At 46.0% G+C, this 63866-nt stretch overlaps 3 protein-coding genes across 4 annotated transcripts in view; all 3 read right to left on the bottom strand.

The window, feature by feature from the left end:
* Positions 1-4104, bottom strand: part of LOC134396019 (myb/SANT-like DNA-binding domain-containing protein 7) — an 8041-nt gene extending 3937 nt beyond the window's left edge. Inside the window, exons 1-3 of one of the 2 annotated variants that reach the window (XM_063122341.1) lie at positions 4011-4104; positions 1313-1783; positions 223-712 (exon numbers count right to left, since the gene is read on the bottom strand). In XM_063122341.1, coding sequence (XP_062978411.1) covers positions 223-712; positions 1313-1687 — 865 coding nt within the window. In that variant the 5' untranslated portion in view covers positions 1688-1783; positions 4011-4104. Of the gene's footprint in view, positions 1-222; positions 713-1312; positions 1784-2950; positions 3499-4010 lie in introns of those variants that run through there. The other variant, XM_063122342.1, reaches the window with a different exon arrangement.
* A 6049-nt stretch (positions 4105-10153) lies between these two features.
* On the bottom strand, positions 10154-21539 carry LOC134395520 (E3 ubiquitin-protein ligase TRIM7-like). The gene is made up of 7 exons (XM_063121686.1): positions 21416-21539; positions 19991-20076; positions 18560-18655; positions 16479-16709; positions 16019-16041; positions 12386-12501; positions 10154-10710 (listed from the first exon to the last, which is right to left on the bottom strand). The coding sequence occupies exons 1-7, from the start codon at positions 21537-21539 to the stop codon at positions 10154-10156; spliced, it is 1233 nt and encodes a 410-aa protein (XP_062977756.1).
* Positions 21540-36231: 14692 nt separating this feature from the next.
* On the bottom strand, positions 36232-52786 carry LOC134396021 (zinc finger protein RFP-like). Its single transcript, XM_063122345.1, has 7 exons — positions 52334-52786; positions 43835-43930; positions 43225-43455; positions 42346-42368; positions 40872-40978; positions 40011-40037; positions 36232-38738 (listed from the first exon to the last, which is right to left on the bottom strand). The coding sequence occupies exons 1-7, from the start codon at positions 52775-52777 to the stop codon at positions 38191-38193; spliced, it is 1476 nt and encodes a 491-aa protein (XP_062978415.1). The 5' UTR covers positions 52778-52786; the 3' UTR covers positions 36232-38190.
* Between the last annotated feature and the right edge of the window lie 11080 nt (positions 52787-63866).

Below are 63866 nucleotides of genomic sequence, written 5' to 3'. Positions count from 1 at the left end.
GACAAGGATTCCCAAGAAGGTAATATTTTGTCTACAACAATAACAAACAGTATTTAATTGCGATCTTAGACTATATTTTTATGTATTGCTTAGACATGTCTTTTAACGTAAACAATTATCGTTAAATAAGCACCGTTTTGGTGAAATATGAAAAGGACAGAATATATAAAGAAAAAGGGGATCTGATGGGTGGAATGGCCTCTTGCCACCCTGCTAACTTACCAGGGCTCTCTTCTTTGAGATATTCCCCGATGTTAATCATGGGCAGATCCTCGTGGGAGAGATGTTCCTCTGAACTCGGAGGGTCGGCTACAGCTCCCTGCCGTGGCCCACGCTTGAAATTCAGGCTGCGGGAAACCCGCTTGGGTTTCACACTCGCATCCCCGCGGAGGATGCGATGCAGCTGCTTGTAAAATGGGCAGGTCACCTTATTGCTCCCGGGCCTGGAATTGTGACCGATCACACGCTTATACTCCAGCCTCATAACTTTGGTCTTGGAGCGGCACTCCACCGCAGTGCGGCGGTGGCCTCGGGCGGCCATCTCCTGGGCGATGTATTCAAAGAAGTCTATGTTTCGGTGGCTGCTGCGGAGCTGGTCTTGGATCTTCTGCTCTCCCCAGATGTCCAGCAGATCCAAGGTTTCCTTGTGCCGCCACGAGACACCACGGCCTTTACGGCCATTGCCGGTGCCCGCGTTGCCGTTATCAGTCATCTGTTAAAACAGAGGAAATAAAATAAAGGATTGCGCAATGCTAATGCAGGGTGGGAAACTTGGGAGGATTGCCAGCGGGTGGGGGAAGCTGGCACAAGGTAATTTGCAGCAGTGGTAGCCTTGTGCTGGCTATGGCGGCAAAGATCTGTCCCAGGCGACCCCTGCTTTTAGAACCGAGCCTACTTCTTCAGCTACACAACCTCATTCTGGATTTATTTATTTACAACATTTATATACCACTCAATTACCCAACACAGCTTCTGCTTCTTGTTCACTCTAGAGGGTGACAGAATTATCGGGAGAGTTTTGAGATGGAATGTTGGAAAGTGGCTCTTACAGACACAACATAAGCCAGAGTATAGGCTGCCATTGAATCGTGGGTTGTTGTGTCATGTGAACCTAGCCACACTAACAAACCATGGTTTGTCAACGGCAGACAACCCAGGAAGAGAATCCATGGTTTATTGCTGGGTTGTGAACCGTGGGTTGTTCGTGGTTAACAAACCACGGCTTGTTAGCATGGCTGAGTTCACAAAACACAACAACCCATACCCTGGCTTGTCGTGAACCAGGTCATACACTCTGTGGGGAGCCTCCTACCTTATACTCTTGGGACGCCTCATCCATGGGAAAGTCACTATGTTCCCATGACTCCCTGGAACGTTCACGCAGCAAGCCAATGAGAGCTTCCTCTTCCTTGCACAAGAGTTTCAGGGACTCATGGTGCCTCTCACGCATGCCCCCTTCCGTTCTCTCTCCTTCCTCCAGTTGCTGAACTGCTTCTGAACACAGAGGACAGGAAGCATCTGCAGACTCCCCCCAGTACCGGGTCAGGCAACCTTTGCAGAAGCTGTGCCCACAGTCATCAACTATCACCAAATCTTTAAAGTATTCCAGGCAGATGGGACAAGTCGCTTCTTCGCAGAGCTCCTTGACGGGGGCCCCAGATGCCATGGCAGCCTCTCCTTGAAGCATAACAACAGCCGCCGTAATTTTATTTCCAGTCTTAAACGGTGGCCAGGTGTTTCCTTTCCGGAAAGTGCCTCAGCGAGGAGTCAGGCATACATTGAGCTGGAATTAAAAGCATGGCAAAATAAGGTTCAAACAAATCATGAGTCACAAGGTTAACATGGATGGTTTTGTTCTGAAGGATAACAATCCTGCGCATGTTTACGCAGGAGAAAGTCAAACTGCACGCTTACTCTCAGGTAAGTGCATCTAGGGTTTCACCCAAAAAAGATTAAGCAGTAGGTGAAGGGCTCCTGGTCTGGAACAGGGCATTGTCAGGCTAGAGATGGTGCCTTTAACCCTTTACTTCCCAATGTGTTTATTTATTTATTACATTTCTATACCACCCATTAGAATCACAGAATAGCAGAGCTGGAAAAGGCCTATGAGGCCATTGCATCCAACCCCCTGCTCAATGCAGGAATCCACCTTAAAGCATGCCTGACCGATGGCTGTCCAGCTGCATCTTGAAGGCCTCTAGGGTGGGAGAGCCCACAACCTCTCTAGGTCATTGGTTCTGTTGTCATATTGCTCTGACAGTCAGGATGTTTTTCCTGATGTCCAGCCGGAATCTGGCTTAGTAGCTTACTCTAACTTGAACCCATTATTCCATGTCTCCTTCCCAATCCAGATTAGCCCGTCTGACCCATGCTTGTAATGTACACTTCTAAACAGCCATTAATGTAATTGTGTGAACAATGTCGTGTTTGACTTGGTTCTAAATGAGCCAGCAAAGCCACTTAATTAAAATATGTAAACAAAACCACAGGGCTCAGACAAAGTCTTTTTTAAAAAAAATACCAAAACTAAATCCTGCCAACTATGAAGTTACAAGTATGTGCAGAGTGCTTTTTCCTCACCTCCAAATATCCAAAACCAGGGGCAGAGACAGCTCTCAGGAAGCCCTTAGGCCTCCCGGCCTCCCTCCCTCTCTCTCTCTCACAACCCCCCCCCCCCCCCCGCAGAAGGCCCCAGAGTTTATTCCTGGCTCTCAGTATAAGGCAGCTTTGTATCATGTTCAAATTAAGTGTTACCTTTATAAGCACCAAGCAAGCAAGATCACTAGAATTACGCGATCGAGAGAAAAAAGAAGCAGCAGAATTGTGCAGGATCTACCATGGTAATCCTGTACACGTCTCCTTAGAAGCAAGTCCCACTGAATCCAATAGGGCTTCCTCCCAGGTCAGTGTTGTGAAATCAAACTGAACAGCAGCAAATGGGTTTGCTCACCCTTCTCTTTTGCCGAGAACTGGAGAGGAGGATCCTGTTAAAAAGAAACCTGTGGTGCCTCCAGACGAGTTGTGATCATGCAGCTGCCCTGCCTCCTTCAAGGCATTTTACAGCGTTCCAGACAGCGCCATCTTCCAGTTGGAACCCTCCCGTGTTTTCCCCGCAGCTTCTTCCGTCTTTTTCTTCCCCTCCCCTCTTGCTGCAGAAAATCTGTTAAAGGGGGGGGAGGAGGACGGAATAGCTGCACAATGCCTTTTGATTGGTAGCGCTAGGAGGCCGCCGCCATCTGGGATGCAATAGGAAGGACCCCACTGCCCTCCCCGCCCCTGCGCGTTGCCTCCGCTGTAGCACAGCGCACGGCACGTACGCTCTTTCTCGGAGACAAAGGGTGCTTCCAGACGGACGCCTCCGAGCGCTAGCAATCAAAAGCTATTGGCCAGCTGTTCCATTAAGGAGCAAAAGATGCGTTTTCTGTAGGAACCACCACCACCCCCAAAAAGGCGGTTCGAAGTGGTGGGAAAACACGGGAGAGTTACAAATGGACGACATCGCCGTCGTTGTCAGACCCTCCCCTCCCCCACCCCCACCCCGCCCGGAAAATTCCACGAACAAGGCGGAGCGATTGCACAATAAAAGCCTCGTCTGGAAACATCCAAACACAAACAGCTCACTGGGCTACTCCTCGCTTCTTTCTTCCTAGAACTCAGTCCGGGGGGTTTGGGAGGGAAGAAAAGGAGAAAGATAAAAAACATTAAGCCACAGTTTCCCATCTCGGTGCCCTCCAAAGGCCTTGGACAACAACTCCCATCAAACCCAGCTGGCCGGGGTGGATGGGAGTTGCAGTCCATGGCCAAGCTGGATTGTACTAGGCCCTTTGAAAGCCCTCCCCATCTTTTACCTCCTCCCCCCCCCAAAAAAAATCTGGTGGATAATCCAAAGCAGACAAGTTTAACTCATTGCATACCAGCCTTTTGGTGGTGGTGGTGGGGCTGTATGCCTAGTTTACGAAAGGCACACGCGCACACCCAACCAAGCCCCACCTAATAAATTAAACAAGTACCTCGCGAGTTGCTGGAGTAATGGAGAAATGAATTCAGTCCGATGCCTGCTCCGTATTGCTGCTGCTGCTGCTCCTGCGGCGGCTGCCCAAGAACAAATCCAAAGGAAATCGGGGCGTGAGCCGCGTTGAAAATTCGGAAGCCCCTCGCCTGTGATTGGCCAGGGAACCACGGCCAGCCCTTCGCAACATTCCAAAAGCTCCCCCGCCCAATCAGGAAGTGAGGCGAGGCAGTAAACTCTTTCCCTCCCCCCCCCCACGCTGGCCCGAGGGAGGCAGGCAGGTTCTCCGAGGGGAGGGGGCGAGAGAGCCGAGCGGAAGCGGCCGAGTTCGCGTGGAGCCGGATGGCTTAAAACTTCTTCGCTGTGCTGTAAATTTATGTTTTGGTTATCTTTACCACCCTAAGCTCTAAATAAAGCTAGATGATGATGATGACTAGCAGTATTGATACTAATAAAGTTATTAATTAATTAATAATAATTAATAGTTATTTAATTAATTAATAATAATAATTAATAGTATAACTATTAATAATTATTTATTTATTAATTTAGTTAATTAATATCAGCTACTCCCCAGAAACAGCTGGTTTCTTAAGCTGCCTCTGGAGGTGCTTCCCGCCCACCCCACTCCCCAAAACGTGGCGCCCCAAGCGAGTGTTGGTGTTGCTTGCAAACTTGCGCCAGCCACAAAGGCTTTGGCTGAGTTCGGACAACACGCTAATCTACGGTTGTTTCGCAGTCTGTTCCTATTCCCGCCCCCCTCCCAGTTGATTAGCGTGTCGTCCGAACTCAGCCTTTGAAAAGACCAGAAGCGCGGAATCCTATGCACGTTTAGAGGGAGGGAGGAGTCCTACAACTCCCAGTATTCCGCAGCCAGCAGGGAATTGTAGCTTTTTTTTTTTTTTAAGAAATCTGAATATGCATGCTGGCTGGGGAATGCTGGGAGTTGTAGGCCTTTTTTCCATAGCATTAACATGCCCGCTGCTAAAAGCGGGTCTTTAGCATTACCCAGCACATAGTGGGAACGTCTGTTGGACTAGCTAAATATCCTAATATGGACTAGATTAATTTAGACTTGCTCTTTTGCTTCTAGGCCTGCAAAGAATAGCAGTCTACAAATTATCAGCTGGCTAGGGGATGCTGGGAGCTATAGGCCCTTTTCCCAGTATAAGCATACATAGAATTGCACCCAGAGACATAAACTTCTCAATTTTTCATGGGTGGGGGCAGCAGCTGGAGCTAAACTTGGAAAAGGGAGGCTAGGCTTATTTGTTTACATTTTTGTTTATATTCTGGAAACCATCCCTCATCACCAATAGATCCTATAGTGTTTAAAGCCACTTATTATAATAATCACTGCTCAACAAAAATATTACGTTTTAATTATATTATACTTTATACAGTACCCCACCATCCATAGTCTTATACAATATACCAGTGTTCTTCAAACTTTTTTCCCCATGACCAAGTGTAATAATATCACATACCCTCAAGACCCTATTCCTGTACTTAGTCTGAAAAGATCTAACATGTAATATGCTTTTGACTCATTAGTCAAGATGTACTGTATTAATTTAAGGAGAGTCTTTATAATTAAGTCCCAGTGAGCTCTCTGGAAATTACTTTTAAGTAAACATGCGTAAAGTTAGATAGCTAAAAGTGTTTAATAGTAGCTAGATTGTGTCATAATATGTATACTATTATATTATTTATATAGTGTCATCAAGGCATATAGTGCTGTACTTGGTAAAACATACATACATACATAATTAGATTGTATGTATACATTTTTTATTCAGACATATTTAAAAGGCACCCCCCCACACACACACTGTAATTCCTAAATGGGCAACATTTTGTTCCACAAGGCCTGAAGGGGTAGGAGGAAATGAATCTGGAGGACGCTGAACCTGACACAAAAAGGAGAGCGGATTTTGTCTTGCAAAGATATCTGCTGGGCAGTTGAGTAGGAAGCAGAGTTTGCTTGGAGGTAATTCAGACCCCCAAACGCATAACACAGACAACTCAAGACTGACTGAGGAATCTGCCAGCCAGGCTGTGAGCTTACTTATGTTACCTGGCTGGGCATTACACACACACACACCCAGGAAATCCTGGTGGGGGCTTGAGGCCGCCCCCATAGTTTATGTCCCTGATTGCACCCTTATGGTCTTTTCAAAGCCCTTAGTGCAGGAACTGGGAACATGTAAGAACATCAGAAGTGCCCTGCTGGATCAGGCCAAGGGTCCATCTAGTCCAGCACTCTGTTCACACAGTGGCCAACCAGCCATCGGCTAGGGATGAACAAGCAGGACATGGTGCAACAGCACCCTCCCACCCATGTCCTCCAGCAACTGATGCACACAGGCTTATTACTGCAGAGGCCACCAGTGAGGGAGGAAGCAGCAGCCAGGCACCTCTCCACCGTGCCTGGGTCCAGCTCCAGCTGAGAGCCCCCTCCCTCCTGCTGTCAACTGTAACTGCTGAACTTTGCAACTAAGATTGTAGTGCCTGAATTTGCTTTCCTTTTCCCCCTCCTCCTCCTCCTCCCTCCCAATCCCCTTTCCTTTTGTGTCATGTCTTTTAGATTGTAAGCCTGTGGGCAGGGACTGTCAAGAAATACTTTTGTAAGCCGCCGTGAGAGCCTTTTTTGGCTGAATGGTGGCATAAAAATCCTTAAATAAATAAATAATTGCCTTGAATACTGGAGATAGCACACAACTCCAGGAATTTGTCCAACCCCCTTTTAAAATCATTCAAATTGGTGGCCATCACTACATCTTGTGGTAGTGAGTTCCATAATTTAACTATGCGCTGTGTGAAGAAGTCCTTCCTTTTATTTGTCCAGGATCTCCCACCAAGCAACTTCATGGGATGACCCCACTGGGTTCTAGTATTTTGAGAGAGGGAGAAAAATGTCTCCCTGTCCACATTCTCCATACCAGGCATAATTCTGTACACCTCTGTCAGGTCTCCCCTTAGTCTTTTTTCCAAGCTAAACACTCCCAGTTGTTGTAACCTTCCATCACAGGGGAGATGCTCCAGCCCCTTAATCATTTTAGTTGCCCTTTTTCCAGCTCTATAATATCCTTTTTTAGGTGTGGTGACCAGAACTGTACACAGCATTCTAAGTGTGGTCGCACCATCGATTTGTATAAGGGCAGTACGATACTGGTCATTTTATTCTCAATTCCTTTTCTTAGAATGCCTAACATGGAGTTTGTCTTCTTTACAGCAGCTGCACATTTTCATCCAGCTGTCCACCACAATCCTAAGATCTCTTTTTTGTTTGGTCGCTGCCAGCTCAGATCCCATTAGGTTATACTTGAAGTTGGGGTTTTTTGGCCCAACGTGCATCACCTTACACTTGCTGACATTGAACCGCATCTGCCATTCGGATGCCCACTCTCCCAGCTTGGAGAGATCCCTTTGGAGCTCTTCACAATCCCTTTGTGTTTTAACAACCTTAAATAATTTGGTGTCGTCAGCAAACTTCGCCACTTCACTGCTAACTCCTCCAGATGTTGCTGGGATCCAACTTCCATCAGCCCAATGGTCAAGGATGATGGGAACTGCAGTCCAACATGAGGAGGAACCTTCCCCAACCCTGTGCTACATCAAAGATTCTTAAAATAATTTTAGAATGTTTATTTAGCAGGATTTCTAAAGTGAGGAGAGGGAGAAAAGATTTTTAAAATGACCGATCAGATAGTTTTAAAGGCGGCTCTCAATGGCTACTAGTCCTGATGGCTATGTGCCACCTCCAGTATAAGAGGCAGTAAGCCTATATACACCAGCTGCTGGGGAACATGGATGGGAGGGTGCTGTTGCACTGTGTCCTGCTTGTTGACAGCTGAACTAGATGGAACTTTGGTCTGATCCAGCAGGGCTCTAGTGTAACTGATGAGAACTATTTTGGAAGCAGCTCCCTAGCAAGGAGGATGTAACGGAGGAGAGTAAATCTGGTTGCAACAGCAGCTAGGAATAGACTGTGCTCTCACTACGGTGAGGATTGTGTACGTATTTTTTTCCTCCCGCCCCACTGAAGAATGAAGGCAATGGTAGAGAGCTTCAGCTATTGGGTGGTATAGAAATGCAATAAATAAATAAATAAATAAATAAATAAATAAATAGTAGAAGGCAGCCAAATTATCTGTACAGGCATCAACAATTCCACATGTACAGAGATCTTCCTGCATTCATGTCTTAAAGATGGTGGCAGGGATCATCTTTGAGGGAGGAAAAGCTGAAAGTTTAACCTGGTGAGAATAAGTCATTCCACTGTGCTGGGATGAAGGCTTGAACCTCCTTCTTTTGACACCTCTCCTCTGAACTCCACATCCTAGCAGTGGCTTCCTGAAGCCGATCTCTCACAGAAAACTGAGTCTCTTGGGGCCAAAGGATATGACAGTTTACAAGATTCTATTTATTCAAATGCAATCACATCCAACATTTTGTGTTTTTCAATAGCAGCCACAGGGGAGGGGGCAATCAGGATGGGGACCATGGTCCACAAGGAGGAGGAATTTCACCCTTTCCCCTCCGTGGCACAATGCTGCATAACACACACACACACACACATACACACTTCCAAAAACAAAACAAAAAATTGTCTATAGAGGAGAGCCGCTATCAGCTACGAACTACATCCTCCCTGAAATGCAGAGCAACAACTCCGAAGAACTACTACAGACCAAATAGGCAGAGAAGAGGGTGTGAGCAAAAGGAACTGGGGATTCTCCAAACCAATTCTGAAAGGCCCATCAAGCTCCCACGTTCTGTGCTTTTCAGAGAATCCCAACGTGACAAAAGCTCAATGTCCTCGTCCTCCCGCCTCCCTCCCCCCCCTCGGGAGGGGGTGGATGCTCAAGGTGTTAAAAGTAGAAGTTTGCCAACAGCAGAGACCAGGAGGATAAAGCAACTATTTTGCAACAGATCAGTAGTTTCCAAACTCTGTGCGATGGCTCACGGCTGTGTCGCAGGAATACAGGCGTTTAAAATAAAGGCTCTTGTGAGCCTGAAGTAGCCACCCTTAGGGGAGGTTGTCCGGCATCTCTGAGGCCTGCTCATTCTTACTCTTACATACCCACACAGTAAAAGTGTTTAAGAGTTATTGCAGCCTTCCCCAACTTAGTGCCTTCCAGATGTGTCAGACTACAACTCCCATAATGGGAATTGCAGTCCAACACATCTGAAAGGCACTATGTTGGGGGAAGGCTGAAGTTAACGTGTTGCTCCATTTCCATTCTGATTTCTCCTTTAAAGGTGACCTCTTCTTTCAGATCATTGCCTGCTCTCCTTGCTTGTCTAACCTCCTTTCTCCTCTTCCTGCTGCTATTTGATCAAGTCAAATAAAAGAGCTCCTCCTCAGATCCTGTTCCTAAAAAGAGCCCCCTCCCTACTTTGAATATAATCTGATGGCCTGGAACTACCGTCCCCATCCTGGTAGCCCCAGATGTTTGGGCCTACAACTCCCATCACCCATGCTGGCTGGGGATGATGAGCATTGCAGTCCCAAACATCCGGAAGGGGACTGCAATGCAGTGACAGTGTTACTGAGCTCCAAGGCTATAACAAGCCAAGACTTAGAATCTACTTTTCATCACAGTGTTTTGAATTATCCAGGGGGGCGGGGAGAGATATACAAAAAAGCAGCTGAATACTTGGGGTCATGGGTTCAGGTGTTGTTGGGAAGGGGGAGTTGGCATGGCTCATGTACCTATGAAAGCCTAATAATAGCCAAAATTCAACAAATGCAGTCGTGGGAGAGGCTGGGCATACCGCTTTGAAACGCACAAGGGCCCTACTAAGTTTTACATTTGTTTTAACCCCTATGGAGAAGCTCCTGTACTTTGTGGCAGAGGGGACTGCTTCTTTCAAAATACGGCACGGATGGGGAATCCCCAACCCTGCTTGAGTTTTCCCTGCTGTACTTCCACCACTCTTGTCCTAAAGGTGAAAGATTCTGAAGATTCTGTACCCTCCAGATGCGTTGGACTACAGGTCCCAACTTCCCCAGCCACTGGTCAGGGATGATGGGAACTGTGGTTCAACACATCTGGAGGGTAAAGAAGAAGCTAGGTTTTTCGTAGGGCTCTTCTGCCTTCAAGAACTGCCCGAGAGGCAAACATTCAGCAGGTGTCATCACCGCCCCGAGGATCGGGGTTCCTCATTCAGACTCAGTGTGCCCGAATTTACGCAGAAAAAGGGACAGATTCTCTCCCCGGAGGAGAATTCCAAAAGGAAAGTGAAGATCTCTGTGCCTGTCTCTGCATCAGAAAATGCCACATGACTCTTTTCCATATCTAGGGACACCAAGATCTTCTTGAGCACCCCCTGCAGGGACAAAACGGTCTTCTTTGGGGAAGTCAGAGCTGAGAAGTTCTGAGAGAAGTAATATGGAGATGATGAAAGCATCTCCAGAGCCCAGATCCCCTTATTAGGATTAAGGCCAATTTCCCCCTTCCTTTCGACAGCCTCTCGTGCCACCCCCACAGCCCAAGACCCATGCCCCTCCACTTTCACCATCCACTTATGACTTCCCGAACTGAATTTTTCACAGCCCAGCACGCACATTTTCTTATCGAATCTCTCAGCCTTGTCAGGCAAGTTCTGCCATCTGTCTTCCTTTGTCACTGTCATCCGATTCCAATGCAGGTTGAGGCAGGGGTGCGCCGTGTCTGGATCCAGAGTTATGTTCACTGCAGAAGAAAGAAAGAAAGAAAGAGAGAATGAGAGAGAGAGAGAGAGAGAGAGAGAGAGGAAGCAGGATGGCATCCTGGCAGGGAGGCAGCGTTAGCTGTGGAGAGCGATTCAGGAAGCCTCACTCCTCCAGCATCTTCTGAATCCGATCAGGAGGCTCAGCAAATGGCAGAAAAGTTCATCCCCTCAAGCAGAGGGAGGGCGGGGACAGAAAGCACCAGCTGATACAAGCCTCTGGGGCCCAGTTATTGAGATACTTGGAGGCCCCACATCCCCAATAAATCTGATACTTGTGTTTTAAAGTTTTAAAACTTGATGTTCATATTTATTTATTTATATTTATTATTGCATTTATATCCCACCTTTTTTCCTCCAAGGAACCCAAGGCGGCGTACATAATCCTCCTCCTCCTCTCCATTTTATCCGCACAACAACAACCCTGTGAATTAGGTTGGGCTGAGAGTCTGTGACTGGCCCAAAGTCACCCAGTGGGTTTCCATGGCCGAGTGGGGACTAGAACTCAGATCTCCCGACTCCCAGTCCAACACCTTAGCCACTACACCACACTGGCTCTCACATACCATGGTTCGTATACCATGGTTTTAATTGTAAACTGCCTGGGAGCTTCTCTGCTCAGCCACACTCCTAGCTGCTACACTACATCTGTGCTCAGTGGTGGCCCAAGACCTTTTGCTGCCTGAGGTGAAGGGCAAGATAGTGCCCCCTCCCATTCCATGTACAAAAGCCAACTGGACTGACAGACGGATCTGTCTTCAGCAGAGAGAATGGGACAGTATCCTGCACTGTACCTGAAGGCTGAAGGCTAACTTAGGGGGGCGTAAAATAGGCCGCCTGATCCACAGGTCTCTCCTCCAATGTCTTGCTGCCGCCTCCCAGCATCTGCCGCCTGAGGCGCCTGCTTCACTCTGGCTAATGGTAGGGCCGGCCCTGCCAGTTCTCATCCACCCACCATGCCTACAGTTTATATACTCTGGTTAGCTCAATCATTGCTGGTCTTTCTTCTGAGGGGAAGAGAGAAATTAACAAACTTCTTTTTTATCAGAACAGCCATGTGTCAAGCCATCCGCCTAATGCAGTCTTGTTAAAGACATGAACTGTTGATGACTGTTCCTTACCTTTATGTAGAGCTTGATCCAGAGACTCTGTTGTGGGGAAAAGGGGAGAAATCAGACCACTACACATATTTCAGTGTGTCATATTCTGTACGCCCTATACACACCTCACGTATTGAAGACTACAAATCCCATCAGCCCCTGCCAGCATTGTAAATGGCCAGGGATAACAGCGCTACAGCCCAAAACCTCAGGAGGGTGCCAGGGCTGGGGAAGGCTGGCATCTTGGATAATACTGGGGATGATCCCAGAGTGCAGGACACGGAATAACGGGCTCAAGTCACAGGAAGCCAGATTCCGGCTGGACATCAGGAAAAACTTCCTGACTGTTAGAGCAGTACAACAATGGAATCAGCTACCTAGGGAGGTCGTGGGCTCTCCCACACTAGAGGCCTTCAAGAGGCAGCTGGACAACCATCTGTCAGGGATGCTTTAAGGTGGATTCCTGCATTGAGCAGGGAGTTGGACTTGATGGCCTTGTAGGCCCCTTCCAGCTCTACTATTCTGATACAGAGCCCCCTTTTTGGTTAGTTTCTGGTACCTTTGCAGTTCTTAACAGAAGCTTCCAGAGCTGAGCTTCTCTCGGCATATATTTTGAAGGTCTTTTCCAGCTCCGAGGGAAGTTCTGCCAGCTGGTTGCCTTCCGTTGCTTCATATCTGGGAGGGGAGATGGTGAAGATTTAGGAAATGGGTAAAGAATCTGGTAACCTGCTACAGGCAAGCTGAGGCTTTACTTGGGAGATCTCCTCACGAAGACGGCCCCAGCCCGCCATTTTGCACCTGAAGCAATTCCTGGCAAGCCGGTTTTGAGTAAAGTTTATTTATTTATTTATTTATTTATTTATTTATTTACATTTATATACCGCCCCACAGCCGAAGCTCTCTGGGCGGTTTACAACATTTAAAAATAGTAAACATTAGAAGTATACAATTTAAAAACACACACACACACACACACACACACACACATAAAAACAGTATAAAAACAACAGTATCCATTTAAAAACAACAATTGTGGGGTCCATTAAAAACAAACTTAACGTTGTTAAATGCTGTTAAAAATGCCTGGGAGAAGAGAAAAGTCTTGACCTGGCGCCGAAAAGATAACAATGTTGGCGCCAGGCGAGCCTCATCGGGGAGATCATTCCACAGTCGGGGGGGCCACCACTGAAAAGGCCCTCTCCCTTGTTGCCATCCTCCGAGCTTCCCTTGGAGTAGGCACTCGGAGGAGGACCTTAGATGTTGAGCACAGTGTACGGGTAGGTTCATGTCGGGAGAGGCGTTCCATCAGGTATTGTGGTCCCAAGCCATGTAGGGCTTTATAGGTTAAGACCAGCACCTTGAATTGGGCTCGGAAACATATAGGCAGCCAATGCAAGCGGGCCAGAATCGGTGTTACATGCTCAAACCTCCCTGTTCCAGCTATCAATCTGGCCGCCGCATTTTGCACAAGCTGCAGCTTCCGGGCCGTCTTCAAAGGCTGCCCCATGTAGAGGGCATTGCAGTAATCTAATTTGGAAGTTACCAGAGTATGGACAACTGAAGCTAGGTTATCCCTGTCCAGATAGGGGCGTAGCTGGGCCACCAACTGAAGTTGGTAGAAAGCACTCCGTGCCACCGAGGCCACCTGAGCCTCAAGTGACAAAGATGGTTCTAGGAGAACCCCCAAGCTACGAACCTGCTCCTTCAGGGGGAGTGCAACCCCATCCAGAACCGGTTGAACACCCCGCATCCAATCAGAGGAACCACCCACCAGCAGCATCTCAGTCTTGTCTGGATTGAGCTTCAGTTTATTAGCCCTCATCCAGTCCATTGTCGCAGCCAAGCACCGGTTCAGCACATCCACAGCCACACCTGATGAGGATGAAAAGGAGCAGTAGAGCTGCGTGTCGTCAGCATACTGATGACAGCGCACTCCAAAACTCCGGATGACCGCACCCAACGGTTTCATGTACATGTTAAACAGCATGGGGGACAAGACCGATCCCTGCGGAACTCCATACTGAAGAGTCCACGGGGCCGAGCAATGTCCCCCAAGCACCACCTTCTGGAGCCGTCCTGCTAAGTAGGAGCGGAACCACTGCAATGTAGTGCCCCCCACTCCCAACTCAGCCAGACGTTCCAGAAGGATACCATGGTCGATGGTATCGAAAGCCGCTGAGAGATCAAGGAGAATCAACAGAGTCACACTCCCCCTGTCCTTCTCCCGACATAGGTCATCATACAGGGCGACCAAGGCTGTTTCCGTGCCAAAGCCGGGCCTGAAACCCAACTGAAATGGATCCAGATAATCAGTCTCATCCAAGAGTGTCTGGAGCTGGCCCGCCACCACCCGCTCAAGGACCTTGCCCAGGAATGGAACATTTGCTACCGGCCTGTAGTTACTAAGATTTTCCAGGTCCAAGGAAGTTTTTCTTCAGGAGTGGTCTCACTACCGCCTCTTTCAGACGGTCTGAAAGTTCTATCCTCAGTGAGCAGAGAATTCTCATCTGTAGACTAAATTTCACCTTAGAATCGTGAGGGGGAATGTGGGGCCCTCCGGGTATTGTTCAGCTGTGACTCCCAGCATCCATCACCATTGGCAGAGCTGGCAAGGTTGGATAGGAACTATAGACCGACAACATCTGGAAGACCACCCATTTCTCCACCCCGCCTGTCCCCCGTTCTTTCAGAAGAGCCCTGCTGGATCAGAGCAAAGGCTCATCTAGTCCAGTATGCTGATCACACAGTGTCCAAAGAGAGGCCCCACTGGGAAGCCCACCAGCAGGACGTGAGGGCAACAGCACCCTTCTGCCCACGCTCCCCAGCAACTGGTATTCAGAGGCAGGCTACCTCTGATACTGGAGGTAATATATAAAGGCTGGAGCATCTCCCTTATGAGGGAAGGTTACAACAGCTGGGATGGTTTAGCTTGGGGCAAAGACGGCTAAGGGGAGACCTGATAGAGGTGTACAAAATTATGCATGGTGTGGAGAATGTGGATAGAGAGTCATTTTTCTCCCTCTCTCAAAATACTAGATCCTGGGGTCATCCCATGAAGCTGATTGGTGGGAGAAGTAGGACAAAGGAAGTATTTCTTCACCCAGGGCATAGTTAAATTATGGAATTCACTACAAGATGTAGTGATGGCCACCATTCGGATGGCTTTAAAAGGGGGCTGGATAAATTCCTGGAAGAGAAGGCTATGAATGGCTACTAGCCCTGATGGTTGTGTGCTACCTCCAGTACTTGAGGCAGTAGCCTGTCACTGGGGAACATGGGTGGGAGGGTGCTGTTGCACCATGTCCTGCTTGTGTCTCCCTGGTCGACAGCTGGTTGGCCACTATGTGAACAGAGTGCTGGACTAGATTTTATTTATTTATTTATTACATTTCTATACCGCCCAATAGCTGGAGCTCTCTGGGCGGTTCACATGGACCTTCGGATGGACCTTCGGTCTGATCCAGCATGTTCTTAGTAGCCATTCATAGCCTTATTCACCGTGAATTTGTCTAATCCCCTTTTTGAAGTCATCCAAATTGGCAACCATCCCTACATCTTGTGGCACTGAATCCCATTGCTTGGCTATGTGTTGTGCTGTGTGAAGAAGTAAGGAGTGGATTAGAAGAATGCTTCTTGCTTTCCATCCCAGGCATCAGCCTGCTTTTCCCATAGAACTCTCTGCTTTGATGGCCTCTGAATAAGGAGATCCAAAACAGAAAAAGAAAAGAAAAGATACAAGGAGTTATAGAAGCTATAGCCAGTTGAAGTAGCCAGTCCCGGGCTTGATGGACCTAATGGTCCAATTTGGTTCAAGGCAGCTTCCTAAATTCACGCTCTGGATTATTGAACGCACTCAATCTTTGACACAACCGGAGCCAAACGGTTGAGATTTTTTAAAAAGAACGTTCTTTCCCTTCCCAAAATATGGAAGGTACTGACAGACCTTCCCCAATCCGGTACCTTGAGAATGTATGGGACTACAGATCCAGTCTTCCCCAGATGGCCTAGCCCATGGCTGTGATCTCAGACACTGACCCATCGAAGGAGGCTGTTATTTGAGACTGGCTGTGCCCGACAAACATTGGGGCTCTGTACTGCAGAAACATGGCGGGCTTAGCTCAAGGAGTGAGATTCCTTCTTTCACGGAGGTGAAGCAGGAAAAGAAAATGAGGGCTGAGAAAGAGCGGCATACCTGTTCAAAGTGCTTTTGATGTCCTGAGAAGAAAAAAAAGGAGAGGTGGGAAGGGGATCAGTGACTCAGCCAGAACACAAACTGGACATTATCTTGTTCCAACAGCAACTCATTCGAGAAAGACAATTTTCATGCCCAGGACTGTAAGTGCTTTTATTCCTAATTTAAGGATTCACAGAGGCCTCCCCTCCCTGCGCAGGGACCTTTTGCTGTCTTATTTTATTTATTTATTTATTTATTTTATTTTATTTTAAACATTTGTATCTCAGGGCATCATACAGATAAAATCATACAATATAAAACAATAAATATACACAGCTAAAAAAGAAATTAAACCATTAACCAAGTTAAAACCAATATATAATTTAAAAGCAGTAAAAACAATTAAACCGGTTCAAACAATGTGTAAGCCAGGTGAATTTAACCATTAAAGGCTTTATTTAAAAAAAACCTTTATTACCTGCAGGAACTCCCTCGCTGGCTGCTGGCACTTCCTCTCCATCTCTACGATCAGCTCACTGAGGCTGGTGATCTCCTTTGAGAGCCTGGCAACATTTCCTTTCTGCCTCTCTTTAAACTTCGCCTCCAGATCTCCAAGACAGGCCAACCAGGAGCGCTTTTTCTCCTCCACGAACTGCTGCATTTCCTCAAAGGCAGACAAGCTCTTCTTCCTCTCCTGTTCCAGCTGGGCCTGGGAGGAAAAAAACACACAGGGAGAAACTGGTCAGGTGACAGGTGCTTTCGGGAAGCGGTCCACAAAGTTTGACTTGGCCATGGTAACCAACCCAAAATCCGTGCCCCCAGGAAGAGGGACGGATCAAACTTCGGGGGGAAGAACCCATGAAGCTCAGGGCAAGAGCAACGAAAATTACCATCCCAATTCCGAACTCAGAAGAGCTCTTTCATCAAATCTGTGAAATGGAAGGGATCTTGGAGACCATCTAGTCCAACCCTATGCTCAATGCAGGATGCTACTCCAGCATCCCTGTGAGATGACTCCCCGGCCTCTGCTTAAATACCTCCAGCGAAGGAGAGGCCACCCTTCCTGAGGCAAGCCTGTTCCACTGCCAAATAGCTCTGTTAGGGAATTTCTCAGAGGTAGGCAACGTGGTGCCTATGGCCACCAATGTGTCCCCAGACACCTTCCTTGGTGTCCGTGGAGACTCCTCCAACATAGCAGCCATTTTATGATTGTGCCCAGAACTGTCTCTTATACTTTTGAAAGTGCATGCAGGTCCAAAAGGTTGCCTACCCTTGATTTAGCTGAAACCAACTTCCCCTGTAACATCTCCCCATTGGTTCTAGTTCTGCTTTCTGTAGTCCTGCTCTCTGCACCACAATCTGCATTATAAGCTCTCTTTTTGGAGCAGTGGCACAGCCAGGTAATTTTAGACCCTGGATTTATGCTTTATAACTGCTTATGCATTCCTGACATGTTACAGAAGGCCATTTTTTAAAGATAAAAGGAAGGACTTTTTCATGCAGCACATAGTTAAACTCTAGAATTTGCTACCACAAGACGTAGCGATGACCACTGATTTGGATGGCTCTAAAGGCAGATTAGACAAACCAGTGGAGAAAGGCTATCAATGGCTACTAATCCTGATAGCTATGTGATATCCAGTATCAGAGGCAGTAAGCCTATATACGCCAATTGCTGGGGAGCATGGGTGGGAGGGTGCTGTTGCATCTGTGTCCTGCTTGTGGGTTCCTGGTTGACAGCTGGTTGGCCCCTGCGTGAACAGAGTGCTGGACTAGATGGACCCTCAGTCTGATCCAGCATGGTTGTTCTCATGGCCTTATGGGAAGGAGGGATTAACCCACAAATAGATGAAGCTATTTTGCCTTGATGCAGTAGTAATAGCCTTCTCCTCCAGGAATTTATTGTTTTATACTATATGCTTTTATCTGTATGCCACCCTGAGATCTTAATGATATAGGGAGGGATACAAATTTATTTATTATTTATTTAAAACAAATGTTTTACATAAATAATAAATAAATTGATCCAACCCCCTTTTAAGTTCATCCAAATTGGTGGCCTTCACTACATCTTGTGGTAGTGAATTCCATAGTTTATCAATGGACTGTGTGCATCGCCACCAAACAAGCAGTAGATACGGCTGCTACTGATTGCAAACAGTAGATTAATAACAGGGGACCTTGTCCTTTCTGAGCTGTGTCAGTGGTGATTATCCGTTATACTCATCAGAGGGGAGAGAGTCCCTTGCCACAGTTCATGGGGTGGCAAGCAGATTCATAGATTCCTGCTTCAGGATTACTCAAAGGAAACAACTAAACAGTAAATTAGCATGGTACTTAATGGTTGGTTGTGCCTTGTGGGTACTCAAGAGAGAACAAGTTCCGCAGAAATCTTCACTACGGTTTCTCTGAACCGGACATGTGCGCTGGATGCATTACAAGCCATGTCTCCTTGAGTTTCATTTTAACAGCCAATTATAGCCTTTATCGATCCAGGCGTGAGAGGTCTACGTGGCGACACACATCCACACCATTTTAGCAGCAACAAGAGACACCTACCAGACACTTCTGGCCTCTCAGCTTTTCAGCAGTTTTCTGATCCAGAACCTTCATTCGCTGTATCTTTATGAGCTGCAGATAGGATTGGATTTTCTCCTGCAGAAACAGTAGAAGTTTTGCTAGGATGGGGAGCAGGGATGGAGCCCATCCAATACCTGTCAGGAATGCCTTTTGAAGCCCATATCTGATTTGGCAAATGGAAGGGTAGAAGAGCCCTTTCCTAGTTTCAGAACATCCACCACCAAAGAAGTCTTTGGTGACTTGTCCCTTTATGTCTTCTATGTCTCGACTTAGCAATATTTAGGGTGACCATATGAAAAGGAGGACAGGGCTCCTGTAACTTTAACAGTTTATTTATTTATTTAAAGCATTTTTATAGCGCCACCTCACCATTTCTGGCATCGAGGCGCTTTATAATAACACATAAACAATTCCATTAAAACCCTCAACCCACATTACAACAATTCCATTAAAACCCTCACCCTCAAACCATTAAAAGCAGTTGTATTGAAAAGGGAATTTCAGCATGTGTCATTTGTATATATGGGGAACCTGGTGAAATTCCCCCTCCAGCACAACAGTTGGAGCTGCAGGAGCTATACTAGAGTGACCAGATTTAAAAGAGGGCAGGGCACCTGCAGCTTTAACTGGTGTGATGAAGAGGGAATTTCACCAGGTTCTCCATATATACAAATGACACCTGCTGAAATTCCCTTTTCAATACAACTGTTAAAGATACAGGATCCCTGTCCTCCTTTTCATAGGGTCACCCTAAGTATTTGAGGAGTGAAGGAGTGTGGTCAAAACGGATCTTTTACAGTTTAGAGACTTTGTTTGAACTATCTTTCTACAGATCAGAGCTACAGGAGCATTTAATCACCGGTTTACTACATAGCAGATAAACAAAGTGTACATCTATGATTGTTTCATGGGTTGCGATCCAGGTTTTGGACAAACAATAATTAGTATAGGAAAATATTTTTTCTGTGCCAGGTGGAGACCTTATTTTTCCAGGCACTTTAATCTTTCAGTTGCTCTTGTTTTTAAATATGTTACTGTATTTAAAAATCCTTGCACTGCTGCTAGGTTTTATTTTGGTTTTTATTTTTCATGATAAGAGGTGTACAAAATTATGCATGTTGTGGAAAATGTGGATATTGGAATATTGCGCCTTTCCCGAAATGGCATTCTCCAGATGTGTTATTATTATTATTATTATTTATTTATATAGCACCATCAATGTACATGGTGTTGGACTACAACTCCCAGCAGCCCCAGCCAGCATGGCCACCCAAATGTGTCTGGACAATACTGCTGGCTGGGGCTGATAGGAGTTGTCATCCAAAACATCTGGAGAGCCCCCAGGTTGGGGGAGGCTGGGAGATTGGTATTTAAATCTATAAATACCCATCCGCCAAGGTCTCTTCTTACCTTGTACTCTTGGAAAGCCTCCTCCACAGGAAGCACACGGTGATTGTGGTGCTTCTTGGATCTGTTGCACACCACACAGATGGAGGCTAGATCGTCCTTGCAAAAGAGTATCAGGGGCTCCTGGTGCTCCTTTCAGACTCCGCTCTTGTCCCCCGCTCTCTTTTCCGCCTGAAATTTCTTGGCTATTTCTAAAAGGTTCGCCAGTTGTCGATTCAGCCTGAAATCCCTGTGCTGAATATTTTCTCTACACTGAGGGCAGGAAACGGCTGTCTTGGACTTCCCCCAGCACTGCATGAGGCAGGCCCTAGCAGTCTAAAGGTTGAGCACGTCTTTCTGTGACCTATTACCCCCGGATTTAGCACAGACCCAAGCCAAGACAAAAAGGGCTCACAGATTGTGAAGTGGAAGACTTTATTAAGACTAAGGGTAGGGTAAATACATGGGAAGAATAATTAAAAGTAACTTGAAAAACATGCATAGCATAAAACCCCAGTAACGCATAAAACAATAAAATCTTAACTATGACTACCTACTTGCAGGTAGGGCCTTGCCCCTTTCGCCATTGTTCTCTCAGCATCCTTTGGCAATGACAAGACCAGGATTTTGGGGGCGGGTCCTCAACTACATACTTTTTCCCCTGTGTCATTTCGCCCGCCCCCCTCCTCAGAGATGACTGACTGCTGTCTGACCTTCCTTCCCCACTCCAGGAGGTATAGCTATGAAGGCACTTTGTCATTTAAAAATTGTGCATAATAATGAAACCAAACTGAACTACTCTTTCCCAACTACATCACCCATTTGTCCTCTGCCCAGTGCAGTCTACCTGTTCTCCTTTACACCTTCCCCCTTAAGATGGAATTTATGGATAATTCCATCTCCTCCAACCCCCCCCCCCTTTCTTCTAGGTTCCAATTTTCATTGCCCACACCAGGAAGGTAACACATTGACCCCTTTTCTTCCTTTGTGCCCTCGCAGGGCCAGGGGTTTCCCTTTTTTCACTCCGGCTGATGACTTCTGGACAGCCGGTCTGCCACAACATTGTCCTTCTCTTTAATGTGGGAAATCGTAATCCTGTAGGGGTAGACTGCATCGCAATAGTTTTTGGTTAGTGTTCTTCACTCAGGATAACCAGCATAGAGGAGAGTGGTCCGTTTGCAATTGAAAATGTCGGCCCCAGAGGTAAGGGTACAATTAAGGTCTGTCCAGTTAGTTTCTGCCCTGTTTTTAATAAACTATAATGAACCGAGGAAACGTCAGCTCCAGTATCTCTTTGAGCGCAAACGGGCTTCCCGCTCACGCGCACACACTCGCAGAATTGCCGCCGGCTCTACTGCAGTTGAGCTGGGGACACCAGTCGCATCGCGATGTCTCTGGCCGCCTGTTGTGCCAACGTGGTAGGAGCTTCAGACGACACTTCCTAGTTGCCTCTCCTCTCCACCGCCTGGTCCGCGTTCATATATTCCCATTCCCAATCTGGCGTCTCTCCTCCGCTGTCGTCGTTCCAGTTGGACAAAGGGGACGTGGGAGTGGGGGCTACTGCCTGCGCCATCTTGTTTGGCCTCCAATTTAGGGCAGTCTTGTTTAAGGTGGCTCACTTCTTTACAGCAAAAACATCCGCTGCTCTGGGGAGTGGTGGTGCCTCGCTGGCCTCCCTTGTCTCCCCGTTCTCCTCCGGGCCACCCTCCTCTTTTGACCGGGGCGGGCCCCCCTGGGCGTCATGCCTTGGTCGCTTCCTCTGCTGCTCCGCTCCTCAAGGGGTTCCTCTTCCCATAAGCCCTCAGGCGGTCGGCCATTTGGGCCGCTTCTGTCGAGGTACCAGGGTTCTCCACCGCTGTCCACACGTCATACTCCTCTGGGAATTGCTGGTACAGCTGTTCTTTTACCATCAAGTCTCGTATTTTGTCCAGGTCATTGGCGCCCTCGGCATCCAGCCAGGCATTTAGCGCCATCAGCAAGCGTGCATTAAAGGCAGTAAAAGTCTCGGCAGGTTCTTTCGTCAGGCGCCTAAATCTCTTTCTGCACTGTTCTGCCGAGAGCCCATACTGTGTCTTCACCAATTTTTTGAAATGGTCATAATCTGAACGTAACGCTCGGGGAAGGGTCTTGATCAGCTCCATTAGGGACCCCGAAACCTGCATCCTCAAAAGGACCATCCTCTGTTTTCCGGTCACCCCCGCCTCCTCGCACGCCATCTCAAAGATGGTAAAAAATGCTGCTACATCGTCTCCTTCTTTGTAGACGGGAAACATCTGTGGGTTGAGCTGGGCCCATGGGGGGGGAAGCGGTGCCCAGGCTTGCACCTCTTCTTGTTCCTTCATTTTTTCCAGGTGATTCGCTAGCTTCAGGTACTCCGCATACAATTGTTGGATTCTTAGCTCCCGGAGATCCACATTCTCCTCTGGAACATTCCTCCCCGTGATCCCCGAGCTCCTTCCTTCTTCCAGCTCCTGAGAGAATTTTTGACCCATTTGTTATTTTATAACCAACTAGTGAAAAAGCCCATCATACGACAGGTGTATTTATTTCATTGCTTCACATGTGCACTCAAAGAAACTCAAAATATAAATGAGGCGAGTAAACCTATTAATATAAGTAAGCACAAATTAACACAAAACGTTAAATAAAAGCCTTGCTAACATTTTTCAACTGGTGAGGAGGTTAGCTTTCTATCAAATTTTCCCTCATGAGACAAATTAGTGGGTTTTGGCCCATCTGCTAGGCCGGAAGGTCCTGGCAGTTATTTTTCTGGAACTTTCCTAGAAGGCCGCAGTTCCGAGAAACGTCGCTAGATGGCGCCAAAGGGCAAAAACTATAATTGGTGAGGAGGAGCACTCCGGCATTTTATATATAGGACTAGCAAAAAAGCCTGTCATACGACAGGTGTATTTATTTTGTTAGCACTTCTTTGAATACAGTATTTTTGGTATACACTTTTTAAAATTTCTGAATCACCTTCCCCGTTCTTTCCCATCAATTGTCCTCAGACCGTCGGACTCTGCCACATACAGTTGTCCATGGGTAAATACCAGTTCTGGCAAATAAACACCCACCTTTTCTAATGTCTGTCCTTGTTGGGCTAAAATTTTGAACCAACTTCCCCTGTTCTTTCCCATCCTTCTATCAAATTTACCCTCATGAGACAAAACTATTTCTTTCTCGGAACTTGAAACTTCCATAGAAGGTCGCAGTTCCGATAAACGTTGCTAGATGGCGCCAGAGGGCAAAACCTAGAGGTGGCTTGGAGGAGCCCTTTGGCCTTCTATCTTGGAACTTCCCTAGATGGCAGTTATTTTTATTGGAACTTCCAAGGCAGCGGATTGGCCTATAAGTGCAAATAGGAGAGAACATGCAAATAGGAGAGAAGGCAAAGGCAGTGGATTGGCCTACTGGTTGACATCACCAATCAGTAGGCCAATCCACTGCCTCTGCCTTCTCTCCTATTTGCATAAGTGGCTTGGAGGACGACTCTGGGCTTTTATATAAGAGATATGCTTATAATATCATATAAGGATCTAACCTGCATATAATGACATGAAAAGATTTAAATATTTTGATTGTTCAACAAAGCATTGTTAAAGGTTTTTTTAGATCTTAACAGCTTATAAAGAAATATAATTTCTTAAACATATCTTGTTAGACTTCTAGTAAGGGTAACCATATGAAAATGACGGCAGAGCTCCTGTGCAGGCAGCACCTGGCAAAATTTGTTCTTCGTCACAACAGTTAAAAGCTGCAAGAGCCCTTCCCTCCTGACTTGATGCAAAAGAGGAATTATAAAGAGCTTTCAAAGGATCTCACCAAACTAGGTGAATGGGCAAAAAAATGACACAGGTGGTTTAATGTAAGCAAATGTCTACATTGTGATTTTTTTCTGTGACAGGTGAAGACCTTCTTATTTTTCCAGGCATTTTAGTCTTTCAGTTGTTCTTGTTTTAAAATATGTTACTGTATTTAAAATCTTTACACTGCTGCTAGGTTTTTATTTTTCATGATAGAGGTATACAAAATTATGCATGTTGTGGAATATTGCGGCCTTCCCTGAAATAGCATCCTCCAGATGTGTTGGACTACAACTCCCAGCAGCCCCAGCCAGCATGGCCACCCAAATGTGTCTGGACAATCCTGCTGGCTGGGGCTGATAGGAGTTGTCATCCAAAACATCTGGAGAGCCCCCAGGTTGGGGGAGGCTGGGAGATTGGTATTTAAATCTATAAATACCCATCTGCCAAGGTCTCCTCTTACCTTGTACTCTTTGAAAGCCTCCTCCATAGGAAGCACACGATGATTTTGGTGCTTCTTGGATCTGTCGCACACCACACAGATGGAGACTAGATCGTCCTTGCAGAAGAGTTTCAGGGGCTCCTGGTGCTCCTTGCAGACTCCGCTCTTGTCCCCCGCTCTCTTTTCCTCCTGAAATTTCTTGGCTATTTCTAAAAGGTTCACCAGTTGTCGATTCAGCCTGAAATCCCTGTGCTGAATATTTTCTCTACATTGAGGGCAGGAAACGGCTGTCTTGGACTTCTCCCAGCATTGCATGAGGCAGGCCCGGCAGAAATTGTGCCCACACTCTATCATCACAGGCTCTGTGAAATACTCCAGGCAGATGGAGCAAGTCACTTCATCGCAGAACTCCTTCATGAGATTCCCAGCTGCCATGGCTGTCTTGTCTCTCCTGAGGAGGAAATCGAGAACCTTATTTTTGTTTTCAATTTCAAATGGAGAGTAGAGACGGGGTGTCCTTTTCTTAAAATGCCTCAGGGTGTGGGAGCAGTGCTGGCTCCAGACTTTTGAGGACTCTGGGGCAGGGCCGCCTCCCTCATTGTCATCATAGAATCATAGAATAGTAGAGTTGGAAGGGGCCTAAAAGGCCATTGAGTCCAACCCCCTGCTCAATGCAGGAATCCACCTCAAAGCATACCTGACAGGTGGCTTTCCAGCTGCCTCTTGAAGGCCTCTAGTGTGGGAGAGCCCACCACTTCCCTAGATAACTAGTTCCATTATCATACTGCTCTAACAGTCAGGAAGTTTTTCCTGATGTCCAGCTGGAATCTGGCTTCCTGTCACTTGAGCCCATTATTCCGTGTCCTGTACTCTGGGAGGATCGAGAAGAGATCCTGGCCCTCCTTGAGTTGCTATTGCTCCTCACCAGCTGCTATTGCTCCTCATCCGCTTTCTCATCACTGCTCCAGAGAGCCAGGGAGGAAGCAGGCCATGGCATGTGCTGTTCCTCCTTCTCACCACCACCATTGGCTGGGTCAAAGCGAGAGGCAGGTGAACAAGGAGGTCGCGATGGGGAGGAGCAACTCCATGGAGGTCTTGTCAGCAAGGCCCTGCTGGGGTGCGGGCCCTCAGTAGGTGTCAAATGTCTACCTTTGACACCGGTTCTGTGTTGGAGGCTCCTTACCAAGTTAGATTTAAGAGCATGAGGAAACTAAGGAGCTGGAAGAGACTTTTGATATTTTATTTTTTCAAAAAAGCTTGAGTTCATTATTATGCAATTGGGAGAACATTTTCATTATATTAACTGGCTACAGAGAGGACTTGCTTAAAGCGTTGCCATTTTAGGTGAGGGGAAAAAATTGAAACATACATCTTGCATGCTAAAAGAACTCGGGCGCATAGAAAATGACCTAAAGCAGCCTTTCCCAGCCTGGTCTCAGTGTCCACACCGGCTTGGGATGATGGGAGTTGTAGTACAATACATCTGGAGCACACCAGGTTGGGAAAGGCTGACCTACAGTTTCCAGGGATACCAGGTTGTATCCTGTGGTGGCTTTGCCTTAGTAGTAAATGCTTGTTCTCACCCAAGGGTCCATCTAGTCCAGCACTCTGTTCACGCAGTGGCCAACCAGCTGTCGACCAGCAACCAACAAAGCAGGACACAGGTGCAACAGCACCCTCCCACCCATGTCCTCCAGCAACTGGTATACACAGGCTTCTGCCTCGAATACTGGAGATAAATTTAGTTGACACCATTTACTTATTTGCAGTCCTCCATGCCATATCTTGCTCATTCTGTTCAAGTGATTCCCCAACACTCAGAGACAGTTTTTTGGAGGGAAGGGGGTGGGCTTAAGTGGGTCGGGAAGGGATCAGCAAAAATTGGGTGCCTCGACTTGTGCAAGGGGAAGCGCTCTATTCACTTTTAAACAGAAAGTTACAATGTTCTGTTTGTCAATGGGGTTTAAGTAATCTGAGTCAAACCCATTCTCCCCATCTCACAGGATCATCCCGCCATCATAGATCAACCCATACAAATCAGACTAATTGTACTACAAGTAGTCCAGGATAGCGCTTAGGGGAAACACCTCGAAACTATTGACTTAAGCAAACGAGTCAAGCCATACACAATAGGAAAATGCTCCAAGGAAAGCATGGGTCAACCAAGAGTAATTTGGAGGCTGAAATTCCTTCCCACCCCAATGTGGGTAATATGAGAATAGTTTGATAAGTTTGCAGGTGGGAGGTGCAATAAGCAGTCTGTCAAGCCTTATGGTCAAGGTGACAAAGAAACTGGTAAAAGCTTTATTCCATGTAAAAAACATATGTAGTCATGTCAGCTTCTGGAGATAAAAAGAAACAAACCTCATTACAGAGTGAGGAGGAAAGAGATAAGAAAGGAAGGAGCCAGATTAGAAGGGAAGTGGTCAAGATATAGGAGCGGAAGAAAAGGGCAGAACCACAAAAAGCAATCAAGAAAATGAATGTTAATCAAAGCCTGGGCAAGACACACATTTAGAACAAGGAGGAGAACCGCCCACAGCCGGTAACAGGCACGGCTTGCAGGCAGAATTAAGCTCAGCCAGCCTGATCTTTTATTACATGGAGAAGGAACGGCCACAGAGAGCGCACACTTTGCATGTTGTAGATCCCTGGGTCAATCTTGGACTAAATAAGCTATCTCCCCACCCCACCCCCATCCCCAAAACGGCTGCCCGCCAGAAGTGCTAGACTGAAAGCTAGCATGGCTATGCTTGCTGGTTCTTACAGTCCGACACCTCTGCAGGGCACCCGGTTGAGGAAGGCTGTCGGATAAGCCAATGGAAAAACCCTGTTCAGATTCAACATCGTAGCCCCACCCCGTTAACACCGCCCTTCTCCTGAACTCAAAGCACAACCAGTAAAAGCTCCAGGGCGCCCCCTACACTTTTACAGCTCCTATCCAGAGAAGGAGCACGTGTGTTAAAAAGCATTGATTCACAAGAATTCCTTCCCATGGCGCGCGCGCGCGCACATACTCCGTTTTCCTTCTGGTTTAGCTAATGCTTTCTTGGCTACTCTCCCCGCTCCCTTGCAGATCCATTGGGCAGCGTGTGGGGAGGGACGGACGACGACGGAAGTTTAAAAGATCCTCAGGCGCTTTGAAACGTCCTAGGCTCCCCCCACCCCTTTGCAAACACAATGCACAGGCCACGCTGGAGACCTTCCCTGCTCCGTTTTGCTGATTCAAAGAATACAGATGTTTAACACCTCGCCTGCTAGCGTCTCTCCTGTTCACTCCTAACGGAAGAACCCACAAACAAAACGACCCTGCCTATCATGTATGATCATAGAATCATAGAATAGTAGAATAGTTGGAAGGGGCCTATAAGGCCATCGAGTCCAACCCCTTGCTCAATGCAGGAATCCACCCTAAAGCACACACACCTTAAGATGTCCCCACACACTTTAAGTTTACCTCTTTCCGAGTGTTGCCAAATTAATATAATAAGAACAATGATTACCCTTTAGCCTCCGTGCGAAACCGGTCTGCAGCTCCCGCTGTGGCTGAACGAGATCAAACAGAAAGTGGGGCTTGGGGGGGGGGGGGGGAAGCGCCAAAAATTCGGAAGTCCCTTCGCTGTGATTGGTCAGGACACTCCCCATTCAGAATTCATCAACATTCCAAGTGCTCTCGCGTCCAATCAGGGAGAGAGGTGGGACGTGTGGCGGAATGGCGCTTTTCTTGCTTGATCAGGGTGGGGGGTGGTAGTGTCTGGGGTTCTGCAGAGAGGCATTAACTTATAGGATGACCATATACACCATTGGGAAGGGGCGGTGCTCCTCTTTTGCTCCCTTCTCCTTGTTTTTAGGTGGTGATGTAAGACCCACATGCCCAGGAAGACTTGTGGGCTTAAAATATTGCTGATACTTTCCGGGCTATTTATGATCAAGAAGGTTCTACTGCTTCTTTAAATGTAGATGTCTTAGTTGCTTTTGTGGGTTTCTGGTAGTTTTAATATTGTTAAGGTCTTCGAAGAAATTTTTCAATGAAGAGATAAAATGACCAACTCCTTTATAGTTCACGCAGTTTCTGAGACTCTGATTATGTGCTTTGGGGGTACGATTAAGGAGAGCAAAGGAGGAGGCACAGTTTGATCTCAGAGCAGAATGAAGGGGAGCATGGCTGTGCCCCATTTTTTAATTGTATCATTCATTTTAATGAGGCTTGCATAGGAAAGGTTCTTGGTAGATTGTTCTCCCTACTGATTTGCAAGAGGAAGTTGTCAGATTTTCCACCACTGCCACCAAACCCTCACAGAGTCCTCTTGTAAAATTACTGTATTTTTCCTCTTTGGTTAGTTTCCCCCAGAAAATGGTGCTTTAAAACTGTTCATGCTCAAGTTAAAGGAAGCCAGCTAAACATCAGGAAAAACTTCCTGACTGTTAGAGCAGTACGACAATGGAATTAGTTACCTAGGGAGGTTGTGGGCTCTCCCACACTAGAGACCTTCAAGAGGCAGCTGGACAGCCCTCTGTCAGGGATGCTTTAGGGTGGATTCCTGCACTGAACAGGGGGTTGGACTCGATGGCCTTATAGGACCCTTCCAACTCTGCTATTCTATGATTCTATGAAATCCTGCTGACCAGCAATGCTCTCTCCTCACAACAGGCAGACAAAGAAACAGATGACGCTGAACAGAAGAGAATTTCCAGGCAATTTTTTATATTCCCATAAAAGAACTTAGCATTTTGAACAGCAGACAAATATCATTCAAGATATACAAATATTAGTCACGGGCGGATGTGCCAGGTCCATTTCTATAGACTTCCTGCATTTCGTACATCTTTGAGCTTGCCCTCACGTCACCACTTGCTGCTAAACCTCACAGTTTTGCTGCTGTGGGGCGGCAGTGGTTAATCCCAATTGCAGGAGGTAGCATGGGCTTTCTGGAGGCCAATCAGCTCACTGGGTCAGCCCCCTGCCCAGCATCCGGTGACCAATCAGCAGCCGCCATCCACCCCAGAATGCCCCCAGCTGGACACGGAGCGAGGTCACATGGTGGAAGGGCCATGGTGACCTCACTAGGAATGAAAAAGTCAGGATAAATCCCTGACTTTTTGAATATGCAGCTTCGAGGAAAAGTCCCATGGTGGCTGCAAATTGGCAGCTACATCGTATATCCGACGCAGCAGCACCATCCAGCCACCACAGGGCAAAGAAGACTTACAGGCAGCCCAAGTTTATTCTGTACTGGTTCTGTGTGCATTTTTAACAGATTTTGGGGCTTTTTAATATATTTCTGTGCACATTTTTCAAATTGTATGAATTTTCGTAAACATCCACCCATTAAATATATTTGTATGCATTTTTTAAATGTACTTTTCAAATGCATGCATTTTATAGGAGGGGTTTTTCTTGTTCTGTGGAATGAATTGCAAATCTGGCAGTATATGGATTGCCAAGCACAAATTTTATTTGGTCTGCATCTGTTTCTGGATGATGCAGATTAGAGAAATCTGCAAAAGGAATCCGTTGTAGAGGATTTCCCACACATCCCCAGTAAACATCAATAGAAAGAATGAACATGTTTGCAAGTACTATGCACATGTCCTCATTAAAGATAATATAAAAAAACAACTGTTATTATTTTTCTCTGATTGCGACAAATCATTGGCAATAAGGCTTGAGTTTGGGGTTAAATACTTGAGTTTGGGGTTGCCACTGATAAAACGTATCCTGTTCCTTTAGTTCCATAGAAATAGTTACCTTTGCTCAGTTCTCCCGTCAATGGCCCTGTGAAATGCAAGAAAATGACAGATTTAAAACCAGATAAGTTCAGAAAATATGTCATCCATACACACACACACACACAATTCTCAATTAGCATTTAAATTAGACCTATGGTAAATTAATTAACAATTGGGGAGTGATGAATGTGCCCCCCCCCCGAATTAGCAAAGAACCCCCTCCTTAACTCCATCTTAAGGCCAATTGTCATTAAAAAAAAAAAATCCATTCTTCTTCAGGTCCACAAAAATTACCTTTGTTTAGCGTTTGCACCAGAGACCCTAGTTTCCTTCACATATTATACACCTGAAGGGGGCTCCACATGATCAAGGGGCAGTAAGGTACTACCAGTGGTCTCTTCTACCCCCCACTACCTCTAATGTTCACCCATTAGGCTTTCCCTCTGCAGATGTTCACACTTACATCCATGGTGGCAGGAAATGTAACAGAGGCTGACAACGCAAACCTCTCCAAGATCATTCCAAAGAAAGCTATTTCCTCCTTAACTAACTTCTGCCTTTCATGGAAAGCAACATAGAAGTGGAGCATACCCCCCAAACTCTGTTTTTTCCCTTCAAGAATTGTCCCACACCTTCAAGGATATCCCCGAGCTTCAGTAAACATGCCCCAAGGTAACAGTTGAGTCTCTTTTCTGGGTTTGGAGAAATTTCCAGATGCCTTGTTAGCTCCTCCTGATACCTGGAAGGAAGATGATTTAGTTTAAGGTAGGGGTGAGGAAACTCTGTCCCATAAAGACTCTGAACCCCTTCCCAAGCTCCACTCTGTCCCTAAGATTGCTTCTAAGTAAAGTGATTTAAGCCTCCAGCTCTTGCTATCTTCATTTCCAACGAACAACTCCAGGCTACATGATGGGGCTGAGAGACATGTAGGGCTCCATCACACCAGCGAATTATTGCACACTCCCCACCCATGGTATGCATTTTTGCAGCCCGATACCCACATGACGTCATCCACGTCCTGTACTCATTTCGGCTCTTATCCTTCATGTTTCATTTCTTTTTGGAGCGCAGAAAGTCTGGATTATTTTCTCTACCTGCAAAATAAATGCTCTCCTCCCTCCTGTGTATTTCTGTGGTTGCGTTCTATCAACCAGCCCGTGCTTTGTTGGGGGCGTGTGTATCTAAGGGCGGTCTCGCTAACAAAAGAGGAGGTTGGTGTGATTCTCCACTCAACAGTGAAGTGGAAGGGAGAGAGGTCCCATTTAATTCTATGTTCTTACTCCTGAGTAGGCATGACCATGAGTAGGCATGACCAAAAGAAATGTGGAAAATGCACCCACCCTCCTTTGAAGAGATCTGCTGTTCCCTTACTCAAGAGTAAATTCCATTGATTTCAGCTGCATTTACATCCAATTCATTCTAGAATCCCATGCATGCTTACTTTTGAGTAAACCCCATTTTAGTAAGTCTGTCTCTGTTCAATGGGGTTTGCTCAAAGGTAAGCATACATGGGATTTTAATATGAATTGGATGTAAGTACAGTTGAAATCAATGGGATTTACACAACCCTGCAACCCTCTCCAGTTCACGCTTCAAAGCCTCCAGGCAGGGTGAGGGGAACGGGCATAGTCTAGGCAACAGGGAATAACCATGAAAGTACGTAGGAGAGAGACAGTGAGTGAGTTTTGTAACAAGAGAAGCTACTTCCTAGGAAAAAGCAGTGCAAGACCAGGAGTGCCCCATGTCAATTACTAGGGAGGGGGAGGTGTCCAACTACCACCAACCAATGAACTGTAGGGAGAGATACAAAGGTAGGGTGACCATATGAAAAGGAGGACAGGGCTCCTGTATCTTTAACAGTTGCATAGAAAAGGGAATTTCAGCAGGTGTTATTTGTATATATGGAGAACCTGGTGAAATTTCATCTTCATCACAACAGTTAAAACTGCAGGAGCTATACTAGAGTGACCAGATTGAAAAGAGGGCAGGGCACCTGCAGCTTTAACTGGAACTTTCACCAGGTTCTCCATATATACAAAAGACACCTGCTGAACTTCCCTTTTCAATACAACTGTTAAAGATACAGGAGCCCTGTCCTCCTTTTCATATGGTCACCATTTTATGGTGCTGCCCAAGACAGTTTTTCATATTGCCAAATGTGCCCAAAAACATTACCTAGCCCTAGTTTAAAATGAGGTGCCCACATCTGGACTGAGAACTCCAAATGAGGGCTAATGAGTGCATCATCAAATGGAACTATTACTTCTCATGACCTGGACACCTTGGTTCTATTCATGTAGGAATTCTTTTTCAGTTGCATCACACTGCTGATTCATGTTCATCTTGCAGTCAATTGAAATCCTGAGATATTCTTCAGATCTATCACGGCCAAGCCAGGTATTCCCCTTCCTATACCTGTGCATGTTGCTGCAGCTCTTATTTTGTGTAAATGCAGAACGCGGCATTGGTCTCTGAATTTTATTTTGTTTCTTTCAGTTCAATTTTCTATTCTATTGAGGTAATTTTGTATTTCATCAATGTCTTCTGAAGTGTTAGCCATCCCTCCCAGTTCTCAGTTGAAGTGTATTGGACTGGAGCTAGATCACTGTGGCACCCTACTTGAAACCTTCTGTTTGATGAAAAGCCATAAATGTGCCCTCAGTTTTCCAACTGTTACATCAGCATAAGTCCATGGGTGCAATCAGGCACCAAAATGGGGTGGTGTGAAGAAACCGTGTATTTTCACCGGTTTATGTTTTGTAATGTTTAAATACTTTGCGTGACCTCCAAGTGGCTATAATTTATCTGAGTAGGCCAGAGGCCTACCTTTGTTACTTAAACAGTTGCAGTTGGCATGGTTATGGCGGCTCCACCATTTTGATTGGTCGAGTGGTTCAACAAAGATGATTGTGAGGTAAGAGTCCCATAAGGAAGATGATTGGCCCAGCAGATTTATAAAAATTCAGGGAGAAGTCATTGAGTATCTAAGGGTGGTCTCGCTAACAAAAGAGGAGGGTGGTGTGATTCTCCACTCAACAGTGAAGTGGAAGGGAGAGAGGTCCCATTTAATTCTATGTTTTTACTCCTGAGTAGGCATGACCATTGCCTACATTTTCACCTTAAAAGAAATGTGGAAAATGCACCCACCCTCCTTTCCCACAGCTCCCTCATTTTTTAAGCCAAAGAGATCAAAATTGGCACAGTGATAGCTCTTAAGTAGAGTTTTCAGAATGCCAAGTTTGAATGTGAGATCAGTCCATCCCTTGATTTTTTAGGATTTTTAAAATTCCCCCCTTAAACCCTTTTCCTGGTAGTCCGCAAGTACAAAGGATTGATCCTTTGATCATGCTAAGCTGTGCATTTTCAAATTTATAAAATAGAGATCTGCTGTTCCCTTACTCAAGAGTAAATTCCATTGATTTCAGCTGCATTTACATCCAATTCATTCTAGAATCCCATGCATGCTTACCTTTGAGTAAACCCCATTTTAGTAAGTCTGTCTCTGTTCAATGGGGTTTACTCAAAGGTAAGCATACATGGGATTTTAATATGAATTGGATGTAAGTACAGTTGAAATCAATGGGATTTACACAACCCTGCAACCCTCTCCAGTTCACGCTTCAAAGCCTCCAGGCAGGGTGAGGGGAACGGGCATAGCCTAGGCAACAGGGAATAACCATGAAAGTACGTAGGAGAGAGACAGTGAGTGAGTTCTGTAACAAGAGAAGCTACTTCCTAGGAAAAAGCAGTGCAAGACCAGGAGTGCCCCATGTCGATTACTAGGGAGGGGGAGGTGTCCAACTACCACCAACCAATGAACTGTAGGGAGAGATACAAAGGAGATCTGAGAGCGCATCTCAACAGAACAACAGCAATACGCTGGTGCGAAGGAGAGGAGGGGTGTAAAGATGAACGAAATGTAAAAGCGCAAAGGTGTGTCAGGCTTTCATATGCTATGGAAACAAAGGCGGATAATTTGAGGGCAAACGTGTAGGCGTGATGGAGATCTAAGAGGAAATGAAGATTGTGGGAGCAATTCTTTGGCTACTGACTGATGCTTTCCTCTGCAGTGTGTCCAGCCACCAAGAAACAGAAAAACATTCTGAAAACTGTGGGTTCAAAGGAGTAGATTAATGTCTTGTGGCCTAGACTCCACCTCTGCCTTGTACTCTGTCATTTTGGCAGGTTATTTGTCCTTTGTGCTCTACCCAGGCCTACTATAGCAGCCATTTTATGGTGGTGCCCAAGACAGTTTTTCATATTGCCAAATGTGCCCAAAAACATTACCTAGCCCTAGTTTAAAATGAGATGCCCACATCTGGACTGAGAACTCCAAATGAGGGCTAATGAGTGCATCATCAAATGGAACTATTACTTCTCATGACTTGGACACCTTGGTTCTATTCATGTAGGAATTCTTTTTCAGTTGCATCACACTGCTGATTCATGTTCATCTTGCAGTCAATTGAAATCCTGAGATATTCTTCAGATCTACCACAGCCAAGCCAGGTATCCCCCTTCCTATACCTGTGCATGTTGCTGCAGCTCTTATTTTGTGTAAATGCAGAATGCGGCATTGGTCTCTGAATTTTATTTTGTTTCTTTCAGTTCAATTTTCTATTCTATTGAGGTAATTTTGTATTTCGTCAATGTCTTCTGAAGTGTTAGCCATCCCTCCCAGTTCTCAGTTGAAGTGTATTGGACTGGAGCTAGATCACTGTGGCACCCTACTTGAAACCTTCTATTTGATGAAAAGCCATAAATGTGCCCTCAGTTTTCCAACTGTTACATCAGCATAAGTCCATGGGTGCAGTCAGGCACCAAAATGGGGTGGTGTGAAGAAACCGTGTATTTTCACCTGTTTGTTTTGTAATGTTTAAATATTTAGCGTGACCTCCATGTGGCTATAATTTATCTGAGTAGGCCAGAGGCCTACCTTTGTTACTTAAACAGTTGCGGTTGGCATGGTTATGGCGGCTCCACCATTTTGATTGGTCGAGTGGTTCAACAAAGATGATTGTGAGGTAAGAGTCCCATAAGGAACATGATTGGCCCAGCAGATTTATAAAAAATCAGGGAGAAGTCATTGAGAGGAACAGTTGGTAAGTGGGGGCCACACAGATGGAGTTCCTGGTAGTTAACTGAAGGGAGCAGGGCTCAGAGCTGGGAAAAGAGGAGGCCAGTCTGAGAGAACTGTTCTGGAATCTGGAAGTGGTGGCTGTGGAGAACTGGAGACCACGCGATGTGAGGTTGTGGCGATACTTAAGGCAGGTGGCAGAGCAGAGCGCCAGAGGTAAGACTGGCAGGAACTTCATCAAGTGATCTCGGATACAGTGTCATCATCCCAAAATCCAGAGACAAAAGCAGAGGCTGAAGGCAGAGGAAGACTGTGGTACAGTATCCATTCATAGCAGTGAGTGCTAGGGGAATTTGATCTGGGGCAAAAGCTATTGAGTGTTTATTATTGGGGGTGGGGTGGGGATTCTTGGAAAGGTTCTCTTATTAGTATGGTAACCGAGGACATTGAAAATTAAGTACTTTTAAGCACACCCATTCTATAATTTGAATAACATTCTATCCCTTTCTATATATAAATCTCTTAGTTTTATTCATCCTGTCCGTAGTGATGGTGTCGATCCCATGCTGATGCATTAGTTACTTGGCTACAGAGGAATATGAGACAAAGGGCCTATTCAGATGACACGCTAAACCATGGTTAGGCCACTAGCACCTTTTGCAGCAAATGGTTAGGGAGCATGTTTTAAACTGTGGTTATGAAGCCACCATGGTTAGGAAAGGTTCACACAATACGCTAAGCCATGTTTAGTTCAAAATGCCTAACTGTGGCTTAGCACGTCGTCTGAACAGGGTTTATTGTGGCGATAGAGGTTTTGCGACAAAGGATTTTTATTATTGTGATTAAGGATTGTCATCATTGAGATGGCCTTGTGGCAAGCAGTTCCATAGAAGTATTCAAAGAGGGAACTGCAGTGGAAAACTTACGTGGTTTCACATTTGGTGGCCAGTGGTGGGATACCCTAGTAAAGGGTTGTTCCCGACACAGGGAGCGTTGACGGTACGTCAGGGAAGAGCAGCTGTAAACAGCACCTTCAGAGGCAAACAGCGGAGCTCCTATGCAACTGCAGCCTGTCAGAGCTGTCTTTCAATGAGGTTTGCACAAGATATGTTCTCATTGGTTTATGATCAATATCGATGACCGAGGAGCTATTTGTGGTTGCCTTTTCCAGTTCGGGCAGCAGAATATCACAATCACGAAGGAGAGAAACACATTCTCAGGGTGTAAAATAGTTTTATTGAGAAGAAGCCCGATGTGTTTCAGCCTGTCCTTTTTTTTAAGGCCTTTTTCAGGGGGCTGTAACATTAATGGTAAAACACGAGTACAATGAAACATGTAGTATTAAACCATATGCGATTAGATTCATAGCCAATAGTTAGGAATGATGAGAATTATAGTCCAATTTCTAGAGGGCCACAGGACTCTCCATCCTCGTATTTTTAAACCCTCCTGGCAAATGGTGCTCTGACCCACACCCAGGAGGTGAAGAAAAACTAGATGAGTGAGTTTCCAAAACAGATGTATGCTTTTATTAAAGAATTTGGCATTTTTGACAATAAATTAATAATTTCCAAGATATTCTGACATCGATAGAACATGTTTGCCAGTAGTAAGGTCCCTAAAGATGGGAATTTCTGCCTGGCTCAGTCTGGGCTCTAGGCCCAGCTCAAGGCGACTCGCCGCCTCTTGAGCATGCCTTGCCGCCCTGCGCACCCGCGCTACCAGTGCTGTTGCCAGCTGGCGTTCTTTTCTTGGGCATGTGTACATCCCCCCCCCCCCCCCGGAAGTCTCAAGTCTCACTAGACCTGGGACTTCTGGAGAGGTGTAGAAGTGGCGGCTTCTCGTTCCGATTGGTCACCTGAATGGCTCACCAGCCATGCAGGCAAGCAGAGGGAACAGGGCGGCAGGATGACGTGTGGGCAGTTTAGGTGGGCATCCACCACTTCTTGCTCCTCCCGGCCACATACAGGTGGCCGCTTGCCTAAGTGCCTCCCGGCCGCCTAGATTACTCACTTGGGCAGCTGGCTGGCTGTGCCTACTGGCCTCACTCACTGCTTCTTGGTCCTGCCAGGACCAAGGGGTGGTGGGTGCAGGCATTGGATGTGGCCTGACATTTGCCCAAACAAGCAGTCCAGGTGGGCGGGAGCCACTTGGGAGGCCTGCGGGAGTGGCCACTTCTTGGTCCCACTGACTGCTTACAGGTGGGCAGAGGGACCAAGAAACAGTGGGTGCTGTGCAGCTCTTTTAAAATTTTCCCATGGAAGGCTGGCCCTGCCGGACTCCTTGCTTGACTAACCCCATCTCCTCTATGCCCCCCCAGTTGTTCCAGTCTTCCTCCTTTGCTCTTCCCAACAAAATCAGAAGAACACTTGGCCTAGCATGTCACCTGACCCCAAGTGTATACAATGACGCAGTTCAACACAGTGAACACTTCTCATTCTCAACTGCACGTATTGGATCATTCTTCATAAGCAGGGAAAGAGTGATAGAAATAAATAAGGAATAGGGAGTGTTAGACAACCTTAATTTTGGTGCAGTGTTTCAACATAACCCCGCTCTCTACTTTAAAAAAAAAGAAAAGAAGGGGTAGATGATTCCTTCCCACTGATCTTAATCTTTTCCCCAGCAGGGCTCTTCTGTCAGCAATATTCAGCAGATGAAGAAGCAATTGATGGGCAAGTCTACATGTATTGCCTTTATGCCAGATAAACAGCCTTATCATGGTTTAAGAGTCCTGCCAAAACAAATGTTCAACCCTAGATGGATTATTTTCCTAGCTTTTGGAGGTGGGGGTGGTGTCGAGAGGGTATGATTGTTTCAAAATACTGCAATGAAGGGAAGCCCCTAATGTGTCAGCTTTCAGTTTTTACATGGTTTCATTAATTTCTACCACTCCTGGCGCACCCAGGGAGTAGTAAGACCTATAATCGTAACCTTGTAAGACGGTAGTCCATTGCATGGCACTTGTGAAACTGTACACACAGCGTTAGACCAGCCTTCTCCAATGTGGTGGCTTCCAGATGTCTTGGATTCCATGGTCAGGGATGATGGGAGTTGTAGTACAAGATATCTAGAGGGCACCAGGTAAACAAAGGCAGTGCCAGACGGTCACCCATGAGGGAGTGGCAGCAATTGTGGAGGCGGCAGCGACGGCATGGATTCTCGTCAAGGTTCAGCACTTCAGTCCAGCTCCCCACCAAACAAAGAAAAAGGGTCGGATCTCCTCCCCAGAGAAAGTGGCCGAAGGGAAAGTGTAGATCCAGTCATCTGTATCAGCATCAAAAAATGCCACACTCCCTTCTTCATAGTCCAGCAGCACCCGGATCTTCTTGCGCTCACCTCTCCAAGTCAAAAGACTCCGCTCAGGGCAAGTTAACGCCCAGAAGGGCTCAGACGAGACTCCGCCAAACCTTGTCTTCCCCACAGCCCAGATTCCCTCATTCGGATTAATGCTGATGTATCCCTTTCTCCTGACAGACTCTTTTGCAATCCCAACGGCCCACGTTGCCCCTTCCTTTTCCTCTTCCTCCTCTTCTACTTCCACTTCCCACCAATGTCTTCCTGAGACGAATCTCTCATCGCCCAGCACGTAGAGCATACTGTCAAATCTCTCGGCGTTGTTGGGCACAGCCTGCTTTTTCCGTCCCCTCTGCACACACCGGCGATCCTCGGACAGAGCGAGGAAGGGATGAGCTGTGTCTAGATCCAGAGTCACACGCTCTGCAGGAGAGAGAGAGAGAGAGAGAATGTCTGAGGAGGCTGGATGTGGACAGGGGAAGGGATGTAACTTAGCTCCAGGAGAGAGACTCAGAAGAAGTTGAGATTCACCTGAATCTGGTCAGTAGGCCCAGCAAAAAGCAGGGGAAGAGATGAAGGTTTAGGTCTGGGAGAAAGCAAGGCTCATAGAAACAACTGGGGACCCGGTCATAAGGCTTGGATTTTAAAGTCTCACATTCTTAACGGAGCAGATGCTAAACAATTCTAAAAGATATATATCAACTCTCAATGTAAAGGAGATGAAATAGCAAAAGGTAGCCATGTTGGCCATAAGCAAAATTCCATGCAATACTGGTATTAGGCCAATCAAAAGACTGCAAAAAAATGTGACAGCTTTTGAGATCTCCAGATCTTTTCATCGGGCAAGATGTTACAAAAGGCAGGTTGGGTTTGGGAGATGATGTATTAGTATGCATTGATACAATGCTTTTGAGGATTCGTTACATTTCAAAATCCTTACATCAGCCCTATAAGCCCCCTTATCATAGAATCATAGAATAGTAGAGTTGGAAGAGGCCTACAAGGCCATCGAGTCCAACCCCCTGCTCAATGCAGGGATCCACCCTAAAGCATCCCTGACAGATGGTTGTCCAGCTGCCTCTTGAAGGCCGCTAGTGTGGGACATATTGTGAAGGGAGTATCCCATGATCACCAGGGATCAGGGCTGTGCTGCTGGCCTTATCACTGGCATCAGGCACGCTGCTGGCCTTGTCCAATGGACACCCACACAGGTGGAGGGAATCCGCTGACCCAGGATTATCTGCTTGCGTGCAGGCTTCCATAAAATTAGGACCCTCACATGATTGGGAGTTTCAACTGTGAGAAACTGTTTACATGGAAGCTTTTTACTTCAGACAACCAGCTAAAGCAAAATCCCCTTTTGGAGAAGGTCTTAGGGCTGCAATCCAGTGGTGGGGCCAAAAGCTCTTTACTGCCAATAACTGAACCTTAGGGGAAGCGCTTCAATCTTTTTGAATGGGGAGGAAAAAAACTGCAGAAAAGATGGGAAACCTGAAACGACTGGTGGTCAGGGGAAGGAGGCGTGGCCATCTGAAGAACTCCGGAGGACGGATTGGGACTTTGGACCAGAGGGCTCACAGGCCTGAGATTCCGCACCCCTAGCCCAAAGCACCCATAAGGGGTGGCCGTTTATAAAAAAAATAAAACTTCCCTTCTCCTTTATTTCTTTATCAAATCTATCATATAAATAATTACCTTTGTTCAGCATTTGAATCAGTGACCCTGTTAAGTGAAGGAAAGGATGACAGATTTACAATCAGATCATAAGTTTAGAAAATACGTCAATCCATGAGAAAAATAAACCCACCCACTAAATTCTGGATTAGTCTTTTCATCAGGCCTATAGTGAATGAATAATTTGGGGGTTACAGATGAGGCCCTTCCTTGACCCTTTCCAAAAAAACCAAAACAAAAAACAGGTGCTCTTCAACAGGTCTATTCCCATTCAGGACCCCCCCAAAATGACCTTTGCTCTGTACTTCATCCGGATATTCTAATCCCTTTCATGCATGTTAAGCATGAATCAGCTCCTACCCCTGAGGTTGTTCGGCTTCTCCCATCCCCTCTGACCATGCATTTGGCTCTCCTGCAGACCTGTGGATGTCTGGCAGCTGGGATCCCTTTCTGGAAGGGAAGGCCCAGTGGTCTCCCATCCAGGCGCTGGCCACATCCAGACCTGCTTAGCTTCAGCAGGGGGTTGCATCATATGACCTTCAGGCCATGCTGTGGGACTTAGAAGCAGTGGAAGTGTGCCAGGGAAGATAACATAAGTCCCACAGCATGACCCAAAGGTCATACGATATAACCCACCCACCCACCCCTGATGAAGCTAAGCAGGTCTGGGTCTGGCCAGCACCTGGATGGAAGACTACTGGGCCTTCACTTCCAGAAAGCGGATACAATGGGAGAAATGTAATTAAGAGAAGCTGACACTTCAGACAGCTCGAAGATAATTCCAGAGAAAGTTATCAAACTTCTTTTATCACAACACCAAACTGGAAATGGAACATTCCCAGAAACTTTGATGTTTCCCCTCCCTGAATTGTCCCACAATACCTTCTAATTTCTCCATAATATTCTTTAGAAGTGAACACTTCTGAGAGAAACCCCCGAGTCTCTCTTCCAGGTCTGGAGAAATTTCCAGCAGTTGCTCCTTCTGATACCTGAAAGGAAGATGATTCAGTTTATGGAATGGTTAAAGGACATCCGACATGTCCCTTTGCAAGCTGGTGTCCTGAAAGCATAGAATCATAGATGGTGGGAGCCATCTAGTCCAACACTCAGGGAACCCCAGAGCGACAGCATCCCCAACAGATGGCTCTGCTAGAAGACCTCCAACTGGGAACAGCCCATCACCATCCCTAGGTAATTCGTTTCATGGTTGAACTGCTCTTTCTACGAAGAGGTTTTGCATAGTATTTTGCCTCCCTCCTTCTTAAAATGTAACAGCTAGAACTAGATGCAGGACTCTCAATGGCCCTATTCAGAAGACACCTTAAACTACGGCTTTAACCATGGTGGCGAAGACTTTTTGCCTTAGCCACCGTGGTTAAAGCAGCCATGGTTTACGGTGTCTTCTGAACAGGGCCAATGAGATAGATCTAACTAGTGAGGTCTGAGTAGTGCAGAATAAAGTGGATCTATTACTTCTTACGTCTTAGAAACTATGGTTCTATTAATGCAACTTAAAATAGCTTTTCTCTCCTTTTTTTGCAGTTGCATCATGATGCTGACTCATATTCAGCTTGTGATCAACTGCAGTCCTGAGACACTGAGCTCCTTCAGATGGGGGAAAACCATGTTCCCTTACCGTTGGCTCTGAAGTTGCATCTCTTCTGCAACCAGCTGCAATTACCCAGAAGAGAGCAGGAAGAGAAGCGACCACATGGCCCATTCAGTGTAGTGGGACAGCACCCTCTAGTGGGCGTTTTATAGCCAAACTTCTGCACACACGGAAGGAAATAGCGTCAAATGTCGCTATAACTAAGAAGTGTCACGTTTTTGGAGGATTATTTTACAACAACAAAAAATGGCGGGAGCAGCAGGAGACCAGCGGAAGAGGCACAGGAGAAACACTTCGTCATCAAAATGACCCCCAAAGATCCGTGAGTGGCCAGTCACGAGCGTGTGATAAAACGCTCAGTTTTAACATCTATTTTTGCCAAACCAGGTATCCCCCATCCCACACGTGCTTTGTTTTTTTGGTCTAAATGCAAACTTTGTTTGGGTCTCCACACTTAATATTGTTAGTTCCAGCCTAGTTTTGCATTCTAGCAAGGCGAGTTTCAATTGTATTCCTTTCTCAGGTGTTAGCTATTCCTCCCAGTTTTGTGTCATTTGTAAAATGGATAAGGATTCCCTCCACTCCTTCATGTATTTCACTGATAAAAGTGTTGAAAAGTGCTGGGCTCAGGATACGGCCCTGTGGCACCCTACCCGAAAGCTCCCTCCAATTTGATGTTTTTCAATACTCTAACCGTGTGTAACAAGAAGGAGGAAATAGAAAGGGGAGTGAGAAGGAGCCACATACCTGTTCAAGGGACGTCTGGTGTCCTGAAAGAGAGAATGAAAGAAATGGCTCTTAAACTGCACAGACAGAACTCACATTGGAATGCATTTGCCTCTGTATTGAGTTTGTTAGTGAGCAAAAATACAGATTTCACAGAGTTCCAAAATGCTGCTAAGAGACCTGTATAGCCTAACACAGGTAGTAGATTTTAGAAGGCTTTAGCTTGACAACAGCAAGTCTCCTTCTCTGGATGGGCCTCTCATAGTTATGCCATCCTTTTCTCATAGTCTTATCTTGGGATGGGATGGGAGGTTTTCACTCCTAACCAGGCCAATTATTTTCCCAGCTTAGATGTTTTGGGAACCTGTGAGAGGGAGCCCCCTGCTCCTTCTGAGAGGGGGGAGGGATGCAGCCTGTCAGCTCCTGAGAGAGAGAGAGAGAGAGAGAGAGAGAGAGAGAGAGAATCATAGAATCATAGAATAGCAGAGTTGGAAGGGGCCTACAAGACCATCGAGTCCAACCCCCTGACAATGCTCTGACATTGCTTCAGGAGGAACTGCTTGCACTATTGGCCTGGAGAACCTGCTGTAGCGCAAAGGGACGGCTTCTGTCTATCATGGGGGCTCCGACAGGGACCCAGCTATGAAAGCCTGATTAGCCGGAAGGAGGTGCGAACTTTCTTTGCTGGTATATATTCTGCATCCCTTTCCTATTGACAAACTGTCATCTTTTTGCACAAGTGGCTTGTTTCGTCTTGGTAACCAAAAGAACCCGATTGATGTCTTGGACCTGGAAGAACCAGAACCCAAACTCAACACAGCCTCTTTCCTGCCTGTGGAAAACGTGTGCCTCCTTCATTCAAAGGGACCTGACTGGTGTCCTTGTTTTTTTAAAGCTCACCTCCAAGAAGTTGCTGGCTGGCCGCTGGCACTTCCCTTCTATCTCTGTGATCAACTGACTGAGATGGGAAATCTCTTCAGAGCGTCTGGCGGCATTTCGTCCCTGCTTCTCTTCGATCTCTTGCTCCAGCTCTTCCAGCTCAGCCAGCCAGAAGCATGCTTTTTCCTCAAGATTCTTGTGCATTCGCTTAAAAGCGGCTGTGGTCTTCTGCTTCTCCACTCCCAACTCCGCCTGAAGGGAGAAAAATGGAAACCTGCGAAGGGGAAGAGCTGTTCCCCCTAGGACACTCTCTTCAAGATTAAAAAGGCAATCTGCTGAGCAGCAATGTATTTTTATTGCAAGGGAGAAAAACACAACTCTCGGCCACCTCAAGCCACCCTTCCCTGAGAAGTATTTGAATCTGCAAAGTCCCTCACGAGAATCACCAAAACCCCACCCTATTTTAGTGGGCCCACAAAAGTGTGTCTGTGTCTGTGTGCCTGGGGGGGGATATTTCGTCCTGCTCTATTTCAAACACTGAGATGTCTGTGGCCCTGATTATCAAAGATATGGGGAGCTGCCCAGTCCGGATTCATCCCCCCAAATGTGAACTGTAACAACAAACACCTACCAGCCACTTCTGGCTCCTCCGTTCCTCAGCCATTTTCCAATGCATACGCTTTTCTCTCTCTTCCTGCAGAGATTGCAATTGGGCCTGAATGTTTTCCTGCAGAAACAAAGAGCTCCATCACACCAGCGGTTTAAAACACTCTCGCCACATCTGGTATCTGGTTTTGCAGTGCGGGACTCGCACGACGTCGTCCCTGTCCTGCACCCATCTCTCCACTTCTCCTCCGTTTTGCAGATTATTTTGGTGTGGGGAAAGTCTGGATTATTTCTCCCAAGTGGATTTAATGTGCCCTTAAGCCTCTGTGTATTGCTGTCCTCTCGCTTTTTCCCTTGTTGGGTGTGTGCTTTGAATAGAGTCTTGCTGACAAAAGGGGAGGGCGGGGTGGTTCTCCTCCTCCAGCATGCCCTGTCGAACGAACGGACCTGCGCTTAGTTGGTTGAATGGATTTTTTACTGCTCCAACCCCATCCTCATTGCCCGCAGAAATGGGGCCCAGCCGATGAAAAGTTAAATCAGTAAAGCAAAGCCAGAGCGAGTGGGGGAAGGAGCCCACGCCCATCAGAGTACCACAACCAATGAACTGGAGGAGGAAGGAGAAGGGGTGGGGTGGAGTAGAAGAGCAATTAAGCGAGAGGGAGGTTTCATGGTGCAGCGCAATACCACAAACCCACATGAAAGGGACTATCACCTTGATGCGCTTATGAAACGGAGGTAAAAAACACGGAGGCAAACCAGGGGAAAAAATAGGTGTGATGGAGCCTAAAGTAGGATTTTGCTCTGGGCCCTCTACCTCCCTGCCTCTTTTGCTGGCTTTACTCTTATGGTCCCTAGCTAGCCCCCTCTCTCAGAGACCACCCAGGCTGCTGACAGTGGCCCTCCCCAGTCCCTCAAGCTTAGCCAGAAGAAGCATTTTTCTTTTCAGTTTTAGGTGGTGGGAAGGCAGCAGAACTCCACCCTCCACCCACCCTCTTCCTTTCCTCTGAAGAATGCTCAAGGCCTATGTGGACTCCAGAGGCATTCTGGGCATCCTGTAAGGAGGACAATGAGGTGGCTTGAGACCAGAACTGCTTTCCAGCTGCCCAAGGTATTTATTTTTAAAAATTCAAATAAAAACAACATCTGGAGGGCCACAAATTGCCCACCCTAAAAGTAGATTCAGATTTACTTTCTGTCCACCTGTTATACACAGCAGAAACTCTTCTTAGGAGTCTTGGGTTGCAATCCTATACTCACTGACCTAGGAGTAAATCCCATTGAATTAATGGATTTACTTCATAGTAGATATGCATAGGAGTTCACTGTTAAGAGGAGTGAATCTAAAAAAAGAAATCACTCTAAAAGGAAAACAAAACTATTTCTCCATTCGCAAAATCCCCTTCATTACCAGGGGAAGGCTTAAAAATGACAAGGAGGCCAGGGGAGGGCAACAATCAGTGGAACAGCTAAGTAATTTTAGACCCTGAAGGCAGAATCCTATGCATGTTTAGACAGAAAAAAGGCCTACCATTACCGGCCAGCATTCCTGGAAATGTAGGCCTTTATTTTCCTATCTAAACACGGATATGATTGCACCCTCCCTTTAGACAGCCATGTGTATTACTTCAGTTGCAACACAACTAATTTTTCTCTTCCCCCACACTGCTGTTGCATGCTTTGCAGCTGCTTGTGGGCTCTCCCACACTAGAGGCCTTCAAGAGGCAGCTGGACAGGCATCTATCAAGGAAGCTTTAAGGTGAATTCCTGCATTGAGCAGGGGGTTGGACTCGACAGCTTTATAAGCCCCTTCCAACTGTACGATTCTATGATTCTATGAACTGGACATGCTTAGCCTGGAGAAGAGAAGACTGTGGGGAGACATGACAGCACTCTTCAAATACTTGAAAGGTTGTTACGCAGAGGAGGGCCAGGATCTCTTCTCGATCCTCCCAGAGGGCAGGACATGGAATAATGGGCTCAAGTTACAGGAAGCCAGATTCCGGCTGGACATCAGGAAAAAAATCCTGACTGTTAGAGCAGTATGACAATGGGAGGTTGTGAGCTCTCCCACACTAGAGGAGATGTAGCTGGATAACCATCTGTCAAGTATGCCTTACGGCGGATTACTGCACTGAGCAGGGGGTTGGACTTGACGGCCTTACAGGCCCCTTCCAACTCTACTATTCTATGATACATTTGTGAAAGGCACCATCAGAGCCTGCTTCAGTTGGACACCCCCCCCTCACAGGGCTAACTGCCATCTTCACCCTGTGGGGAAGAAGATGCGAGGGAGACTGGAGCAGGCAGGCACCATCAGAGCCTGCTTCAGTTGGAAACCCCCCCCCCCCCCACAGGGCTAACTTCCATCTTCACCCTGTGGGGAAGAAGATGCGAGGGAGACTGGAGCAGGCAGGCACCATCAGAGCCTGCTTCAGTTGGAAACCCCCCCCCCCCCCACAGGGCTAACTGCCATCTTCACCCTGTGGGGAAGAACATGCGAGGGAGACTGGAGCAGGCAGGCACCATCAGAGCCTGCTTCAGTTGGACACCCCCCCCTCACAGGGCTAACTGCCATCTTCACCCTGTGGGGAAGAAGATGCGAGGGAGACTGGAGCAGGCAGGCACCATCAGAGCCTGCTTCAGTTGGAAACCCCCCCCCCCACAGGGCTAACTTCCATCTTCACCCTGTGGGGAAGAAGATGCGAGGGAGACTGGAGCAGGCAGGCACCATCAGAGCCTGCTTCAGTTGGAACCCCCCCCCCCCACAGGGCTAACTTCCATCTTCACCCTGTGGGGAAGAACATGCGAGGGAGACTGGAGCAGGCAGGCACCATCAGAGCCTGCTTCAGTTGGACACCCCCCCCTCACAGGGCTAACTGCCATCTTCACCCTGTGGGGAAGAACATGCGAGGGAGACTGGAGCAGGCAGGCACCATCAGAGCATGCTTCAGTTGGACACCCCCCCCCCCTCACAGGCCTAACTTCCATCTTCACCCTGTGGGGAAGAAGATGCGAGGGAGACTGGAGCAGGCAGGCACCATCAGAGCCTGCTTCAGTTGGAACCCCCCCCCCCACAGGGCTAACTGCCATCTTCACCCTGTGGGGAAGAAGATGTGAGGGAGACTGGAGCAGGCAGGCACCATCAGAGCCTGCTTCAGTTGGAACCCCCCCCCCCCACAGGGCTAACTTCCATCTTCACCCTGTGGGGAAGAAGATGCGAGGGAGACTGGAGCAGGCAGGCACCATCAGAGCCTGCTTCAGTTGGAAACCCCCCCCCCCCCCCACAGGGCTAACTTCCATCTTCACCCTGTGGGGAAGAAGATGCGAGGGAGACTGGAGCAGGCAGGCACCATCAGAGCCTGCTTCAGTTGGAAACCCCCCCCCCCCCCCACAGGGCTAACTGCCATCTTCACCCTGTGGGGAAGAAGATGTGAGGGAGACTGGAGCAGGCAGGCACCATCAGAGCATGCTTCAGTTGGAACCCCCCCCCCCCCCACAGGGCTAACTTCCATCTTCACCCTGTGGGGAAGAAGATGCGAGGGAGACTGGAGCAGGCAGGCACCATCAGAGCCTGCTTCAGTTGGAAACCCCCCCCCCCCCCCACAGGGCTAACTTCCATCTTCACCCTGTGGGGAAGAAGATGCGAGGGAGACTGGAGCAGGCAGGCACCATCAGAGCCTGCTTCAGTTGGAAACCCCCCCCCCACAGGGCTAACTGCCATCTTCACCCTGTGGGGAAGAAGATGTGAGGGAGACTGGAGCAGGCAGGCACCATCAGAGCATGCTTCAGTTGGAACCCCCCCCCCCCCCACAGGGCTAACTTCCATCTTCACCCTGTGGGGAAGAAGATGCGAGGGAGACTGGAGCAGGCAGGCACCATCAGAGCCTGCTTCAGTTGGAAACCCCCCCCCCCCCCACAGGGCTAACTTCCATCTTCACCCTGTGGGGAAGAAGATGCGAGGGAGACTGGAGCAGGCAGGCACCATCAGAGCATGCTTCAGTTGGAACCCCCCCCCCCCACAGGGCTAACTTCCATCTTCACCCTGTGGGGAAGAACATGCGAGGGAGACTGGAGCAGGCAGGCACCATCAGAGCCTGCTTCAGTTGGACACCCCCCCCCTCACAGGGCTAACTGCCATCTTCACCCTGTGGGGAAGAACATGCGAGGGAGACTGGAGCAGGCAGGCACCATCAGAGCATGCTTCAGTTGGACACCCCCCCCCCCTCACAGGCCTAACTTCCATCTTCACCCTGTGGGGAAGAAGATGTGAGGGAGACTGGAGCAGGCAGGCACCATCAGAGCATGCTTCAGTTGGAACCCCCCCCCCCCACAGGGCTAACTTCCATCTTCACCCTGTGGGGAAGAAGATGCGAGGGAGACTGGAGCAGGCAGGGACCATCAGAGCCTGCTTCAGTTGGAAACCCCCCCCCCCCCCCCACAGGGCTAACTTCCATCTTCACCCTGTGGGGAAGAAGATGCGAGGGAGACTGGAGCAGGCAGGCACCATCAGAGCATGCTTCAGTTGGACACCCCCCCTCCCCACAGGGCTAACTGCCATCTTCACCTTGTGGGGAAGAAGGAGCTGTTGGTTTGCCCCTCCATTGGGAGATGAGAGGACGGAGCAGGGCCTTCCCACCAGCCTAAGCAGTCTCCTTGATGTCTTTTTATTTTCTCCCTCTTCCCTCCCCATACACTTTTCCTTGTGTGTCATGTCTTTTTTTAGAATGTTAGCCTGAGGGTAGGGACTGTCTTCTTTATTGATATATTGTAAGCCGCTCCGAGAGCCTTTTGGCTGAGGTGCGGGATAAAAATACTCTAAATAAATAAATAAATAAATAAATGTGTTAGCGCAAAAAACAAACAAACCCCAAACTCGTCCCCACCCGTTTGCCAAATCTAATAGATAAATTTGGAACATAGGAGGTTGCCTTATACCGAGTCAGACCATGGGTCTATCTAGCCCAGTACTGTCTGTCGACACTGACCGGCAGCAGCTCTACAGAGTTTCAGGCAGGAGTCTTTCCTACCCCTACCTGCAGATGCTGGTTACGGAACACAAGCATGTGTTCTACAAGCATGTGTTCTACAACTCAGAAAAAAGCTCTGAGCATGTGCCATTTTGCATTTTAAACTCAAATCATAGCTCCATTGTGACTACAGGAATAAAAATGGGAGTTTGCTTCTGCTGCGAGGGACATTTACTTAAGAATCAGCACCATTTTGTTGTAAGAACAGAAGAAGAGCAATGCTGGATCAGAGCAAGGGTCCATCTAGTCCAGCATTCACATTCTGGGCAAACGGCTGCCTACGGGAAACCCACAAGGAGGACTTGAGTGCACAGCATCCTCCCGCCCCTGTTCCCCAGCAACTGGTGTACATGGGCATAAGGCCTCTGATATTGGAGGTAGCATATAGCCATCAGAGCTAGTGTAGCCATTGATAGCTTTCTCCTCTAGAAATTTGTCTAACCCCCTTTTAAAGCCATCCAAATTGATAGCCTTCAGGATATATTTTTTATTATAATAATAATAATAATAATAATAATAATAATAATAATAATAATAATTGAACATCTGTAACCAACTCCATGCCTAGCTGGCTGCCCTCTGGCTCTAAAATAAGAAGAAAGGATTCTGTAATGAGCAGCAACAGTTCTGGTTGGCTGTGTCATGTCTTAACCAGCCCTGGTGCTGGGCCTGTTTATCTCTGCTCCCCTCCCATTTTCTGGGGCCCTGGACATCGCTGCCCCACTGGGAGCAATGCGTCTCTGCAGACATGCACTTTGCAGCCCACTAAATCTTTTATGGATTTTTACTGAATATGTTCTTATGGATGTTTATTGCTTGTTCTTATGGATGTTTATCATCATCATCTTGTATGCCACCTTGAGAAAGTTTCATCCTTAAAGGCGGCCTAGAAATAATTATAAATAAATTTTAAAAATGATGAAAATCCCACTCAGAGTGATTCCAGGCTGAACAGCAAGCCAAATCTTTTATCCTTAAATGGTCAGGCCTAGAGAGTGATCAAACATTAGGAAGAGGCTTTGTACAGGGATCATAGAATCATAGAATAGCAGAGTTGGAAGGGGCCTACAAGGCCATCGAGTCCAACGCCCTGCTCAATGCAGGAATCCACCTTAAAGCATCCCTGGCAGATGGTTGACCAGCTGCCTCTTGAAGGCCTCTAGTGTGGGAGAGCCCACAACCTCCCTAGGTAACTGATTCCATTGTCGTACTGCTCTAACAGTCAGGAGAAGGACCCAGGAAATTTCATAGATGAGATAGCAGACTGAAGCAAAGGAATCTGGTTCCTTCCCATGTTTCCCTAAACCCTCCTAACTGGAAATATCCCCATGGCTCCTATTCCTCCTCCCTGCAGCATCACCCTGCCACAGTTCTCGTACACAACACACAAACACACACATTCTCTCTCCCCTCCCCAATTTCTCTCCCTCCATAAGAATCCAAGGGGAAGGCCTTCACTCCTGTACAAATAAAGTGATGCACTTACCACCCTATTAAGAATTAAGCCTGCTCCTATCGACAAGTTGTGGGCTCTCCTAGAGAGCACACTAGAGGCCTTCAAGAGGCAGCTGGACAACCATCTGTCAAGTATGCTGTAGGGTGGATTCCTGCATTGAGCAGGGGGTTGGACTCAATGGCCTTTTAGGCCCCTTCCAACTCTACTATTCTATGATCTGCAGAAGCCCTAACTTCTGTTCCAGGATCAGTCTAAATCATGAGGGACAGAAACTTGAGGAACCATGTTTACTAGTATACAGCCACCCATCCAACTGGTGCTTTCCTACCTTATACTCTTGGAAAGTGAACTACTGAGAAACAAGGGGGCGGTATTGACATGCTGGGGCCTGGAGATCCATGGATTACAGAAGTTAAAAAAAAGGAAACCTTTAGAAATTGAAACCCTAAGAGGGTGTGCGTGTAACCCCTATGGAGTAGATCAGCCTTCCTCAACCTGGGGCGCTCCAGATGTGTTGGACTTCAACTCCCAGAATGCCCCAGCCAGCTGGCTGGGGCATTCTGGGAGATGCAGTCCAACACATCTGGAGTGCCCCAGGTTAAGGAAGGCTGGAGTAGATGGTTTAGTCCCTTGGGCAGGGTTTTCACTCAGAAGGAGGGCTAGAGAAGAAACAGCAGAAAGAAAGAGAACCAGTTCTGCTGAAAGCTGAACATTAGAAGAATTTCTGTTTAATTATAAGCTCTTATCACCTTGTATAAGGCAAATTGAACTGTTAATTGTGTACAGTAGCATTTCAAGGGGGTAGGGAATCATTTTTTGCATTTTTGATATTTGTACTAATTATATTATTGCAGGGCTAATACTCTGAACTGTTGTGTTACTGGTTGGGGATTAACCCAGTGAAATAAAAGTTGAGGGGGAAAATCTATAAAAGGGACTTCTGAAATACTCAGCACCTGGAGATACAATATCACGCAGGACTGGGCTCCAAGCAAGAGATCCATATTTTTGATGTTTGCACATAGAAGGACAAATTGTGGCATACTTCTGTAATTGGATGTTTACTAAAGACATCTTTGCAAGTTTATTCTAATTCCCATAGCATCCACACACACACCACAAGAGCCCAATGAAGGCTAAGCAGGCTCAGCCACCACAGAATGCCCAGTGTCTGCTTTGGGGCTGGGGGAGACAGAAAATGCAGAGGATCAGGACCTTCCAGTGTAGGTGGTGGTGGGGGGAAACCTTCGGAAAGATAAAGCTTCAGCACTTCCTTAGAGGTCTAAAGACTTGAAACGCACAATCCTGCCAAAGTTAGGCAGTTAGATCCCAATGGGGAAAGAGTGAAATACCAGATTACGATTTCATTCAAATCAATGGGATATGCAACTCACTCCTACGCACGTTTACTTTGAAGTAAGCCTAGGGTGACCAAATGAAAAGGAGGACAGGGCTCCTGTATCTTTAACAGTTGCATGGGAAAGGGAATTTCAGCAGGTTCCATTTATACGCATGCCGCACCTGGTGAAATCCCCTTTTCATCACAACAGTTAAAGCTGCCCTCTTTTGTATCTGGTTGCTCTAGTACAGCGCCTGCCGCTTTAAACTGTTGTGATGAAGAGGGAATTTCACCAGGTTCTGCATGCAGACAAATGACAACAGTTGTAATTCCCTTTTCTATGCAACCGTTAAAGGCACAGGAGCCCTGTCCTCCTTTCTATATGGTCACCCTACGTAAGCCCCTAGGTGGTTTGTATTGGATCGCCGTCTCAGATGGGCTTAAATTGTGACAGGCTAGTGCTTGAAATCTCCCCCTCCCCCGTTAGCAATCTATTCACTCAAGACTCATTTGAGGGCCACGTGGTGCTGTTTGTGTCAGCGCCCCCCCAATCCCCCCCCCACTTTTATTTCTGTTTTATTTCCCCGTATTTCTCTCTCCGACGTATCCCGAGAGGAGCTGCAGCCGGCTGCTTCGCTGAACAGAGCCGTCCCACACGGCCACGTTTTGCAGGCGACCCATCCCCGGTGGGGGATCTCCTACCTGGTACTCTTGGGCAGCCTCCTCCATAGGAATCACCTGGTGCTCCCGGTGCTCCTTGGACCTGTCGCACACCACGCAAATGGGGGCCGCATCGTCCTTGCAGAAGAGCTTCAGGGGCTCCTGGTGCGTCTCGCAGACCCTTCCTCCTCCCCCTCCTCCTTCCCCGCCCCCTCCGGCCCCCCCCTTTCCCGCCTGCAGGCTGAACTTTTTGGCGATTTCCACCACGTTCGCCAGCTGCCGGTTGGGCCTGAAGCCGCTCTGCGTAATCGTTTCTCTGCACTGAGGGCAGGAAGCGTTGCCTTTCCGTTCCTCCCAGTAGCAGCTCAGGCAGGCCTGGCAGAAATTGTGGCCGCACTCCAGAATCACGGGGCCGCTGAAGTACTCCAGGCAGATGGGGCACGTCGTTTCCTCGCAGAACTCCTGGACGAGGCTCGGCGCTGCCATGGCCGCCCCTCCCCCGGGGGCAATGGCAAAGGGAGCGCCCTCCTTTCAGTTTTGATTTCAAGGCCAGCCCCGCCGGGGTGTTTCCTTTCCGAGAACCGACGAGAGGGAGAGGGAGGAACCGCAGTAGTTAGACTCAGAATTCTTTGAAGTCGAGCTGTTTTTAAATAGATAGATAGATAGATAGATAGATAGATAGATAGATAGATAGATAGATAGATATATGAAATGTATTTATTTATTTAAAACATTTGTATCCCCCCCTATATCACTAGGATCTCAGGACGACCTACAGATAAAATCATATAATATAAAACTGTTTACTGTTTATTTCGGGCATAGACCAGCACAGCAGAAAACATCATCAACAATAATATTATATAAAACTGTTTACTGTTTATTTACTTCGGGCATAGACCAGCACAGCAGAAAACATCATCAGCAACAACATTATATAAAACTGTTTACTTAGGGTGACCATATGAAAAGGAGGACAGGGCTCCTGTATCTTTAACAGTTGTATAGACAAGGGAATTTCAGCAGGTGTCATTTGTATATAGGGAGAACCTGGTGAAATTCCCTCTTCATCACAACAGTTAAAGCTGCAGGAGCTATCTTAAAGTATAGTATGTTTGTTTTAAATGTTGTAATACCACCATGAGGCCCAGTATTAGGCAAAAGGTGGGATACTACTACTACTAGAGTGACCAGATTTAAAAGAGGGCAGGGCACCTGCAGCTTTAACTGCTGTGACGAAGAGGAAATTTTACCAGGTTCTCCATACAAATGACACCTGCTGAAATTCCTTTTTCAATACAACTGTTAAAGATACAGGAGCCCTGTCCTCCTTTTCATATGGCCACCCTAAGTTTACTGTTTATTTATTTCGGGCATAGACCAGCACAGCAGAAAGCATCAACAATAATATTAGAAAACCCCAATAAGGTACATACAATAAAATACCTAAAATATAAAAAGCACGGCAGTCTCAGCCTAAGTCTAAGGTGCAATAAAATTCTTCAATTAAAACAATATACACAGCTAAAAACAAATTAAACCATTAACCTACTCCAGGCCCAAATTGCTTAGGGAACCAATATATCCTCTGCAGCCCAACTCCTGCAAAATGTGTTGATCATGATGAATGTGCACAATGTCCGGGAAACCGCGGGTATGTGTATGGAGTGGTTGCCTGGATGGTTACTACCTAAATATTTACTCAGGCCCTTCGCCAGAAATCTTTTGAGTCGGGGATTGATAAAGGCATTTGTCATAGTTCAGTGGAAAGTAGGCAGGATGGCACTTAAAATCCACAGGCGCAACTGCTTTCGGCTGCAAACGCTAAATTTATTTACCTGGAAGTAAATTCAGTTGGACTAACTTCTGAGTAAATATACCTAGGATTGCCTTGTCAGTTTTTTTTAATGGTTTTATTGTGCACTGCTAATAACATAAATGAATGCTAATTGAATCCAAAGAATCATGAGGCAAACTGCACACCATATGTATGTATTACACATACCTGAATTAAGTGGCATCATTATGCCATTTAGAGAATATTGGTTCCATTTTGTTACTGAGGAACCGCAGGGCACAGCAATAAGCATAATTCATGGCACAGAATTCTCACACAAAATAAGCTAAATAATGAGTGCTTCAGAGCATATGCAGAGTGATTTTCCCTCATCACTGAACCATTACAGCTCCCCCCTCCCCACCTACTTACAAAATCAGGGGAACAAATTCCAGACGTATGTGCGCACTACGCTTTTTAGAGATCAAACACTGACCTCACCTTTTGCAAACAAACCACATCCGGAGCACACATACACTCAAGAAGCTCTTGATAGAAACAGATTGCTGATCACTTTTTCAAAAACACGCCCGTCCCCTCTTGATACAGGAAAAAGTCTATTTTGTTCCAAGATATCTGATGAAGTGGTCTGTTTTCAATGCTAGGGCTGTGCCCTAGAATTTGGGGGACTGCCTCTGAACATGTCCAGAGTGCCTTTCTCTTAACATTGAATAAATGCAGTCTCCGGTGCTCTTACCTTTTGTTATAAGAGCGGAGACCACAATTTCCCTTAAGCAAAATAAATAAATACATAAAAATCTAGCCCCACTTTCATCTTCCTCATTCCAGCATCCAAAAATAGTCTCTAACTTAAGCAAAGTTGTAATTTATTAAAATCAGGAATAGGGAACCCCTGTCATGTAAAATCAAATAAGTGGCCCCTTTTAGGTGAAGGGGTTCCTGAGGTTTGAAGAGCAAAATTACCAAAAGAAACATAGAGTCACCAGAATAGAAATGCTGAAAATTTAGAACGTGTGTGTACATGTGAAGCTGACTGTAGAACATGAACAAGATGCAGTTACTTAGCTGAGTCTGAGGGGAAAAACACTGGACAGAGAAACGTCCAAGATAAACCCAAAACCTGAGACAAAGGGTGTATAATTCAGGAATGTTTCTAGGAGGTAGAGGTGACACTCCAGGCTTCTGAGAGAAAGGGACGTTCTTTACATCAGAAAGGAATTTTCAAAGGAGATGAGCCCAATGAATGTTTTTCCACATTGTGCAAAGACGTGGAGAAAAGAGTATTTAAGATCCACCAAACTCCGTAGAACAACACACCTCCTGCTTCTGAATATAGGACCCGGGTTGGACCCAGGTTCTGTTGCTCCAAACTTGGTAACTATTTGAGTGGATGTGGAAAGTATGAATAGATTGAATTTAGCTGCATGTTATCTAAAAGAAGATGCTCTAGAAATTGCATTTATGTTTTGAGTCTCAGTCTGTATCTCATCCCATGAGACCAGCAATTTCTAACACCTCCAGCTCATGGGATATCTCCGTCCAAACCACACCTCCCCGCCTTCTTCCCCCCCCCCCCAAAATCAGGCTTTTCTCTATCTAAAATTATTTCTCAGTCATCTTTAAAGGTGGAACTCTTTTCCTCCTCAAAGCTTTTCTCAAGCTTGATTGCATTGCATGTGGCCAATACAGGAGGGGGCAGCTGAGGAGGTAAGGGTTAAGTCTTCCCATATGCTGCCCCCCAAATTGTTCCCCACACTGCAATTTAGGTTGGCAAAAAACCACCCATAGTTGCCAGTGGAATGAGATATGTACAAAATGGTGTGTTAAAAAATGGCGATGGAGCCTTAAAGATTTCATTTCTAGGAAGGCATGTGTTTGTGCAGCTGATTAGGGAGATGGGGACAAAGAAGTTTCAGCCTGGGGTAGCTTGAAAGGGGGAGAATTGGGAGAGTGTTTTGGGAAGGCTAGAGAAAATAAGCAGGGAGGCTTAACAGAACAAGGAAGTTGCAAAGCCAAGGATTTTCATTGGTGGGGGGAGAGTGGAATATTAGGGAAAATGGAGAGAATACCTGGACCAATTAGAAGAAAAATATAAGTTAATTCAAAGGTTTGCCTTTCTGTTGACTTATGAAGTGATGGGGAAGCTAAAAGGCTCTCACTCATCCATGGATTGACTTAACTCTTTTTACCCCAGTTCTTAGGATTTAGTAATCAGAAACAATTTGAAACTTCTTACTCTGAGATTGCTTATCAGATTTTGGAAACTGGATTTTCAGGCATTAGACATCAAGAGAAGAAAGAAGACAATGGCTTTTTTCTCCTTTGTGATGTAAGGAAAGGGGGCAGAGTTGATGGGTACTATTTTTGGATAAACATCCTGGGCTACCACAGGTCTAGTTGGACAAGATAGCCAGTGGGATTTTGATTTAAAAGGTGACAAAAGAGCCATGGAGGCCTGTCTGCTTACACAACATTGGAGATTCAAGGTCTCACAGCTTTAAACAGGTACTTAATTTTTACTTCCCTCTGGCTTAAATAGGAAGGTTAGAAATCAACATAAATCATTCATAGTGGGGGCTTCTGTGATTGACACCCTGAGGCAAGATCTGAAATTTGCAAGTATTGTTAAGGAGGAATTAAACCAATCAGATCACAATGACAGGCCAGTTGTTCCATAAGAGGTCTGCAGCTTCACTTGGGACTTCCAGGGCCTGTATATCCTAATGGAACTTGCCATTTTGCTCTCCTCCAAGACTAAGAAAGCCAGGCCCCTTCTTCCTCAAAACATCAGGATTTCAGAGTGTTTTGTAACAGTGCACATTTCAAATGGGAAAGGTGTGCGTTTCTGTGCGTATTGTTCAAAAGTGAGCACCCTCCCATTGATTATAGAGTGAAAATGTGGTTTTGTATGGAGTGTGTTTTTGTATGAAAAGATTATGAACCGAGTTCAGTTTGTGTACGTCCTTTGCACATGACTCTGCTTGGTAGATCTCAGGATTCTGGTAAAAAACAGAGTTGATATTATAAGCCTGCCCTTATTTTAAACCACCAAGAGTCTGTATTCATTAAAAAAAACCCTGCTAAACGACGTAAAGGCTCTAGCTTTCAACCAAGCACCAAAAAGCAGGGAAATTGGGAGTTAAGGCTCATAAGCCTTAACACCATATCCTCCCTAAGGAGGCAGAAAGTGCCAGTGAAATTCTCATTCACCCAAAAGCAGATAATCCATGAGGACAGGATGTAGGATATGACAGGCAGAGGCGACTGGGAAACTGATGACGAACAACTTAGGGCCACCTACCTTTTTGTTTTGTTTGGAGAAGCCCTTCCCCAACTTGGTGTGCTCCAAAGGTGTTGGACTACAACTCCCATCATTGCAAGTCAGTATGTCTCATGGTCAAGAATGCTGGGACAGCAGGATGGGGAACGTTCTATATCCTTACAGGGGCTGCCCGATATTTTTCTCTCACACATATCTCGCATATAGCAGCACAATTGATAGCAAAAGGGACACTATTTGTTGCAGATGTAGAACCAGAGCATGTGCTGGCACTTTCAACTTTTGGTCAATATCCCACCCTTCAAAGAACCAATGTTTCCCCCCGACCCTTAAAATGTGTTTATACAAAATATACTGTTCACTCCCCACAATACATCATCTCATCAGAGTGACAGACGAACAGAAAAGGATTAGTTTGGCTGTCTTGAACTCCATTCAGATGAGATTAGTTTGCAATCCTATACCACTTGGGAGGAAGCCCTATTATTATTATTATTATTATTTATTTATTTATATAGCACCATCAATGTACATGGTACTGTACAGATAACACAGTAAATAGCAGGACCCTGCCGCATAGGCTTACAATCTAGTGGCATTGACTTCTGAGAAGACATGAATATGATCCAAGTGTAAACCAACCTTCTCCAGCCTATAGTTTCCTGCAAGGCCCAGCCAGGGGAGGCCAATAAATTAAACCAAGGGGTGGAGAGTGGGATTCCATCAAGTTCACCTGAGAGCAGGTGCTGTAGAACAAGAACCTTCCAGAAGCGTTGAAGCCGGATTTCTGGCATACCCAGTCAGGCAATTTTATGGTCTGTTAGTCCCTCCGTTTGGTAGCCTGCAGGACCACATGCCTCATAAAGCAAAGGGCCACATGAGAATTATGGTCTGCTACTCTGTCTTTAATAGTCTGTGATCCAGATCTCTTCAGAAGGGGGAATAGTGTTATGTGGTTGGGGTCAGTCTAAATTACCTCCAGGAATACCTTACTCAGTGCCTCTGATCGCAAAGAGATTGAGGATTTCCCCCCAACTCTGTTACCCTTGAAGTTGAAAACAGATTTTATAACATAAGCAGGAAAACAGTGAATACACCTTTTAACTTGTTAAACCAATGAAAACATGCCACACAAGTCTTAAGATATGAATGGTTTATAAAGAAAAGTAAATGCAAAACAACATCAAATATAGAAGTGAAATATGAAACATCATGTTGTTGTTATTATAATTATAATTATATTTATTATATTTAAATAAATTATAATTATATTTATAATTATTATTATAATTATATTTGTATCTTGCCTTTTGCCCAATGCTGGGCCTCAAGGTGGCCCAGCATTGGCCCAAAATGAAAACATTTACAGCTAAACCTATAAATAGAAATATACAAAAGTTAAAAACATAATTAAATACATTTCAATATTAAAGCATTTAAAACTTTTTAAATATATAACTATTTAAAAGTCCAAGGTATAGACAGAGGTCCAGATTATTTGCCAAAGGCCTGCCGGGACAACAAAGGTTTTGCCTGCCTCCAAAAACACATCAAGAGCTAGTCTTGACTGCAATGATTAGAAAGAAAATACTTGTGTACATTATGCAAAATATGCTACGGTTTAACTGTTTCTAAAGCTTATTAGAAAAACAGTGCGACTAGGCCGAAACCAAAAAACAATGTTGTAGGCCCAGAAGCACTTTGAAAGGTTTCAGAATTGTACTTAAAAACTTTCACCGGCCCAATCTAATTAAATGAAGTGTTTGAAGCTTTCAACTTTATAGCAGTATGGACCAAACTCTTAGAAAAAAGGAAAGGAGCACTGTGTGTGTATGGAGGGCCAGAGGATTAAAAGGAATGTATATCCAAGGAGAGATCTGAAGACCGGGATATCATGGATCCAGAGGAAGGCTGAAAGGGATCTCTGCTGACTTCTACACCCTGCTTTACCAGTGAGCAAAAAAGCAAACTGGCCTTGGGAAAAGATAGCCCAAAATATCTTTCTGGCACATGTAAATTTCAGAAAGATTGTTGAAATATTTTCCTGGTTAGCCACCATTAGCTCAGACTTTATCATGGTTTACATGAAGCTAGGATTTTTCATCCCAACATGCATCACTACATTGAACTGCATTTGCTATTTAATTCCCATTTCTCCATTGTTCATTCCTAACTCCAGATCATATATAAACAAATTAAAATGCAGAAGAAAGCAGTTTCCAAACCAGACTTTACATGCCATTTAATTTGACATTAACAGCAAGCCAATTCCATACAGGGAAGCATGAAAACAAGTAATTAGCATGTTTAGAAGGAAGATGTAACCTGCCTGTCCTAATTAAAGATCACCAGAAAAATGAATATAGAAATTTCTCTCTATTTCACTTAGATGGACTCATCTCCCTGTTTCTGTAATCCTCTTTTCCTATCCCTGCTACTTTTTAGCCATATCTAGCATGTCCAATAATCAGCGATGATGGGAGTTGTAGTCCAGAGTGTTACAAGGTAGCTTCTGTGAGCAGTACTGACTCCATTTTGAAACAACCCAAAACCCCACCTACAGGCTGAGAGCATTCACAAAAGGCCTGGGTCAAGTAACCATTTCCTGATAGACTTCTTCAAATGCATTCCCCAGAGAGAAAGGTAGGGGTAAAACTAAGCAGAATATGAATGCTGGATGGCAAGAGTCATACCTGGTCATACACATGCTAATGTAGCCCTGTTGCTGAACTCCAGGCTGCATCAAGTACAGCCATCATCCCAAATCACCCTCTTTTGTTCCCATAGCAAGTAGATCTTTAGATAAGATCATAAAAAACCCCTCAAGTTTGGGAGAAGAGGCAGGCTAGCTCGATCTCTCTCTCTCTTTTGAACCAGAAACACAGAGCATACTACAGATTCCAGCCTGCGAGAGCAAGCTGCCATGGGTGAGTGCTTTGCCTCGCTGTATTCTTTTCCTCTTCTCCTAAGACCAAGAGCTGCAAAGCTCCCCAGTTCTGCTCTACAACTTAGACCATGATCCAAGTTAAAACAATATATAATTTAAAAGAAATAGATAGTTAAAATGATAGTAGGCATTTTAGAAATCAGGGGCAAAGGACAGAACCAGTGGAATATAGTCCTCTACGGACAAAAATGCTGGATTCACACAGCTTGCTAACCCACCATAGGTTATCATGTTGTCTGAACGCAGCACCTTTTCTGCAGGATGGTTTGTTAACCATGCAGTGTAGTTTATTTTTCTCAAACAAGTCACCTTGAGAATCCCACCAATCAGCTTCATGGGATGACCCTGGATTCTAGCATTATGAAAGAGGGAGAAAAAATGTCTCCCTGTCCACATTCTCCACGCCATGCATAACTTTTAAACTTCTTTCATGTCTCCTAGCACACATCTCCATTCTAAGCTAATCAGTCCCAGACATTGTAACCTTTCCTCACAGGGGAGTTGCTTCAGAAAACAGCATTTCAGTTGCTCTTTTCTGAATGTTTTCCAATTCTACAATATCTTTTTGAGGTGCAGTGACCAGAATTTCTATACAGTACACAGTATTCCAATTGTGGTTGCACCACAGATTTATATAAGGATAATATATAGTTAGTAGCACCAGCTGCAGAGTAACACTGGACTTCACACTAGCCCAAAGAGGGAAAGGGGAACTGGAAGTTACAAAGCCAAATTGTAACAAACAAATGAATATAAGTTACAAGACAGATGGAAACCCAATACAAACTTAAAATAAAAAAGAAACCCCTATGCTGCTGACATGTTGCATAACTTAGTATGGGCCTTCTCATAAGTCTTGCAGCACATGAAAACCTCCTCCCCCAAGGCCAGAGAGGAACAAAGTCAACTTGCAGAATGGCCCTCCCCAATTTACATACTGTATACTAACTGGCATTCTCCAGGTCTTTCCCCTCCCCTCCTTGATGAAAGATCAAAGGGAGAAGTGACACTTTTCACACAGGCACAGCTGTAAACAATCTCTATTTCTTCTTGCAGAACCGGGCATTTTATGACCTTGAAGCTAGAGACAGCCAGAGATGCAAGAATCATAGAATCATAGAATAGCAGAGTTGGAAGGGGCCTACAAGGCCATTGAGTCCAACCCCCTTCTCAATGCAGCAATCCACCCTAAAGCATCCCCGACAGATGCTTGTCTAGCTGCCTCTTGAAGGCCTCTAGTGTGGGAGAGCCCACAACCTCCCTAGGTAACTGATTCCATTGTCGCACTGCTCTAACAGTCAGGAAGTTTTTCCTGATGTCCAGCTGGAATCTGGCTTCCTTTAACTTGAGTCCGTTATTCCGTGTCCTGCACTCTGGGAAGATCGAGAAGAGATCCTGGCCCTCCTGTGTGACAACCTTTCAAGTATTTGAAGAGTGCTAGCATGTCTCCCCTCAATCTTCTCTTCTCCAGGCTAAACATGCCCAGTTCTTTCAGTCTCTCTTCATAGGGCTTTGTTTCCAGACCCCTGATCATCCTGGTTGCTCCCCTCTGAACACGCTCCAGCTTGTCTGCGTCCTTCTTGAATTGTGGAGCCCAGAACTGGACGCAATACTAGATGAAGCCTAACCAGGGCCGAATAGAGAAGAACCAGTATCTCACGTGATTTGGAAGCTATACTTCTATTAATGCAGCCCAAAATAACATTTGCCTTTCTTGCAGCCATATCGCACTGTTGGCTCATATTCCGTTTGCGATCTACAACAATTCCAAGATCCTTCTCGTTTGTAGTATTGCTGAGCCAAGTATCCCCCATCTTGTAACTGTGCCTTTGGTTCATATTTCCTAAATGTAGAACTTGGCATTTATCCCTATTAAATTTCATTCTGTTGTTTTCAGCCCAGCACTCCAGCCTATCAAGATCACTTTGAAGTTTGTTTCTGTCTTCCAGGGTATTAGCTATCCCACCCAATTTTGTGTCACCAGATCCCATCTTTCCTTCAGGTTGTCAGTGCTTTCATGCCTATTCACCCGCTAGGCCTCTTACAAGGTTAAGCAGCCCAAGAGACCTGCTATAGAAAATGGACGCCTAAAAGAAAATGAAGTCTTCACAATTGTTGATATTCTAAATAAGTAACCATTCTAAATAAGGTCCCACTTTAATGAGGGCACTGGAATTTATCTGGAAAAACCAAGGCTGGATCTACACTTCTGCTTTAAAGCACTTTATAACAGTTTTATAGCGCTTTAAAGCAGTTAAAGCGCTTTATAACTGTTATAAAGCGCTTTAAAGAAGTAGTGTAGATCCGGCCCAATTTATTCATGAGATATCTATAGTTTCACTGACTGGGAGCCTAATGGGTCCTATAGTTAACATCCAGACCCTCCATGTTAGCAGTAACAAGAACACATACCAGAGACGATTCACTTGTCTGCTCTTCAACCAATTTCTGATCTGTAAGCTTCTTTCTCTCTTTCTCCAGAGATGGAAGCTGTGCCTGGATTGTTTCCTGCAGGAACAGACAACAGAGTTTCTCTGGGGGAGAGCAAATCACCCAATATTCAACAGGGACAACCTGGGAAAGCCAAATATGATCAGGGTTGATAAGCAGTTTTTACTTTCAGAGTTTCCTGCAATTTCCAGATGAATACTTTAGAGATATTTTAAAACATGGTCAGTGGTATATAGATCTATTAAAGAAAATAAATAAACGTAGGAAAAATTAGTAAGTTCTCCTGTGACTTGTGCCTAATCTACACCAAGCAGGATATTGCACTGTGAAAGCAGTATGAAAGCAATATATAAAAGGCAGGAGCCACACTATTGCTTTATAGCGGTATTGAAATGCACTGACAACTGTTGGGGCCCACTGACACATACCATATACTGCTTTCATAGTGCAATATCTTGCTTGGTGTAGATTAGGCCTTGCTCTTTTAATCTCTTATCTTCCCTTGCCTGGTGATATTTGGCAACATACATTATGAAAATTCTTTTTAAAAATATGTTCATATTGATTTTTTTAAAAAAATATGTATTTTAAAGAATTATTATTTTTCTTTAGTTCTGGTCTGTCCGAACAGATCTGCAAAAAAATTACAGAATTCTATTCGGATGTATATAAATCATCCAACCCATCAGAAGAGGCTATTGAACAATATCGAAGTACGTCGCCCTGAGATCTTAATGCTATAGGGCAGGATATAAATGTTTTAAATGAAATAATAAATAAGTTCAACTAATCTACCAGTCCTTGATTGTAAGGACGCAAAACCTCCAGTGTAGAGGTAATACTGGAGGAAGTCCAGGGAGTAATTAAGAATCTTAAAATAGGCAAATCACCAGGACTGGATGGATACACAGCAATGTTTTACCAACACTTTCAAGAAATATTAAATCCATACCTAGTCAGTGTATTTAATGACATACCGTATTTCTTCGATTGTAAGACGCCATCGATTCTAAGGCGCACACTAATTTCAGTACCACCAACAGGAAAAAAAAGCTTTGATTCTAAGAAAAAATAAATTTCTTAGAATATCTTTTATGAG

Source organism: Elgaria multicarinata, chromosome 3, assembly GCF_023053635.1.
Source record: "Elgaria multicarinata webbii isolate HBS135686 ecotype San Diego chromosome 3, rElgMul1.1.pri, whole genome shotgun sequence".
Taxonomy (NCBI): domain Eukaryota; kingdom Metazoa; phylum Chordata; class Lepidosauria; order Squamata; family Anguidae; genus Elgaria; species Elgaria multicarinata.
This window is presented reverse-complemented; position numbering and strand designations above follow the sequence as displayed.

Bases quoted from the DNA above. Each gene is read 5' to 3' on its own strand.
- LOC134395520 (XM_063121686.1), bottom strand. From the start codon at position 21,539: ATGGCGCAGGCAGTAGCCCCCACTCCCACGTCCCCTTTGTCCAACTGG. The intron at 16,042-16,478 runs GTAATAAAGGTT...TTTTCTTCTCAG, and splicing joins CAGCGAGGGAGTTCCTGCAG to GACATCAAAAGCACTTTGAA. The intron at 10,711-12,385 runs GTACCAGAAACT...TTTCTTCTGCAG, and splicing joins TTCTGTTAAGAACTGCAAAG to TGAACATAACTCTGGATCCA.
- LOC134396021 (XM_063122345.1), bottom strand. From the start codon at position 52,777: ATGGCAGCGCCGAGCCTCGTCCAGGAGTTCTGCGAGGAAACGACGTGC. The intron at 43,456-43,834 runs GTAGGTGTTTGT...TTCTCCCTTCAG, and splicing joins GGAGGAGCCAGAAGTGGCTG to GCGGAGTTGGGAGTGGAGAA. The intron at 40,038-40,871 runs GTATTGTGGGAC...TTCACTTAACAG, and splicing joins TATTATGGAGAAATTAGAAG to GGTCACTGATTCAAATGCTG.